The 60,948-nt window shown below is 38.0% G+C and overlaps 1 protein-coding gene and 1 long non-coding RNA gene across 3 annotated transcripts; one reads left to right on the top strand and one right to left on the bottom strand.

Moving 5' to 3' along the window:
* Positions 1 to 2,326: 2,326 nt before the first annotated feature.
* Positions 2,327 to 19,681, bottom strand: EDNRB (endothelin receptor type B; the record flags this gene model as incomplete). 2 transcript variants are annotated; one of them, XM_083855916.1, is made up of 8 exons in its annotated part: positions 2,327 to 4,037; positions 5,500 to 5,645; positions 7,141 to 7,249; positions 7,820 to 7,953; positions 8,865 to 9,014; positions 9,357 to 9,561; positions 9,729 to 9,841; positions 19,265 to 19,681. In XM_083855916.1, 7 exons carry the CDS (start codon positions 19,679 to 19,681, stop codon positions 5,514 to 5,516), a joined length of 1,260 nt encoding a protein of 419 aa, XP_083712042.1. In that variant the 3' UTR covers positions 2,327 to 4,037; positions 5,500 to 5,513. The 2 variants fall into 2 exon arrangements, with proteins under 2 accessions (XP_083712042.1, XP_083712041.1); XM_083855915.1 differs by having other exon boundaries at positions 2,327 to 5,645.
* A 14,210-nt stretch (positions 19,682 to 33,891) lies between these two features.
* Positions 33,892 to 36,892, top strand: LOC310906001. Its single transcript, XR_014589322.1, has 3 exons — positions 33,892 to 34,186; positions 34,683 to 34,912; positions 36,532 to 36,892. It is a non-coding gene; the product is annotated as an uncharacterized lncRNA (long non-coding RNA).
* The last annotated feature ends 24,056 nt before the right edge of the window (positions 36,893 to 60,948 follow it).

Genomic DNA, 60,948 nt, shown 5'->3' with positions numbered 1-60,948 from the left:
TATATGTACAGGTATAAATATATAAATACATATGTATTCTTATCCACATACTCATAGATACATATCAAAAGCATGTGCACCTGGTTACTGCATGTGTTGAGTATTTGACTACAGCAGATATGAACTTTTCATGTTGTATCTGTGCTAGTTCCTCAAGACCAGTGGGGCCAAATTTGTAGGATGTGCTACCTCCTATAGGTGCATTCCAGGAAAATGCTTCCTGTATCTTTGGCAAGATCCACTCTGGTCCTGTGAATACCTCTTAGCAATTATGATGATTGTTCCAGTTTTATTTTAAAAAAAAATCCAGTTTGCTTGAAATCTGCTATTTCACTTGCAGCTCCAACTAAAACTTAAATTCACCAGTTTTGGTTTTGTTAACTTGGCATGTTTCTCCTGCAAAGGCTGCACTTGTTGATCCCATTTATCTGGGGAAGATGTGAGCTTTCTGGGGATTTGTCATTATTCTTTCTCCTGATAGCTTCAGGTGAGAGCCATTGTCTGACTCCCTTGCTTTCACCACTGATCTGTTTCTTCAGGGTAATCCGGTGCATCAGTTACTCACACAAACTTTGGGAAATGAAGATCAAGATAAGGTAAAAGGGCAACAAATGCTTCCACTCATCCCACTCACCCAAGAGCACAAAGGTAGAAGCAACTTCTGGAGGATATGGTTTCTGAAGAAGGTGTGGTTACCCCAATTTCTTATCAGTGTGTCCTTTCAGGTTTTACTAGGTTTTGGGATTTGACTCCCACTTTTTTCCAAAGCTCTTTTCTAAGGTGGCTACAGAAGATGCAAAGTTTTATAGCAACACTGAAGTTAAAGATATCTACTGATGGGTATCATACAGATAGTGATGTGTCTGGCTACTCGCCACATTGTGCTTTAAAGTTCCTTCCAGATACTACCTCCCACAATCAGGACATCCTTGGATTGTCACAATAATTTCATGAAGGTTTAGGATATTGATTACTAAGGAAAAACAGTAATTTCTGAAGGTTTTACTTTTCATTACAGTAGATTTTTCTTATTGATAGTAAGAAAAGGGGAGGGAGACGCGTGGGGCCTTTTCACTGCCTGTACAGCCAAATGACATATGTAGGAAGACTGACAAGACCAAAGAGATGTTGTGGTTTTATTTAATGATGGCATTTTAAAGTCCTTTTGTCTGCCTTGGTCTTCTGAATTGTTCAGCAACTTGGCTTAGAAACTTGAACTCAAGAGCACAGCATGTACATGGAGAACTCCGTTGCCTTTTTGAGCAGAGTACAAGAACGTGGTGGTTAGAGCAGCAGGCTGCAGGACAGTGCAATAAAACGTGAACCACTCTGTGGACCAGAGCCAGCCACAGGTTACCATCCTGCTTCACCAACACCAGAGCAATCTGCCCTGCTCAAGAGTGGCCAGAGTAAGTCAGTGTTTGAAGAATGTAAGATACATGTGCATGGGCATGTTTAGAAAACTGACAACAAGCTGCAGTTATGGCCTACCTGTAGAAGGCTGTAGGACCTTAAAGAAAATGTGCAAAAAGTGCTGCTTCATAATGAGTAGTTGGTGAAGACCTTGGACCATAGCACAAGAGAAAGGAAGTGAAGAGGCCATGAGAGATACTAAGTAGAACATTTACTTACAAGGAATCTCATCTCCAGGGGTGCTTCTGTTCCAGGCACAGGAAACTTGAAACTATGTGTTAAAGGTCCTGGGACCATGAAAAAAGAGAAATCTATGTGGATGCAAGAGGCCAACAAGTAAACAGTAGGAAACTTAACTACTTGGCAGAAAACAGCAGTAGCATCAAACACAGTTTGGGACATACAGATACCACAAAAAAATAAAGTTATGTATTTGACCAGTTATAGCATATTCAGTCTGATACAATTTCCCACCGCTTCAAGAAAGGTAAATTAAAATATGTACAAAATTACATTGTCAGCATAGGAAGGAATGATGGTTTTCATGTGGTATATTCCAGCACTGAGTGCATAAGCTTCTAAATTAATGAACTAAAAGCTTCTTGCCTTTTATTTGTGATGTCTCAAACACAAGAGAATTTGTGACTATATAAGGGTGTGTAGAGAAGAGATTGTGACTGACATTCTGCACAAAAATAAGCAGAGCAAAGATAGGCATGATTGTTCCAATAAACATCAGACAATTTTGCAATGCATATGCAAGTCTGAACTCTCTCCAATTTTCAAACAGCTATATAAAACCATCCCACTCAAAAGCTTTGGTATTTAGATTAGGATTGCTTACTTCTTTTTACATCATTGTCACTGTTTAACAACTAAATGGGACCCCCTAGGATAAAAAAGGTCAGACATCTTTTTGTAATGAATCAAAATTAAAAATATTTTATTGGTAATTTAGAATGTTTATACTGCTTGTAAACACAGAAGTTGCTATTTTAAGTGATCACAGAAAATGAAATATAGAATTATTTTACACAACTATACAGAACAATTTTTAAAAATCCTTTAAACATTATTTCAGTACATACAACATTCTCTTGCTAAGCCAGCTGTGTCTTGATTAAGAGCTGTTTGGGACACTCACAGCAGATGCTCCACAAGCATCAACTTTTGCATTTGATTCTCTGAGGCGTGGTACCAGTGTTTCAGTTCAGTTTAGGCAGAATTCAGAGCAGCTGGGGAGCTTAACTACTATCTGAAGGCCAAAGCACAGAGTTGTGGTGTAGTTTCTTACAAGTTGGGGTTTTTTTACCTTGAACCATTCTGTGTGAACTCTTCAGACCACTGGGACAGATGACTCCTAATTCTGTCCCACCACTCTGGGCAAGCACATTGAACTCCTATAAAGACGTCTGTGTCTCTGCAACTGTTCTGCTACCTGTGAGCCTATTTCAGGATTAGAGAGCATTGGACTGGATCTCTTGCCCCACAAGCTGATTTTACCCTCTTTTCCTATGTTTTCTAATCAACTACTTAAAAAAATGTATTTGGCTTTTTCTCTTTTTTTTTTCAAAGTAGCAAATGTCAGGTTTTTTAAAGAGCTTTGTTGGGCCACAATTCTGCTTGAACTGAATTGAATGGTTAAGTGTTTACTAACGTCAGTGAATGGAGGAACAAACGTACAGATGATTTCAGAAAACACCTGTGTGGAGCATTAAGAGGTTTAATCTTAGAACTGTGTAAGAACAGAGTTTTGAAATGTTTTATTACAAGAAATAAAAGCTTCAATAAAAATACTGCTTTGAATAATACTGAAAAAATGACAAAGAGTGTATTAATATTTATATATGAACCCAAAAAGGGGGCAGTATATATGGTCGTTATTTGAAAAACCTAAATATCTGACTTAGCAGGACTTAACAAAGAATTAGTCCAGGAAAAAATGAAACTATGTTACACGGTTGCCAATACAACAGCTATATTTTAAATAAAAATAACAGTAATATACATGTACAATATTGTAATGATATAACTTGATGAAAATAACACTGATCAGTATCAAATCTAGGATTTCACTTACTATCCATCCTTAACAGATGAAACGCATTTCACAGAAATAGATGCAGGTAGGGTGACATGAAGTGATATTCATGGCTTACTGTGAGAAAGTTACCATGAAAATTAAGGCAAAAATCTAAAGAAGGAAACCTAAAATAGATTTATATTTATAAAAGTTCAGCATTATAGCAGCTGAGTGGATGTGCTGCAGCAAGATGGCAACAGCAACCTTATGGTACATACCACACACACTTGCACACACTCTCACACACAAACACACTCGTGCCCATGCTCAAATGCATGTGCAGGGGTCCTCCTCAGCTTGATTATACAAGCATTCACTTACCAGCTTTTGATGGGGGCAACACCAGGAATGGGGCTCACCATCCTGTTTTTACAGCTGTCTGCAAGGTAGCTGTAGCTACCTAAAGTCAGAAACCCATCTAACATCAGCTGGACATTTTAATGGAAGCTGTTTTCATCCTGAGCACAGTTAAGGCACTTTAGTAAAAAATCTGAAGTTTATCAAGACTGGAAAAAAGGGTAAAAATCCTTACATGTGAGATCTGGAAATTTAAAATAAAAAAATTCCTGAGTTTTGATAAATAATTTTATTATAATAAAATACCAAGCCTATTGAAAACATGTCTTTTATAAAAGCATGTTATATGACAATTTTTCTTGAAAAACTCATGCCTTAGTGCATGAAATATGTTAATAAGTCTTTGGGGACATCTGTAACAAATTAATAGGAAATGAAAAGTCAAAGAATGACCTGTCATGTATATACAAAACATGCATTGCTCCCGGCAACACACATCGTGTTTACTACAGGCATCTTTATCTTCTTCTGTTCTTGCAGGGTCCTGCCCATATCTTAATACTTTACAATTAATTACATTTCACTAAACTATTTACAGAAGCAGAAACTAATCACACATCTTCTTACGCCCGTAAATATAGAACTACAGAAGTAGAATATATTTTAAAACAGTATGAAGATGGGTATGCTACATAGTACTGTTCTCTATAAGTACAGTTCATGAATTATTTTCTTTATGAAGATTTAAATCTAAATGAAGATATAAGTTCGAATTCTCTCTTTTTACCTTGGTTACATTTTTTTCCACCCACTACATCTAAAAAGTGTTGCCCCAAGACAGTATTTGGATTGCAAAAACAGTTGTAAATTGACACAAAAATATCTCCAGTAAAGAATGGCTCTGGAATGCCCACTTTTTACACAGGATACAATTAATAAAAATAGCCGAAATAATAGCTGTTGTCTGTATGTTTCTTCTAGTATAAATTTTTTGCTTTTGGTGTGTTTTTCTCTCCTTTGCTATCAGTAAACACAAATACTCATACCCAAAGTGCTGCCAAATGCACTGAAGACACACAGTAGCTAAAGAAAGGAATTTATAGAGGCCTCGGGAGGTTCCTTCTGACAGTAATAGGTAAAAACAATCATCAAAGTAAAATGCACATTTGGCTTTACTGCATCCTTTAATATTTTCAGTAGCTACCTCTATAATACACCTGATAAAAATTCTACTTTTTAACATTTAGACTTCTATTACAAGTATTTCATGTTTTATTTTAAAAAACTCACAATAGTGATGGTGATTAATTTGCTTTATAAAAGATAATACATTGAGTTATATATAATAATGGCTTTGATCCAATTAACTTGATATTATGCAGCTTAATAATTACTGTGACTTCAGTTCCTACAACTGTTACAGAGAATACAAATGATTGCTTAATGTACAGGAAGTGGGGATCATTTGGAAGTGCTGATTCAGAAGTATTCAAGTGCTAACAATGACTTGTTCTTTCTATGCTTTTCTTCATGTTCTATAAATGATGATTTCATAAATGTCCGTGATTTTCAATGTGACACAGTTTTAGGGCAATTTTTTTTTAATGTGCAAATACAAAACTAGATTTTCTGGATGTTACCATCTTGTTAAAAGTAATTGCCACTTCTACTTAAAAAGGCACCAGCATTAATGTACGAGAATATACCTTTTATGCTTGTTTTACGAAGAGCTGTACTTGTTACTGGAGCGGAAATTATCATATCCGTGATCATTAGCTTTGAACTTTAAACAGGACTGCCTTTCCTCCAGGGACAACAGATCTTTGGATTGGCACCAGCAACACAAGCATGACTGTTAAAATAAAAGAAATAAACATTTTTCATCACTCTGTTTTTGCACACGTGGCAAAATGCACTGAAAAGCTGCCCTTTCTCAGGGGTAGTGTAGGAAATGGCAAATGTGCAAGCTGCTGTACTGGGATTAGAACATGAAGCACAGAAATGGGGTTCAACTCTGAGCTGCTCAAATGGCCCCATTAGCAACCTTACTGCTGGAGTAAAGGAAGAGTTATACTGAGTAGTTATATAGAGTAACAGCCACAAACATACCCCTTCAAATATGGTCTGCAATTCTAAAAGCATCTGAAAATAAAATTAAGATTCCTTGTCGTCCTTTCTCTGATAATCATTCTTGGGAAAAAAAAAATTATCTATGCTTTCTAAGCAAGATGCTGCTATTTAGTTCATTGCTCTGAAGTGCAAAAAAGAAGTTAGAAGAAGGGTGAAAACCTACCTACAATTTATACATTTACTAGATGTACTGCAGACCTTTTTCTCATGTCTGGCCTTTGGGTGCTGGAAGTGCCTTCCTCACACCCACTTACTTCCATGCTCAGGATGCTGGAGAACTCTTATGTGCTCTCAGCTCCAGTGACTCTTTCAGAGAGCCAGCAGCATAGACAGGGAAGACAAGACCAACACTAAAACCTCTGCAACCTGTGCTGGCACAATTATGTGGGAAATACATTAACACTACTAGATGTAGAGCTGACTGGCTTCTGACAGAAAGATTTTTTTCATCTTGCTAGTAAAGAATTTAAACAGCCAGGCAATAACCCTAGCTGTGGGCAGTGGTTAAATGCTTGGCAAGAAAAAAAAAAATCTAACAATTTGCCATAGGCAATGTAAGGACTCCGATACAGTGTCTGAAGATAGTAAGGGTTCACAAAAGAAGCCCAAATCTTCATATTTTCCAAGCAGACATGAAGGCTGAAGGACTGATGGGTTGCAAACCATACACGATCCAGAGCCTGAAATCCTGTGTGGAGAATTAGTGCCCTGCTCTATTCACTCAGATCAAGCCAGAACCACAAACAGGTCTGTCTCATCAAATGGAAAGGGACAAGTACAGATTTGCACCCTCTGCCTTTCATGGCTGATTGAAGTACTCAGCCAGGATGAGGGAGCCCAGGGTCAGCACCCTCCCTGTCAGGATGCAGAGGATATGGCTACGTGAATCTCTGCAGCACAGTCCGAGTCTGCTTTGTCAGTGCTCTGGAAGTAGCTGGGTGCCAGCTTCAGTCAGGAAGTGATGTAGCACTGATTAGCATGGTCCCCAGAGGGTTTATTGTACACTCTGCTCTTTTGCTTTCTCTTTTTATTCCCATCAAACCTTAGTTCCTTCCTACGGAACTTCAGCAGGAGAGGGAGAGAACTTTTACCATAACCCAATTAAAACTTAAAGTAAAATTTAATGATTGTTTAAAACACTTTGTGCATGTTAAGGAAAGAATTTTACTACTGACATCATCTTTTAACCAGAGGAGCAACTCCCAGCAGCTACTTACCTTAAAGCAGTTCTGGAATCTTTTGCTCACCAAATACAGAGCTATTGGATTGATGCAGGAGTTCAGTGAAGCCATGTTAATACCGATGTAGTCCATCACGAGAAAAAAGCTGTGTGGAAATCAGTGAGACATTTCTCATTCGCTTTGAAAAGGTTTAGTAAAGGTTTACAACTACAGAAATTGAACTTGGTTTCACTTAATCAAATCTAGCTATCAAATGTGATAGTAATTTGGCTTAAACTTTTTAATGAGGATTAACTCATGCAGGTAACAGTCACACTCAACAAAAAAGTCTGAATTAGAAGACCTTTCTCGTGAAAGTAATTTCAGGAGATCCAACAATCTTAACTTTTGGAAGAAGATGTTCACAAGGTCTTTTTGCACAAATTGAATCCTAGATGCTCTGTTGAAAGGGAAAATAGGGACAGAAGTCCCCTTTCTATTTTCATAGCACCACATGGCAGAAGAATAGGCCCAAAAAGGATCACAAGGAAGATGGGGAAAAGAAAGGGAATTCCTCACAATTTTCTTTCTTTGCCATTGGAGTAAAACCAGAGGGTCCCAGAGAAACAAGCAGGGACAACTCAAGACATACATATTAAGCTAGTTCAACTGGAAATCCAAATATGCTTATGGAGAATGCCCACAATATACAGACAGTTTATTTTTGCATCCTCACCTTAAAAGTTCACATCTGTTGGGGTCCTTCTGATCATAAATAGTGAGTTTCAAGATTCTGCTTAAGTGAAGCGGGAGCCAACACAAGGCAAAAACAAGTACCAGACAGAACACAGTTTTGGCCACCTCACGTCTCTGAGAAAGAAAATTGGACAAAAGATGTTACAGTTTCCCTCTCTCTCTGGATTGTTGTTGTCTTCTAATGTTTAATAAACAAGATAAAAAAAGCTTATCAGAATAGGAGTTAGGAAAACATCAAATAGCTTATATTCTTCGAATATGTGCTTGATATTTTCAATTGTTTTAGATGTCTCTCACTGATTCGATGTCTCTTATTTCAAGAAGTATGAGTAATAATAATATGAAAAAACAAGGTCATGAAAACATTAATTTAAACAATAATTTAAATTAAAATTAAGAACATATTTGTCTCCCCGATCACTTTCAAATACCAGCTTGTTTTCAATTGCATTTCCTTGTGCTTTGATCTTATTTTAAATGCCTGAAGAGATTCCAATTACAGCTCTAACCAGGTAAGAGGAAAGGAGCACAAATATACATTATAGGACAAACACAGTTTAATTCTAATGACGTCTGATGTTTGTGTCTGGGGCACTAGCACCTAGGAATGTATGCTGGAATATATTTTGTTCTGCTAACATACACTGCTAACCTCACTAGGGTTCAGCAAGAACTTGCTTCAAAATAATTAACAGTTTTATAGCACCACCTTCTAGACTAGAGCAAGACTTCAGTTTACATTATAAAATAGCCAACTCTCATTATAGCAGAGAAGAAATGATACCTATAAAACCTGAAACATTAAAACCAAACAAAAAAGAAACAATTTTGTGATTTTCAGTTAAAATCTTAGGTTCCTTGGGGCTCTAATATACATATGTATGAGTTCAGCAGCACCACTGCTAGGAAAGTTCTCTTTGCTTAATCCTGAACTCACACAAGGAGAGAACAAGATGGCAGGAAAATCAATAAAGTTATTAGTTAGCCTATCTATAGTTAGAGAGTGGACAGGGATAAATTTTTACCTGTTTTAAGTGATCATTTAAAGCAATCTGCATCCCACTTTTCTTTCGTAACATCTCACAAGTCATGAGAGTATAGAAAAATGCTGTGATAGCCAGTGGCAAACAGAAGTAAAAGCTGAACAGCCACCAGTCTTTAGCTTGCTTGTAAAACTGTAAAGAAAAAAGCAAAGCAAAAAATATGGTTAGGAATTAAATGCTGAGCATTTTGCTAAGTGTGCTGTAACTAATTGGTCAGTCTGTTCTGGAAAGCATTTTTGTAAGGTGTACATTACAGGTGAGAAAACAGCACAAGACAGCAGTACATTCAAAGCCCACAAAAAGTCAGACTTCTGAATGCTTTTCCTTCAACCAGTATGCTTCAGAAATATCAGTATTTCATTTGAACATTATATTCACCTACATGTCACATACACCTGTGCACATTACAATCCACACAACACTGCAAAGATCCGAGGAACTCTTCCAGAGATTTTATAAATGTTAGTGACTTACCATCATAAAGGGTGTTTTCTGTGTGGGGTGGAGCAAGCAGATTCTAAGATACCTTCCTCTGTACTCCATCGTAATCATGTCAAATGCAATAGCTTCTGGAACAGCCAGGATCACTGATATGACCCAGATCAGGACAATTTCCACAGCAGTCCACTTTGGCACTCCAATTCCTTTAATGCGACTCCAAGAAGCAACTGCTCGGTACCTGAAACAACAGCACACATTTACAAATTCAAAATACGAGAAAACTCACCCAGTCTAACTGGCTTAAATTCATCTTATTTGCATTGTATCAGCTGAGTGGAAAGGTGAATTTGAGCCAAGGCTGGTACAAAAAACAAATCAGAGGCTTAAATGAAAAATCAGTCTCACCTGTCTATACTGAGGGCACACAAGCTCAGCACTGTGATGCCCACCGATGCCTTTTGAATGAAGGGCACTAATTTGCACATTTCAACACCAAAGGGCCAGTCCTCTGCAAGTAGCTGTGAAAAGAAAAAAAAAAATCATTCCCAGTCCTGAAACATGGAGTTCTGTCTTGACTGTTTTCCTTTTCCACCAGGTTTTGCCCTATAAAGACAGGCTGAATGGGGTTTCTCAGACTGGAGAAGGCACTGGAGAGACCCTGTAGCAACTTTTCAGTACCTAAAGGGGGCCTGAAAGAAGGCTGAAGTGGGACTTTTTACAGGGGCATTTAGTCATAGAACAAAGGGGGAATGGCTTTAAACTGAGAAATTGTGAATTCCCCACCTCTGGAAGTGTTCCAGGCCAGGTTGGACAGGGCACTGAGCAACCTGGTCCACTGAAAGATGTCCCTGCCCATGCCATGCCATGGAGGTTGGAACCAGACAACCTCTAAAATTCAAGTCAAACCATTGTATGATTCTATGCAAAACTTAGTCAAGATGAACCTTTTCACAAGGTTTCACACCCTGAGGTGTGGGTCCTAAAAACTAGAGAGTAGCAGAGGCACTCCCTGGTGGGTCAAGGGTATCACTTAAGTCTTAGTCTTGCCTCCTTAAGCTCTGCAAACTCCAGTCCTTTTACTTTTAACTTCATCACCCCAGTGTTTATGGGAAAAAATGACAGAGCAGGCGAGAATCTTCCTCATCTTTGAATTGTCTTTATTTGCCTTGAGTGTTCATTGCTTTTCTTACATGTTTCAAATAGCACCCTTTATGAGAAGTACAGAAAATTACTTGAGGAGGCTGATCAGAACAGGGACAAAGCCAGTAGGTGCATATCTGGCATGTGGTTTATTTGTAGCTTAGTGTCTAGGCTCCAACAGCTGAGAAGTCAGGCAACACTGGAGAGAAATGTATCCCCCAGTTTTTAGCTGACCATCTGATAACAAATTAAAGGACCTGCTGGACGCTCAAGGAGCATAGGCAGATAGTTTGATCTAAATGTTTTGCAGCAGGTAAAAACATCAGATGAATCCCTCACTAATGGTCTTTATTGATCAGTTTACCAACCTTCTGTAGTACCAAAAGGACTATCTACACCTTCAGCACACCTCTAAGAACTAAGAAACAGAGAAAACAGCACTATTCATTTCAGGTTGGCTCACTTACACTTTGCATCATACACTTTAATGGAAATTTGGTTACATCCCCAGTTGCACATTTTATCTGATTTAGGGGAAAAGATTAACTAGACACAAAAAGCACCTTCCTCACAGCTGATTCTGTGAACTGACAAACGTCTGTATCCTCAGTTTAGCAACATTTAGCCTTTGAACTCTGCTGTGAGCTTCTTTGATGGTCAAATATACCAGAGCAGCAGTCAAATCTTCCAGTTTTCATTAAAACAACATTCTCCACAACAAGGATTGTGCCAAGAAATAGACGCAATTGTTATATAGAAGAGTAAACTTTTGAAGTTTCTGCAATTAGTTAGATTATCTAAGCCCATCTCTGTTTTTCATAACTTTCTTCAAATTAGGTCTTTGCAATCTAATGCAGATACAGGGCTACAAAATGGAAAAGGAGAAGGAAGAATGAGAACTACCCAAAAGAGACTGGAAAATCTCCCTTGGCTTGGGTCTCTTCAAACAATTAATTTAAGAGGGTTGTAAAAATGGAAGAATAGCTCATCGTACTGCGTGGATGTTTCTTGGAACCTGAAAGGCTATGAAATCTCTAAGGAGGGTTCTGGACGGGCTGGATTGATAGGCCAAGGCCAAGGGTATGAGGTTCAGCAAGACTTGGGACACAATGGCCCCATGCAGTGCTACAGGCAGGAAGAGTGGTGGGGAAGTGGCTGGAAAGATCCTTCAGAAAAGAACCAGGGAGTGTTAGTGACACCTGGCTGAACACGAGCCATCAGTGTGCCCAGGTGGCCAAGAAGGCTAGTGGCATCCTGGCCTGGATCAGAAGGACCAGGGCAGTGATTGTCCCTGTATTTGGCACTGGTGACGCCACATCTCAAGTGCTGTGTCCAGTTCTGGGCCCCTCACTACAAGAAACACATTGAGGCTGAGGTGCTGGAGTCTGTCCAGAGAAGGGCAACAAAGCTGATGAAAGGTCTGGAGATTAAGTTGCATGAGGAGCAGCTGAGGGAGCTGGGATTGTTTAGTCTGGAGAAGAAGAGACCTTGTTCTCTACAACTGCCTGAAAGAAGGCTGTAATAAAGTGGGGGTTGGCTTATTCTCCAAGTAAGAAACAACAAGACAAGAGGAAATGGCCAAGTTGCACCAGAGAAGGTTTAGATTGGGTATTAGGAAAAATTTCCCTGAAAGGGCTGCCTGTCAGGCATTGGAACAGGCTGCTCAGGGAAGGGTTCAAAAGAAGATGTACATGTGGCTCTTGGGGACATGGTTTAGGGATGAACACAATAGTAGCAAGGTTGACAGTTGGACTTCATAATCTTAGATCTTTGCCAACCTTAACTATTCCATGATTCTATAACTGAAGGTAGGCACAGAGTTGCCTGCTCACATTGGTTTGGTTCAGCAAAGTCCTTCCGCAAACATACATGTCCATCTAAGGGTAACACACGGCTCATGAGAGTTTTTTGAAGAATCCTGATGTAATTTAAACATAATTTTATTTGCACACACAGGAAATTAAGAATACTTCGTGACCATGGGCTTCTGGGAATCTCTGTGAAATGTCTACCAGTATTTTCAGATACAAGGATACCTCCAAATATCTGCTTTAGTCCTGTGCTGTAATGGAATCTTTAAAAGAACAGCAGTACACAAACTGCAACATGGCCCAGCTATTTTTTCTATGACCTACTTAAGAGGACAATAAATATAATGACTCCGCAGAAATGAAGCAGAGGAATAAATTCTAAGGATTTATGTTTCTTGAGAATTTCATGGAAAGTAATAAAGCACAGGAAGTAGGGATGAGGCTGTAATAACCATACAGTATCTTTTGCTTATGTGATGTGGGAAAGTAACACAGTGGGTGAGTAAAGTATTTTCAGTAAAGCCTCTCCCTGAGACGACTTCTGAATTTCTGTAAGGGGATGACAGCAACAATCTACTATTAAAACTGTAATGTGAATAATTACATGTAGTCTAAATTTACACCCTACAGAATTGAATGACACCTGGAATAATTTATATCAATCAGGCAGTGAACATCCAGCCTTTCACATCTATTTGCCACAGGAATCAAGGACTGGGTAGCAAGTATATTGTATACTTATTTATGGTACCTGCTGTATATTGTACATGAGTGTATATTAGACTGGAGAGAACTCATTAAAAAAGCACTTTGAAGTAAAATATTCTTTTCTTTGTAACTGAAATGCAGAACTTTGGTCAAATCTGTATTGGCAGGATCTGTTGAAAGCTTTTATTTACATCTAGCTGGTGTGTAGACACTGTCTCTCTTCCCTAAAATCACAACAGTTCAGCCACATGTCATAGATTTCACTGAACTAATACTTATCCCTCAGGTGCAGACAGTCACACCTGTGCTCCAAACTGACTGGATTTGAGCCAGCTCCAGTTTGGGATTATAGAGGTGTGGCACACGACTGAATGCAGTCTACTGAGAGACAGGGTGCATTAGCTTTGGCTTATCATAACATAAAAACATTACTTTCATTCAGCCAGCTTATATCAGGGCAGAATGGACATGCAGCTGTCTGCACTGGATTGCAAAAACATGTGCTTTATGTCTTGCAGCTGATGTATTGTGAAATTTGAGTATTTTAATTCATGAGTCACAAGTTTCTCTATCACGGTATTGCAAATGGTTAATGATATGCTTTACACCAAAAGCTGAAAACATTAAGAAAGTAAAAGGAAGGAAAAAAAAGAATGTTTTGATTACTGAACTATGTTTCCTTGATGTTTTTGTTTGTTCTCTGTACTGCTATCCCCTTCAAATACAGCCCTGATGTACAGTGAAGATCCAACTTAAAGTATTTGAGAGCATCACCTTTGTGGACAATGGTCATGCTTGGTGAAATACAGATGTAGTCTATTGCAATTTGTATGAGTAAAATTATTCTCTTGTGAGTCACAATAGGGTAGCTGTAAGAAGATTGTCATTTTACAAATGACAAATGACTTGGAGCCATGAGAGGAGATACTGCCAAGTGGCAGCAAAGAGAAAAATAATGTTGTGTTTTCATAAGTAAGATGCCAAGAGTAGTCTACCACTGGCTGTATTCCGAGTGATCTTTCCAATGTTTTATAATCGCTTATTTTACACAGGCAAAGTTTTAATTGCTGAGCAGCAGAGATGTGTTTAAGATGAAATTGATCAAAAGGAAAGGGAAAACATTTCAGAATGAAGTGAAATCGTACTTGAAAGAACCAATACATCTGATGCATGCCTGAGCCAACACTTTCTCAGACCAGAAGATCTGAGCCTAAACTGAAGTGCAAGCTGCAGAGCTATGAAAGAAGCCTCAAGAGATGCTGTGACTCACAGACACACCTGTGAATCACAATTCCCACTCTGCTTCCTCTTAGTTGTGCAAGAACTGAAAGATGTTCTCAATCTGCTGCTGGACTGAGCCAGGCTGCGAGCACAGTGTGCTGCTCTAGGGTGCAGCTGCTGTGGTCCCCAGCCAGAAGGCTGATACCTGGCTCCAACCCACTGCTGCTCAGGGGCTGCAGTTGGGCAGGAAGAAGCAGCAAATTGTGCAAATATTCCCATCAGTGCTCAGTCCTGAGCAGTGAATCCATATGGGAAACACAGAGCAGGAATTCGTGCTTCTGCCAAGGCATGTGTTCACAGCAAGTCTCGTTCACAGGACATTGGACTTGATTTTCATCATTATAAACAGCAGGTACAACAGAAACCAGACATGCAGCTCTACACCTAATTAACACGCAACAGCTTTTCAATATATCACTGAAATCACTAGTCAATTTTCACCTGATTTTTTTTTTTTTTTTTAACAAAGGGAGGTCATGCAGATATTTTACAGGAGCAAGCATTTTTCAAAACAGAAAATTTGCCCAGGAAGTTAAGTTTATAAGTCAGACAACATTACCAACTTATTACTACTTAGCGATAATTATGTCAGGGTGAGGATCTCCCCTCTAGACATGAAAAGCTACCTGCTTTCAAGTGTAGCTAGGAATGCTTTCTTATCTATCAATGATATTTATGATCTATCCAATAAACAGTGTAAAATCTTAATATGAGCCATGCAATTACTTTCTTTTCTTGTGTCTTTATTATAACTTCTGCTAGAAACTTCATTTAAAAAAATTAAGATAAAGTAATTTTATACAGTCACCCTGAAAATGACAGAATGTGCTGTTGAAGTAAAAAAAAATTCTGCAAAAAATTCTTCCACAACTCCAGTGGATGCATAAACACAGGATAGACGAAAAAGCCAAAACAGGTCAAAACTTGCTTTGAAATTTGCCACGTCCATCTTTTATACATGTGAACATATACAAAACAAATGTAAGCATAATGAAAAAAACTACTTTCAATTTACAAATCTATGCTAGCATCATCACAACTTCATTTGGAGATTCACCATGAAAATTATGTATGTGTACTTTTAACAGCATTCAGACATTTCCACTACTCCATATACTTGACTTGAGAATGGACTGTTCCCATCTAAAGTTACCCCTCCCCATCACTGCCTGCAGAGTCCAGACAGATTCCTCCACGGGACAATTCAGATCTTTCTTAAGTGCCTATAACCTGTACTTGTTCACCATAAAGGTTCTTAAGTAAAACAGACTTCTAACTTAATATGGTCAGAAACTGATAAATTTCGTATAAGAAACTCTGAGATGAAGGTTGCAATACCTGAAGTAAGTGGTTCAGATCTTGAAAGAAAGGAAATAATGCATTTCTTCCAATGAAACAGCTACTACCTTTAACATCAGAAGAACCAGGCACCAAGAGTTCTAATAAAAATATTAGGATATAGTTCGAATAAAAATATTTTCTTTTTAAAGAGAAGCACCGCGATTAGAAAGTTATAAAAAGGTTGGCTTTATCATAATGCATGGCCTACGTGTACTTGCATTACTAGAGTCAGTAAGTTAATCAAAAATAAATTTCCATGAAAATCTTTTTCAGAGCCTATTTCAGAGAATAGCTGGATTAAAAAATGGGCCAATTTGTGTCTGCATGGTATACAGAATCCCTAATCTGGCCTTTCTTGCATTTCCAGTGCTTGATAACACTGTATTATGTTAACCATAATTTTAATATAATCCCTAAATTAAGTTAATGAAAATAAATTAGTGCCTACAAAGCTAGCCCTTGATTACTGACTTGGATAAAGACCAGATTTTTTTTCCTTCCCTTGAAATTTCTTCACTCTTCCATTGCGCTCTGAGAAAAAGAAACCTATGACAGTATTGCCAGGTAGATATCCTTCCTCAGACATTTGTTGGTAGTCAGACTTCAAAATGCCCCACAATAACGTGCAGAGCCTAGACTGCTCCTCTTGTTAAAAGTCCACTGGGCTATGACAATAAATTGAATTTAATATACAGGAATAAATATCACAAAATAAGAAAGAGGGATGTTGTTTGAGAGTATCAGAAGTGAAAGCACATTAGTATGTGATTTGATTATGGTTTTTTAAGCCTGTAAGAGGCAAAACTAGTGTAAGTTTGGAATTTCCAGTCCTGATGTTTTGGTGTCTTAGACATGGGTCTTAACAAGTCTATTTACTTGGGAAGGTCAGCACAAACTGTCCAGAACTGCAGACCTGTATTGTTAGGTGCACAAGCTGCCATTATCTTGTCTTCCAAAGTTTAAGTGCAGAGAAGGACATAAAAAGCTCACTAACCACCTACTCTATCCTTCTGCTTCTTAATTGCTGTTTGCGGCCTCAAATTAACAAGGATGTGCTTACTTAATCTGTTTAGTGGAGCAGCACAGGATCACCTGCACATCCAATTAGTAACAATTTTGCAAAGTATCTACAGTGCCAAACCATTACATACTGCAGAATGACTGTTTCAGACTCCTCTGCTTCCCATTCTGCAGCTCGGAGATCCAGGCAAAGGCAGAGCATTTACCAGGAGCCAGAATGCCAACAAGGTCTGCCAGGTTGTACATGCTGGTACTGAAAGCCCTTCAAGCCCTTATTTCCTAGCCAGTTTCCCGACTGTGTGACAGAGTCTGATATTTTCTATTGAACATATTGAATGATATTCAAATTTAGCAAGTGCAATGGACTAATTAGCTAGTATCTTATGCATTGGACTGCATTTGCCTCCCTATCCAGGTAACACCTGTTTTTCTTCAGATACCCTTGACTTAGGAGATGTCAATTTTCATTTGTGCACTTTTTCAGCTACTTATGTATTCACTTAAATAGCCACAGGGCACACCTTTTGCAGTTATTCCTTTCAATACCTAATAAAAAGCTTCTTCTAGTGCAGCTTTTGAATTGTTTTCTACGGGTCTGTCTGGAAAGCATTCACAGACACTTTCACACTTTCTAGGGCAAGTGTTGTGGAAAGAACTGCTGGCATTTTTATAAACATGAGAAATTCTCTCACACTGTTTCATGCAGCTGCCTTACTTGACAATGTAGTAGCAAATTCTGAATCTGGATCTGTTTCATGCAGTCTTAAATTGTTTCAAACTGCAAGTTACAATTGCTAAGTATATTTGATTTATTGAGGGAGCCTTTGCTTCTGGTATTGCTGAGTGATCAAAGCCAGGTTTTTATTGCATTACTATATGTATTCTCCCTGTTGCTCTGGAATGAAATGGGGTGCAGAGTTGATAAAAAGTTATCAACTCAAACTGCCCTCAAAATTTTGATTAAACAAACACAGTATCTAATAGTTGCATTTTCTTTTTTTTTAACTTGCATTTATTAAAAAATTCTGTCTTAAAATAGTAAATATTTCACTCATTATAAGGAATATTATAAAGTGATTATGGGCTCTTCAGTAAGATGAGTAGCAGTGAGGGAGACAGCACCTGAGAGGTATTGCACAGCTCCTAGCATTATCAATAGCACAATAAAAATCCCAGACTTGCAGCTGGTGTAATATTTATTGGTCAGCAGTCTGACCCTTTATTCCTCCTTCTCCAATCTACTCACAATGACACACTTGGTAGCATTCAATCAAGGTTAAGAACTGAGGTATATTACTGCATATTAACATTAATTTTGAAATGATCACTGACATTGCAGTCTTATATTCAGCAGCTGTTATTGATTTTATCTTTTTGATTTTTATGAGAACAGACGAAAAGAATTTTTTGTTCGATATATTTTTTTACAAAAAATATACAACTGCTTTTTAAAGCAGTTGTTTTGTTTTCTAAATTTCACCTTCATTTAAAAGAGCACACTTCTCTCACAAGAATTAAGAAAGTGTACAGTATAAAAACCACTGAAACTTCAATCTGAGAACTATCAGTAATCTAAATTAACTGGATCATGAATTTAACACAATGATGACATCCCTTGCTTCGTAATACTTGAATATTTTATAAAGACAAAAGGAGGAGATTATCTCATCTCAGCAGCTTCTGGGATAATTATTATGGATTCAAAGTCTTTCCCTTCAACGTGACTTTCTAAAAGCACAAGTGACAACCCCTAGTTGACAATCATGCATACAAAGTGAAGAGAAGGTGATAGATGAAGACCCTTCTGTTCACTTTATGAAGTCCCTGATGGGCGCTCAGGGATCCAGACTGTAAACTTTCAAAGCAGAAGAAACTCTATCAATTCCATTTCACCTTCAAAGAGTGCAAGATTACAACTAGAAGCTGGATTCAACTGCCCAACAAATTCCTCAGGACAAATGGATTGCACAAGCCGGGCAGAGAAGGCAGAGCAAGTCGCTCCATGGCAAGTCTTATCAAGTCAAAGCACTGACTACAGAAGGTGTAAGAGGAGCAGGTGTGGCTCGTTCCCTGTCGGCTGCCCGTGCTGCAACACCAGAGGGTGAGAGGGTTCACGTCTCAGGCAAGCAAGTGCCTCCCAGCCAAGAGATGTACAGAACCGCTCAGCTGGGCGATCTTGGTTCCTCCTAGAAAAGCGCCCGTGCCAAAGGGACTGTACAGACCCGTGTAGAGTATCCCGACTAAGCTTTCCACAGCTGAGCACACGGGACCAAGTGGTACCCACAGGAGAAGCTCTTCTGTGCATCCCCTCCATTCCTCGACCAGCCCACTGAACATTAATCTGTTGCATTTACTCCCTTTACCCCCTGACAGCACCTGCTTCCAGGTGATTTTCAGAGCTTGGCCACCCCCGGTCTGCCCCATTCCAGCCTGCAAGGCTGAGACGGACGGGACTGGGGCACACAGAGGGTGCTATCCGGACCACATCTGACAGGAATACCACCCTCGGGAGGGTTCTGTCGTGGGGTGAAGCCCACGGGTGTGTCCCAGCCGGGAGGGGACGGGCATCGGGGCCCGGCAAGGAGCACCGAGGGGTGACCGTCCCACCGCCGCTCCCCAATCCACCCCCGGCCCCCTCACCTTGTACACGTTAATGGGGATGTCGATGATGATGTGGAGCAGGTCGCCCAAGGCCAGGCTGGCGATGAGAATGTTGGGGCCGTTCCTCATGCACTTGTTCTTGTAGATGATCCGCAGCAGCGTGGAGTTGCCGATGATGCCCAGGACGAAGACCAGGCAGGACACCACCGTGTTGATGTACTTGAAAGTCTCCTTGATCTCGGTCTGCCCGGTGCACATGGGGGGCGATGCGGGGCGCGGCCGTCCCCCCGCAGCCCCCGCGGTCCCCGGGCCCCTGGGCGGCGCGGCCGGGCGGCTCTCGTTCTGCTCGGGGCCGCGCAGCGCGGGGGTCGGGCCCGCCCGGAGCGGGGACCCGCCGTCCTCGGCAGCGGCGCGGCAGCTGAGGAGCAGCAGCAGGAGGAGGAGGAGGGCGGGCATGGCTGTGCGGCACGGCACGGCACGGCACGGCAGAGTGCCCCGGTAGCGCCGACCTGCGCGGAGAGAGGGACAGGGCGTCAGCGCTGCGGGGACACCGCGCCCGCCACCCGCTGCCCCGGGGCGCCGCCTGTCCCGGGCGCTCAGCCGGCAGAGCAGCGCCGGGCGAGAACCTGCGGCCGCCTGCCCCCTCCGGCCGAACCCGCTCCTCTCCCCTCACCGAGCCGAGCGGAGCCGAGCCGATCCCCCCGCTGGCTGCGGCTCCGCTGCTGTGGCTCCGCTGCTGTGGCTCCGCTGCTGTGGCTCCGCTGCTGTGGCTCCGCTGGCTGTGGCTCCCGCCCCGGTGTGTCCCGCCCGGGCCGGCCGGCGATGGGCGCTCCGCTCGGGAGGGAAGGCGGCAGGACGGACGGGCGCTTGCGGCACAGCCCCGTGGCCAAAGTCGCGCCGGCGGCGCAGGGCCCCCCCCTTTTCTAAAACATTGGAGCGCATCTGGCCCATCAGTCACAGGCAGACCCCACCCGCGTCCCCCGCCCCCAGCGCAGCCCGGGCCGGCCCCCGGAGCCTCCCGCCCATCCCCGCTGGCAGCGGCTCCCCCGGCCCCGGAGCCTCCCGCCCGTCCCCGCTGGCAGCGGCTCCCCCGGCCCCAGCGCTCCCCACCTCGGTACCCGCCGGGCCCAGTGCCCTGCCACCTCCCCTGCTCTTGTACCGGGCTGACTCGGCAGCCTCAAGAAGCAGACTCTGGGGGCTTTGAATCAATTTTCCAGGGGGGTTGTTACAAGAGGGATGAGCTTTGCTGGAAGACAGTTGGGAAGCGGAGGGCACCTCCCCGCTGTCCTGCCCGGGGCTCGCTCCCAGTGGCCGGGATTCTCCCGCTGCAGGAACTCGGGTGCACAGCCCAAGGGGCGCACCCGCTGCAGGAGCTGCCTGGACAACGAGTCTGGTGACACGCTTTAAAGCGCTTCAAAAACCTTTCTCACATCAGAGCCAGTGTTTTGACTGCTCTGAAGTCGCAGTTGGTTATCCGGGTGGTGGCCGCTTTGGGCAGACTAAGCAGGGCGTCTGATCTCAGTGAACTCGTTCACCCTTCAGTGGAGCGTGAGGAAAGGAGAAAAGAGATTTGTACTGGATTTTCTGGAGACTAAGAACAGCCTCCGAAGGTTGGAGACAATTGCACGTCTAAATAAAGAGAGTTGAATTTAAAGGTGTCTTTCAGCATCTCTGTGTACGTCTCCCTGATGTTCTTTTTTCTTAAATCATTCTGGACACTAAATCTTGAATATACACATGCTTTGTTACAGAAGCAACCTGCTCACCTACATTATTGACATACCCGTATGGGAAAACACTGAAAAGCACACGCTTTTTATTCAAAAATTGGCCATCTGATTTATCTAATCTTTCCAGTATCTCCTGCTAACATCCCCTTGTGCTACTGGAGCAGGCAGCCTTTTCTTGTCCTCGTTTAACTTCCTTTTCACGTCCCCATCTTTGGTTAAAAGACTTCTCTATTTAACACCTTTCTCATTCAATCATTCTTGATCAATTTCCTCATTTACGTCACAGTGATTCCCCCCCCCCCCCCCCCCCCATTTTAAATTACAGTATTTGTGGAATGAAGCCATTAAAGTCACTTCTCAACTGTACAAGGGTACCTGGAGGCTGATTGTGCTCCAGCTGGAAGACTGATCTTTCCGAGTTCAGGCTTTTCAAGACTGTGTTGTGCAACGTGATTCATTTTTAAACACCATGGCTGATTCTTCTCCCAAAGATGAAAGTATGAACATTGAATTCTATATAATATTCTGAGCCCTGGGGATTTAAACAGCCTTTTCAGTTTTCAGGTTTGCATTTTCTCAATTTCCAATTCAGCAGTCGAAGTGAACAATGTTTTGCTAAATGCAATATTGATTTAGAAATTCTTGCCCATTAACACAGCATTAACTTTAATCTCAAAATGCTTTTTTGCTTGCAAGGTTCCAGCTCAAAGGCTTTTATGCTGATCCAGACAATCAAGAAATATATCATGACAAACATATCAGTGAGATATATTTGGTAGCATTTTTTTAATCACAACCCCATAAGATGTTTGCTACTAGTGGCATCTCCATTGCTGCCACTTACTTCAGCTCCAGAAGTTTTAGTAACAGCAATTTAATTTTTTGAAATGTTTAATGTTAGTATATATAAACTTAGTATATACAGAACTTTGGGCAGATGCTGGTACCCAAAGCACATTGCTCTTTAATATTGCACAAAATGAGTCTATGTGACAAAGCATCTAAGCTCCTTCTAGCTTCAACTAGCTGAATTTATCACCCTTTTTAGCTTTTTAGTTTCTAGTATTTTTTCAGATATTTGAGGAATTAAACCCAGCATATACTGTGGAATAAGTCTGCTTTAATTAATGAAAATTAAAGGAAAACAGTTTCACATAAATTTATGTGAAGATTAAGATAATACTGTATTAAGTACCAAGACCATATCAGATATCCTGGCAAATTAACTGTAATTTGAATGAAGATCAACTAGCAAGGCTAATTTAGACTGCGACAAGAGAAAAACATCTGTAAATATAATAAACTTGTGCCCTTTAAATGGCCTCTGCTAATTAAGCTATGAAAGAAATTCCTTACTGAACTGTATAGAATACATTACATACATTACATAAGATTATGTAAGCTGCTGCTAATGTGTCTGGCTTTTTTTTTTTTTTTTTTTTTTTTTTTTTTTTTTTTTTTTTTTTTTTTCCCCTTGGAAAGCAGAAATACTCCTTGTTCTATGGAAAGTTCACTTTTGTACAAAACAGGGAAAGCTGGACCCTCCAGACTGCCTGTTACTCATTTTATTGTATTCTGCACTTCCACTGCATTTCATCCCATCAGATATTAACAATTATATGAATTAGCCAGTCACTGTTTTAATTATAAGTCAGATACAACATTTCTATCAACGACTGATAATGTTCGGACTTTTTTTTTTTCCTTCTAATTTGGAATACCATTTACAAAGTAAAAAGACTGGATAACTTGTAATCATCACCAGGATGATTTTTAACAAAAGAAAGACTTTAAGTCTATTATGTTACATGTAATATAAATCATGAGAAGTGGTCACAATTATGGCATCAAAAAGTCCTTTAATTAACAAGCTTATGAGACACACTGTGGGATTGTATATTTTAATTCATATAATACTTTATTGAATCAATGACAATTTTGTTATGAGTTTGCAGGTACTTTTGCAAATGCCATTAACTTTCTGCTTATGTTGTTCAGCAGCTAAAGCAGCCTCAGAAGTCTGCCCCATCAGGCCTGCTTTTCTTTTTATTGAGTCTGGTGGAAATTTGCCCACTAACTGGGGCAAGTCTGGGATGAATAGAAAGAATAGCTGTCTCAGTGTGAGCCACTCATTAGATGCATGAGTTGAATTAAAGTCAGAAAATAGTCCTCTGTGTTACAGAAGTTACTATAGAAACATTACCAATGGCAATTTTGAAAGAATAAAAGTACTTTGAGAAATTGAGATATTAGGATATTGCAGTTTTGTAATTGCATATGTTCATGTACTGGGCAGATGGTAAAGAAGAATTATCTGTCTCTTTTTTTTTTTTCTTCGTCTAAACTTATGCAAAAATATGGAATTCTTTTTAGTATGATGTATAGCTACATTTTGTCTTTTTCTACAAAGCAGCAACTTCCATAAATAATAGTGTTGTCTGCCAATTGCAGTGTATTGACATTATACCTAATGTATTTTATCATAAAAAGTTGCAGTAAAACCCAACCAGTAGATAGCACCAGTGAAATATGAAGTTTGGATGCAGATACCTGTTTTAATGTAGATTACATTGTATATGATTGCAAGATCAAAACAATGAAAGACAATCAAATTTCTACTAAGAAGAAAACATTTGTCTGTCTTTTATAGTCTCTTTATTTGGAGCTTGAGGATTTCTTTAAATGGAATTAAGTTCAAGCATTTGAGTCAGGCTGGAAACTGAAATTGATAACTGAAATATTTCTTCCCATCTAACTCTAAAATTATATACCACTTAGTATAATTTATTCCCCTCATCCTTCCTATTCAGCAGCAGCAAAGGAAATTACAAGGTAAATTACAGTTCTGAAACTGATATAGCAGCATGTAATGATATTGAGGTTTAAAACACACTGAATCATTGTCTATTCAGGGAGAAGGTACTGAAATGAGTTTGGGGAAGTAGATGCAGGTTTGAAAGAACAGCATTTCTGAATTTTATGGAAATGATTAAAACTTTTGTTTTGTTTTGTTTATTTCCCATGATACTTCAATAGAATAGAGATGAACAAGCTTACTTCTAAATTCCAGCTGTAATAGAAGTTTGGATCAGAATCACCCAGGAAGCCTAGATAAGATTTGTGGTTAAAAAAAGAAAAAAGCATGTTTCAGTTGCTGTGTAATATATGCATTTATACAAGGGAGGTGATGACTGACCATACGTTGTTTATGTTGTTGCATGGAGATTACTCCAGGCAAGCTTTTCAAGTCTGGAATAAATTCATTTCCAGACAAAATGCCTGACCTCCACAACAGGTGCAGATTCACTCATCCATGCTTTTCTGCAAGTGTGGCCATGTAACACACACTGTGTTCATCTGGAAACAGCAAAATGCCACCACATTATGGCTTTAATATGTACTGATAAGCTGCACACCAATAAAATTATTCAGTTGAGAATCCTCAGAATAAGGAAAATAAGTACAAAAGAGATTTCATGTGCCAGAGAGCTGGCTGTCCATAGGCTTCTTGTTTCCTTCATGCTCTGCTCTGCACAGAATGGTTCCACCTAGCTACAAAACCAAATCTATTACTGTGGGGCCGGGCCTACGTGGTACTGAAAGCTGCTTCTTGCTACAAGGTATTGTGGTTCCTTCCAGGCTGCACTTCCTAACAACTAAAATAGTCCCTGGGGTCTTCTGCTCCTGCTGGAGAGGAAGACATTTCCATTTCTAAGGTGAGAGTTGTTCCCTTAAGGGGACCTATTGATCCTAAGGGTCTTTTCCAACCTTAGTGATTCCATGATTCTGCGACTTTCACCGAACTGCACTAACAGACTGAGTGAAATAAGCAAGAAATAATGTTTAGGTGCCATATATACCTATGAGAGGTAAAAGTACTGTTCATGTGGTTGACTGGAAGCTACTCAAACACTCAGAAATCTTGAAAAGTCTTTTTAAAATTTATGTCATGACCTTGGGCTCTAAGATTTTCTTGTATAAGACATAAAAATATCTCACATGTGTCCTTACTGTGTCTCACATAGGTCCTTACTGATCAGACCTTTGAAGAAGCTCTTCACTTTTATGTCAAACAAATGTTGGGTTGAGAATGAAAATAGTGCTTGGACATTTTCTCAGTTTTGGGTGTTGGCCAAAGAATATCTTTGTAGCTCATCAGCTCTCAATTCAGAGAACATCAGAGCACTGTTTTCTGCAGGTCAGCAAAGACTGATGCTGGCTATTGTCTCTTGGAAGTTCCTAACACTGCTGGTTCTACTGGAAACCACATTTTTTGGTAGGAGGTGTTTGAGAGGCCCAGATCTAATGAATTAAAACCACACTCTTTTAAATCAGTGCATCTGATGATGCACTGATGATATGGCTACACTTTTCAAAGTGTTGCTGAAGGATTTGTATTCTATGTAGACATTCTGTGGTTTCTACAGATGCATGTCTTCTCAGGACATCAACAAACAGAGCCCTTAATATATTGAAAACAGGCATGTATTATTGTTACCTTGTGCATTTTGAAACAAAATCTACCTTCTAGCATTTAAAAATGGTGTAATGGAGTAATGTCTTCCCCTTTTATATGGTAAAGGCTCAAACTGTTAATATCCACTATTACCTAGATCTACATATGGTGCTAGAAGATTGTATGCTGTCAGCCAAGGCAATACAGGAATTCTGTCTCCAGATGCAGAATTATTTGCAGAAGGTGGCCTCTGGAAGAAGCCTCAACATCTGACTTTTTATTGATGGTATTTTCTGGGTTCAAAAACTTTCCTTCCCTTACAAAAGTGTGCCACATTATTTTAACAAATTGAGGAATCCAGGCTTGAAGACCTTAGAGGTTCTTTTGTTCAGGTGTATGATCACTATTAAAATAATAGTGACCTTTAACATAACTAACCCCTACAGGTATTGACTTGCAACCTCAAAGTCCCCTGTAAAAGACAAACTACTCTGTTGCTACATGATGGGCTCTTCTCTTAGTTTGCTGTCCTTTTTTCTCTCAGGTACATTGGATTTGTTTTGCTTAGTTTTTTTTCTGGAATCTATTTTGATTTCTAAATTACTGTGGCTTTGTGTGATATTTTATCCCACTGTCTTTGGTCCTTCAGTTGAATAGGTTTGGTAGCCACAGATACTATCATCAGAATCACATAGGGGTTGAGGGTGAAAAGGACTTGAGATCATCATCTTTGTGTCTCTTTACTGCTGTCTCTCCAGCCACTCTGTATCTCTTTTGGACTGAGGGGCCCAGAACTCTGGTACCCAGCTGGCACAAATGTGAATTTGGTACAGCCAATCCACTTGCAGCCCTTAACAGTGCATTACCTTGCTTGTTTCTGAGGTCACAGATCCACAATAGCATTTTGTAAATGAAGCCCGGTCTTATATTTTCTCTCAGATCAAGCCACCATTCCCTGAAGTGGACTTCTTTGCTCCTAACAGCAATCTATTTTTTATCTCCAGGAAATGGAGTATTCTTGTTTCAAGAGGAACTCTCCAAAGCTACTTCCTGCTCAAAAATACATTTTGATTTCTCCAGGGAAAAGTTCTCCCTAACCTGTTTTTAGCTCTCTCCCATCCTTGACCTTTAGGTACCATTTTGTTGTGATCTTCCTTTCATGACCCTTCTTTCTCTGTTTTGCTAATGTACCTGTATCTCTTTCTTTTGAGCTTCCAGGCCAGTGAAATAATTTTCCCCTCAATGTCAGTCAGAAATAAACTCTTCAAACTCCTCTCATCACTTTTTTAAGCTGGACACCTTCTGCTACTGCCATTCATTTTTTTTTCAAGTAAATACCCTATTACGGCTCAGCATCAGTGCACACTTCATTTTCCCCTAGATCTCATGGGGTACAAATGTAGTCTTCAAGGTCCAGCCCTATATCTGTTCCATTGTTTACTCTTCTCCACAGCTACTTTCTTCAGTTTTCCCTGATCTTTTTGTTATTGTTTTTTGGTACTTGTTTTTTTCAAGTTATTATTTTATTTTTATAACTCTGTCATTGAAATCCCACAGCTGGCATATCTCTTCCTGTTATACCTGATATACTTTCTTAAGCCTTGACCACATCTATTGAAATCTTCCCATAGAAGAACTCCAATTTTGCTAGAGGACACTGCCACAGAATATTATTTCTTCTCAAGGCAATCCTCTGGTTTCTTCTCCAACTCTCCTGCTTCAAAACTTCTGAATATGACCTGAATGTATTACCCTGAGAGACATTCATATTACAGATTCTCAGCCAAACAGCATGACAAAGATATCTATTCTGATAAAACTGATATTCAAATATTGCTCCTATTGTCTCACCTTCCTTCATAGGTGAAATTTACTGACTTTTTTTTTCACTGTTTCATTTTTTACCTCTGGAAACTTGATCTTGCTCACTTACTGTTTGCAGATGCTGATACCTCCTTTCCTTCATAATGCCAGTATGTTCCTACAGATGTATTTATACTCTTTTTAATGTAACTGAATAAGGTTGTGATTCTGTCGTAGGTGAGCAGAATAAAGTGCTGAAATTTCAAATTCAGGTTTCAGAAAGATGATTCAACCAGGTGAGGAGATCTTAGAAAGTCTATTCCAAACTTAGTTGTGGTCCACAGGAATTTATCTTGCTAAGGGCTCTTTGTAAACTGGGAATAAATTCTCCAGGGTTTTTTTACCTGCAGATAATGATAATGTCCTTAAAATAAATAAATATTCAACTTTTTGAAAATGACAAGTAGATGTGTTTTCCAAGATTCTTCTGCATCATTCTCACCATTTCAGGTCTATGATGTTCATTTCTCATTCTCCACCATGCCAGTCTCCTGGTGACTCAGAAATTCTACTATAGCACATCTTTGTCTTCCTGTGCTTGCTAATCTGCATAACAGATAAAATGATTTGGGGATTTACTCCTTGTGCCTTGTGTTCCTTTTTTCTGGTGTGGCTGACATTTGTATACAATTGTGTTTTAGAATGAGACTGTGTAAAATGTGTGAAATGACTGAACAGCAATTCACAGTACTATATTATCTCATGTTAATACAGCTGCGTGTATTCTGTTTGGGTTAGCACATGCAGCTCTGGGCACTTTTTGGTAACAACTTTAACCCTCTAGAACTCAGTCCATGTCCATGTCTCTTTTTTTTTGCTTGTTTGTTTCTAGTCAGGAATGAAATTGTGCAATAACTATCTTGCACTTGGTTCTTTGTCATTTCTTTTTCCAGCCAACAGTTGAGAAGGAAAATTAAATGACAATGAAGAAAAGCAAGTGCGAATATTGCATCTTCCAAAAGGGTCATTCTAATTTGGGTGAAATGTCAGAGAGGATTTCAATATATCTTAGCCATTTCCCCTATTTCTGTTCATAGTCAGCAGAATGAGCTAGCTTCTATTATGTTAAAAATAAAGTACTAAAGTTGTATTTTTAGGTTAAATATAAAAGAATGATAACCCATTAGCCCATGTTCTCATACTGATTCCTTGCCCACCTACTCTAATGACGTGAATGAGCATCATTCCTTTGTCTATTTTTAAACACAGAATGCTCTTGCAAACAAGACACTTTATTTTAGTGTGAATTTCCTGGTTAAATACAAGTTACATCCCTCAGATATGATTCCTGTGCATTTAGATTGATGCAAACCTTCCTTTGGATTGCTTGACTGAAAGCATTTCTTTCATAGCTGTGTTATGCCAGAAGTCCAGATGCAAAGAGCAAAAAGCCATGAGAATTAGGGCAAAGATAAGATACCATAACATTTAAGAATGCAACTGTAATTTTCTCTGCTTTTGATAACTTTTGTAGTAACATCTACTTTGCCAAAAGTATCTTATTGGTGCAAATGTAAAAATGTTAGAATTAATTCCTACTAAATTTGAATCCTTTTTATGGGCTGATAATACAGATAGGCACATTTACTGCTGCTTATTGATGGCATAAGGCAGTTGGAGTTGGTTAACACTGTTATGCTTCAGACCAACAATGAGCCTGCCAGTGTATCTCTGTGCTTGTCCTCACTATTAATAAAAGATATGCTCTACTCCCTTTCTCACCATTCCTTTTTCATCTGCTATTTTAAGTGAATCTTTTGCCCCTTTTAATATTGTAAACCTCAGCAGGATCAATAGGTGATAGATTAAACTGGTGTATATATTTCTTGCATCCGGAATAAAAGGGAAGGGAACAGCTAAAGAATCGGATTCCTTCCCTAATTTTTCATGTTAGTTGTAAATGTGCAAACAGTGGTTACTACCACATATCAGCAGCTGAGTAATCAGAGGAATCACAGAGTTAGAGAATATTCTGAGCTGGAAGGGACCCAGAAGGATCATTGAGCCCAACTTCTGGTCCTGCACAGGACCAATTCCAAGAGTCACACCATGTGCCCAAGAGCATTGTCCAGATGCTTCTTGAACTCAGACAGGTTTGGTGTTGTCACCATTTCCCTGGGAAGCCTGTTCCAATGCCTAGACACTCTCTGGGTGAAGAAGCTTTTTCTAATATCCGACCTAAACTTCTTTTGACACAACTTCAAGCCGTTCCCTTGGAGCTTGATGAGTATGTTCCTAAGAATGTACATCAGTCATCATTTCTGAGGGCTTCATGTCCCATTTATTATCACCCCCTTGGCAGGTGACTTGCTTTGTGAGCATGCCAGCCCATTGAACACCATGAATAGTTATGGACCTAAACATTACTGTTCAAGAGCAAGTTTTGGGAAACAGGAAAGTGTAATTCCACATATTTCTGGGTAGGTGGGTGAGATAAATTTACCACTCTTGAGAGAACCCCCACACAGCCCTGTGGTTATGACTGCTCCAGCTAGACCTGGCCTAGATAATGCCTGGGTGTGTTATAGATGGGATGATGCATGATTCAGACTGTTCCAGTAAAGAATCTGGACACAGCCATGGTTTTTTTTGGTATATATGAGATGGGATGCATTGTGGAGAAGAGGGTTTAGATGTACAAGTAAGTTGCAGCATGCCTGGGTTCCTGGCTAATCCTCTTTACTGATACAGACATGTCCTGCGAGTTCCAGGGAAGCCTTGAGGACAAAGTTACAGTGGACCTTGGAGCTGCCTTCTGCCAGCAAGGAATAACATGCATTTTGTGAGTCACTGCCCCAATGTAAGCAGACAAAGCTCTCACAGAGTCAGAGCAGGATCCGCTTGTACTGCAGATAGCACAGAATATGAGCAGCTGATGGAAAAGGTTCATCTGGCAAAACAATGGAGCACTGCAGTCTGAACTGTGAGGGATTTGCAGCTGTGGAACAGGGAGAAAAAAATAACCCTTCCCTTTCTAAAGCTAGGTGGAGACCCAAGTAGCTTACGTCTCAACAGCACTGTGTTAATACTCCAAGAGTAGGAGGAAAATAAAACTTTAATCAATGACTAGACAATGGCAGATGTTTTCTGGATAAATGGAGCTCTGTTTTTCCTGATCTCCTTGTTTACCCACAAAGAATGTGCTGGAGGCTGTACTCTGCATTGAAGTAATTTCCAAGCTAGGCATCTGAATGATAGATGCTAAACCTGAAGCAGCTTTTATAAGATTTCTTTGCATGAATAAAATCAGTTGTCTCTGAAAGTGATTAATTGCATCTGGACTTTAGGGTATAAGATTGCTCAGAGGATTTGTCTTCTGGGTAATCTATTATTCTCTCTCCTTTGAGTCTGGTGAGAGTATAGTGACTATTTCAGATTTAATTTTCAACCTTTAAGCAGATTAAAACTAGATGAGGTGAAGCTTAGTGTCTGAGTTTTAGCTCAAAGAAGGTTTAGGATAGGATAAATAAGTTAAAAATGTAAGGTGTTTCCTACATCTGTTTATTGAGTTTATTGGGATTCCTTAAATTTGTCTGTGTCTTGTCACATAAATTTTAGATACACTCAAGGACAAATGATGCCGTATTGTCTCTTTTATCATTCATCCCTCATCTTAACATCTGTTTCCTAACCAATTATTTCTCCACTTGTGACATTAATCACCACTTAAGCCACCAGTAAATTAGGGTCATCTTTTCTAGACAATGGCTGGGTGCATATTCCATACAGTTTCTATTTCTAAAATCAGAGTTAGAGTAACATATACTTTGATTCAAATGGGTTAATATTAATGACCAAGATGAAACATTTCCTTTATCTCTATTTTTGGCTTAAGGAATTAGCCATAAACTCAGACCAAAACAAACTTTTCCTTGGCATTGATTCAGATGTTTTTAACCTAATCCTCCTCTTTGGGAAATCAATAATAGCACTCACACTGGTTTTCTGGAGGGACAGACACGGCTATTCATAATAAATATATTTTGTGAATTCAATTATCTTAAAAACAGTGATACCAAAATAAATAAATTCACATCAGTAATTTATTTTTCTGGACAAAATCCAGGTGAAATAAATATGTAATGAGCAAAGGACATAGGGTACTCTACATTCCTGAAGAGACTTTGACATTCTAACTTTTTTGTATTTAAAAGTGAAAATCAGTGTTTTCTGATAAATGGGATTTTTTAATACGAATCATCAAGATGATTAAATTTATTGACACTATCTAGAAATCTAAAAACAATTTCTATGAAAAAAAAAAAAAAGTTGACTGAATTTGATGGCCTAGGCCTTGTTGACTATGCACAAATAGCAATCAAATACAGGTTTTGACCTGAGAAGTTCACATTCTCATACAAGTTATCAAGTAAGTGTGAGTGTCAAAATTTGAACTGGTTTAGTTTCAACTAGTGTATGAACTTAACTGAGTCATTTTTGTTTGGAGCTTATTTTTCCCTGAACCTAAATATTCGCTGGGAAAAGATTGACATATGCAGACTGCAATCTGGATCTATTGGTAAGAAAGGAAACTCAGAGCAATAATGCATTTGGTTTAGATGCCTCTTCCACCATATGTTACAAGAAAACTAAGCAGTATGAAAATGTGAGCCCATGCATTGTTCTGCCTCTGCCAATCTTTTTGTTAGAATGGTCCCTGAACTAGAAATAGTTACCTACGTAGGTCATCACACCAGTGTAGTTCAATGCGTAGAATTTGTCTGAGACAAATAATTTTCCCTTCCCCTTCCCCTTCCCCTTCCCCTTCCCCTTCCCCTTCCCCTTCCCCTTCCCCTTCCCTTCCCCTTCCCCTTCCCCTTCCCTTCCCCTTCCCCTTCCCCTTCCCCTTCCCCTTCCCCTTCCTTCCCCATAAATGCTGAGAGAGAATTACCCACTGGCATTTGCTAGAGTAGGAAAGAAGCATTTTGCTAAAGGTTTTACTGTGATTAGTTCACTTTAACAGACTAGTGGCAGAAAGGAGGGAAAGATATCAGGAAGGAAATGATGAATAGATGTTTTTGCAAAGCTTGACACATCACCACTTCAGATGGGCTGAAAACTTAAAAAAGAAAGGTTATGATTATAACAGTACATTATGGTTATTTTTTAATTTAAAAAAAGAGTGTGACGTTTCAGTTTGCCACTGCAATTTCTGCCATCACATAGTTTGTTGTTTATCTTGATTATTACAAGTCTCTCTAACTCTGCTTTTCTTAAAAAAAATAAATTAAAAAAAAAACCCTTTTCATCAGTGCTTGTGAATGTCCCCAGATATGATAACCTTAGGCATATGTTGTAGGTTTTCATTTCAAGCAACTGATTCCCAAAGTACAATGACAGGAATTCAAGTTAGTAAGTAACAGGGCCTTTATTTCCCCAGAGATACAAGTGTGGAAGTCAAGGAAAATACAATGACGTTGTTAATGTTTTATTTATAACCGTTGGTAGTCCCACCCTTGGCTACATTGTCTGAGCTCCTCTGTTATTTTCATAAAAAGCACAACAGGCAATTTATATTTTATACAGATGATTTATTTCTAAATGTGTGAGGAGGAAAAACTCATTTTTAATGGATGTTTGTGATCTATTAAAAGACTCTTATCATAATAATTTATGCCTTAAAACACCGATTAGGTGAACTAGATTATTTGGATAAACTTGGAAGGTGTAAGATTCTGGGCATTCCTTTTCATCTCACAAAAGATAATCTGACTTTACCACTACTTCTGTGCTGATAAATAAAGTTGCAATGATGCTAGGGTCTTCAAGAAGCCACCACAGGATTTTGCTTGCTTTAGCATAACTGATTGCCAGTTGTTCAGTACAATTCCTGGTATTTTATAAAGTAACTTCTTTTGTATAAAAGAAGTAAGACCATAGGAAGCACAGTTAGACTCACAATTCCTAATGCCTTTTCCAAAATCAAACCAATTAAATCTGTTTAACATTGTTTTTAAATGGTTACAGGGCATAATTTGCTGACGAATTAGATATGCATCTGTCAGTATATTTTAAGAAATTCCAATTACATTCATGTATTTTTGGCACCATCACAGTTAGGAAGTATTTGAGAGAAACTCATGCCAGGTTGTCACAAAACACAACCAATTAAGTTCAAACAACATTTAAATATTTGGAGATCTGTTGGTTTATCCAAGTTTTCCAAAATTTACCCTTGATTTTCTGTATAAAAACACTTCATTAAGTACTTAGCCAGTTACCAAGTCTGAAGTGAATGTGACCTGACAGAAACACCACAAATCTTTGTAATGTGGTTTTAAATGTCCAATTAAAGTAATCTGAAGTCAACTAATTGCAAATTGTGTGAATCAGCTGCTAATCAAGTAAACTGTTATTTAGAAAAGTAACAGAATAGGATTTTGTTTTTAAGGTGTTTTGCAGATGAAGAAAGATATTTAACGTACAAGACTGCTTAAAATAAAGGAAGTCTTCAGGTTCCATCTCAAAGCACTCCTGTGAACTCTGGTGAGATGAACTCATGCCAATATTATGAAATATGGCTGTCTCCTGAACTGATATATGAATGAAGGCCTGGAAGGCTTCTTTGAATGGTATCAGAGGATGAGTACTTAAAAAGTAACTAGGAAGTGGAAAGAAGTGTCTAAGTTACTTTAGATCATGCAGACAGAGACTTCAGACATCCCTACAGATATCCAGGACTGAATACATGAAGATCCTGTCTGAAAAGCAGTTGAAGAACAACCTTAATTAAGGAGCTTCTTGGGAGCTGTGGAGCAAAAAGGAAGACTATATGCTATAGAGTGAAGAACTATTTGCACTTTTCTTTTCCTCACAAGACAATAAAGGACCCTGAAGGAAATAGAATTTACCAGAGAATGAAGTTATTAAGGAGAAAAGGGATTCTGAAAGAACTGCTGCATCTGACAGTAGGTAAATCTCAATGCTATGGAGACCTGATGTGGCATTATTTCAGATATATTTGTGGGGATCTGCTCTTAATGACTTTGATAAGGTTTCCAGGCTGTTTAATAGGGATCAAATAATAAAAACAGAAGTATAATATAAATGTGGCAGATATTTCATTTGATATGAGTTTTGTTCTGCATTATCATGCAGAAGTCCAAGCAGTGCATTCTGACGTGTCTTCATGCACTCTCAGCTATCAGAAAAAGCAAATGTACAACTAAATTTTAGCAGGCACATGTAGCAAAATGTATGGTAAAGAGGATAAGCTGAAGAACTATGATAATATGTAGTCTTAAGTATATTTTCTTACTAAATATTTGAATTTAGGTGCATTTCCTGTTGTGTCCCAGCATTTTTTTTCCATCCTTACCAGTTTCATATCATCCTTCTTTTGAAAGTCTTACTTTCTTTCCTTTGAAAGATTTTTTTTTTTTTTTTTTTTTTTTTTTTTTCATTGAAGATTACACTGCCACAGAATGACAGAAAAGCTGATGTTTGGAAGGGACCTCTGGAGATCATCTGGTCTACTCCCTTGCTAAACAGGACAACATTAAGCTGGATACCCAGGACCATGTCCAGGCAACTTAATTATCTCCAGGTTTAGAGATTCCACAATCTCCCTGAGCAACCTGAGCCAGGGCTCAGTCACCCTCACCTAAAAAGTTGTGTCCTGATACGCAGATGGAATAGGTAAAGATGCAGGGAATGATCTGGATTGCAAGCTTGCAATGTTTATGGGTAGGTAATGAGAAGCCTCAGTGACATGATGCAATCTCATTATGTGTGTTGTGCAGTTTTCCTGTGTGCTGAAGATAAGGCTGAGAATAAGATTTCTACCCTTTATAGAAAGTAGAAAATGAAAGGCTTTTTAGGCAGTTAAGCAATAGGAAATTACTGTCTGAACTAGAATCAAATTTAGTCTCAATTTATGCAGATGTGTCGACAGAATGGAATAGATGGGAATTATACTGATCCTAGTAAAAAACATTATGTTGTTATTGCAGAGACAAGACCTTAGTAGGTACCTTTTGCCACATGTTGCTGGGCCTGTGCAGTAATAATCAATTTGCTGTCAGAGGAAAAGTCATACAATGACAAGTGGTAAGTTTGGAAGACTTTGGAAGATCTTTTTTAATCCTGTGAGATCACACTACTTTTTACCTAATACATTAATGGAAACCTTTTCTTCCACTACCAAGAGTACCAGTGTTCCCTTACCTTTTTACTGTTAAAATCATGCTAAAATTGAATAATAGCTGTTATGGGGACTTGATTGTTCATCACATTACTGATGGTCTTCTAAGTCTAATATTTGATTAGTTTGTTATGAATACACTGTGTGTCAGTAGTTTCTTTCTGTTTCCACTTCTGAATTTCTAAATATTCTGGATTCAGTTGTGCTTTCTTTTCATACTAAGCTTTTTTTCCCCCTTGTCTGTGACTGAAATGCAGAAAATAACATAAGAATTATGAGCCCAAAATAAAGAGATATGGATGATTTCTGAAACAAGAAGGGCATGTTAGGATGTGTCCTATGTAAAATGCTGGTGATGCCCTGTGCTCCTTCAAAAGTGATTTGGGTTCTTTGTGAGACACTCAGGGTCATTAGACAATTTATCTTTATCCAGGTGTAACTTTGAGAATATTTTTACATCTCTCCAATAACAGTGGAGAGAAAGTATTTCCATTATCTTCCATAACAAATCCTGAATATTTGCTTGTTCCAGAAGTGCAGTGTACATTAACTTTAGAGGTTCTGTGTAAGTTTTTTTTTTCCTATCAAAGTATCATACAGGCAGACTTGATCTGCCAATATACAAGTGCTGATTACTTTTCCTGACCCAGTAGGGTGGGTAAACAAATATTCCAGTGGATTCTGGTCTGAATTTCCCTTGGCTAAGGACAGTCCTAAAGCAGGGCTAGGTCCTGATGTTACCGATGAGCCCATATCAAGGCATATAAACAAGTGGTGCTGTCTTAGCCAAAGAACAATGAGACAAGCAAAAGAACAAATGAGCAGCCAGTAATCTGATCCAAAATGTCCCTCCTCAGTGTCAAATACTGAGTACCCTAGTGTTTTTAATTATATATCACTTACTGTTTTGAATAAACAAGCCCCAAAAGATAGTGATAATCCAAAACCAGACCACACGAGTGTTTGGAACAATTTTTGTGACAAGCTGTAATTTGTTCCAGGAGAGATAAAATAATAAATCATTCTTAATTTGTGTTGTTTTGATTTGTTCCTCTTGACATCATTCCTTTTAAGATGCCTAAGTATAATCCTTCCTTGTTTTTTCTGCCCATAGTAGTCTCACTTTCAAGGGACCACTAAGAGAAGATGAAGCTTCTGTAAGGGACTGATTGTCGGGTGAGAGTCAAGACCATGGTATGGCTGGAGAGCAAAACAATGATGTTTTTATCCAACTTTCCGTCAAGACTTTAAAGAAGAGTTGATAAGAACTTGCCAGGACAATCCTGAGGCAAACTGCATGAGGTTTTTGTGCTTTAGGCTGTCATGCACATTGCTTTTGTTATTGCACTGAAGGAGTTTACTGGCTACTGACTGCTCACAAACCAGTGCAAAACAGAGATAAATCTGGGACTTGCTGAAACTGTCTGCTGTGTTTCTCAAAAAGGTATAGCCAACTCGTATGTCATAACTTAACCTAAAAACCATCACGTCTTGCTAGTGAGTAAAAGTAGTTAGGCATTTCTCAAGAAAGTGATTTTTATTAGGAAACTGCAGTTGAAATCAAAAATCTTTTGAGAAATGTGCCGCATTAGATAAAGATTTCCAAAGGAACCATTTCTCAAAGCAAGACAACCATTTTTGGCTTGGGTTTTAGCATGCAGCACGAGCAATTTTGTTTTGTCCAAGATATTTAAACAAGGTCAATTCATCAGCATTTATCTTGCTCCTTTGAAAGAACTCCTAACTTTGTGAGGCCGGGTCAGATAGGAGCTGTTTTCTTAGGGCTGTGTGACCAGTTCTATCCTTATTTTGTTGGTATCTGCCATAAAGAGAAATGAAAGAAGGAAAAAGAGGACAAGAACTGGTGTACGTATATTGAGAACTAGATCAGAACTCAGGAATTATGTAGGTGATGATGAGTTTAAGCTGAAATGAAATGCATACAAATAAAACTACACTCAGGTACCACACAACTTGAAACACTCAAATGCCGTTTAAAATTCCCTCTGTGACTTTCATGTTTCCAGCTACACCCAAGTTTGCTCTGTTTTGAGCAGAGCTGAGTGTCTGAGCCTGAGCTGCAATCTGGATAGTGAATATTCCTTTGCCTGTGTTCCCTGATACGCCCAATACATCTAATGTATTCTGGGCATGTGTAACATACTGACAGGTTTGCCTGACACTTTTTTTTTAAAATGACAGTCCAGGGCTTTATAATTATGCTTTTTACACAACAGCTCGATGGGCTTTGGCATCATCTTCCAGGACTTTTGCTGTGTTTAATTTCATGCAGTCACTGAGTAAACTGGAAACAGGGATGGGAAATTTTACCTCCTCTTCTCACTTTTCTGACCATTTAACTAGATCATAATGCTCCTCAGCATCTTTTTCCTTTCTGGCCTGAATATTTATTGGCACAGAGTAAAAGCATTATTTTAATAGATCACTGAGTTTTTTTGTAGGAGTCCAAGTAGCAGAAAGAAAAATTTAATCTTAGAAGAGCAGCATTCTGAATGCACACAGGCACAATGACACAGCAGGTACCTTGATTCATTCTCTTCTTTGTTGCTTAGCTTAGACCCTATTTTAATAATGATCAAAATACAAAACTGGCATGCCAGATCCAAAATGTATTTTCCCTGCCCAAAGCTGGGAAATTTTTGTAAGGAAAGTAACTCTGCGTCCAGAGCAGAGGGCAACAAGTTGCCAAATACTGAACTCTTTTAACCATTGCTTTTCAAAAGCATTGTCATATTTCTGGTTAAAATAGGTCTTCTAAGTTTATTATTATAGTTCAGAAGATTTTAGATATATTAGAAATTGTTTTAGCCTGTCAGCTTAAGGTAATTATTCTTTTTAAATGCTAACTGCTCGGATAGCAATTTGAAAACAGTCATGGAAAAGAAATGTTTTATACCTGACTGTGATTGTTTTGTTTTGAGATTTTTTCTGTTTAGTTTTGTATTCCTCATTTCAAATTGTCGCACAGTTTGCCAAGTCTTGCTTTAAGATGCACTACACTATTGTTATTACTATTATTACTATTATACACTACTATTACTATTATTAATATTATTATTCCAAACAAGCCTAGACCCATCAGAGAAAACAAAGCTGGTCCAAAGTGGTTTTTTCTTTTGTGTGTTTTGTAACTTTACAGCCTTGTGAGTTTAAAAGCACTCTCAACAAAAGTATTAAAAAAAAGTTGTTGCAATGGTTTTTTTTCCATATTAAGGACAATGTGATGTGCAGAACAGGAAGGAATGAGAAGGAGAAAAAAGGGAGAGGCAAAGAAGGGTGAAAGCCCCAAGGGAGTGAAGGAACATATTATGGAGTATTGTTTTACATATGATTATAATAGAGACATTCATTTGTGATGTGCAAGTCTAAAGAGGAACATCTGAAAGCTCTGCAGTGTTTGTGATGCTAGGTTTGAGTGAGAACTCTTGTGTATTACAAATGCATACTGAATTAAATGACTTTTAAAAGCAATGTTCTTACCCAAATTCTGTTCTCAGCCACATATGCAAAAGATGTGATCGTTCAGAACTAAGGAATCATCAAGTGGAAGGCCACCAGAATCACATTTGCACTTTGAGAAAAGCCCGAGGGATGTGGTCTTGTTCAGCCTGGATAGGGGATAGTTTTGGGGCATCTAACATCAGTGCTGGTGCATGGGGCGCTCATCAGGAGACAGAGACAGGCTCTTAAGGAGATGCATGGCAGGTGAACAAGAAACTACGGTGACACATTGGAACAGAAGAGCTACAAAGCAAAAAGAAACCAACACCCGGATGATTGAGGACTATCAAGCAGTGTAGCAGGTTGCATAGAGGGGCTGTGCTATCTCTATCAGGTTTCCAAACCCCACAGTACCCAGCCCTGAGTAACTGATCTGACCTCAGGGCTACCCCTGCACGGAGCAGCAGCTTGGACTAGAGATCTGCCAAGGTCCCTTTCCACTCGAATAATGCTGTGATCATGTTACACTATGGCTGCTTCCCAAATGCCAATGCCACCCTTACAGGTGAAATATGGTTTTGTGCATTTAATCAGAAAGTTGTCTGAGATTGTTAAACTATTAAACTAAATAGAAACTGAGATACTGTGTCATGTATGATTTCCAGGACTTCCTTTCTCCTTTTCTCAGTTGGTGTTTTATTTTCTAACTTGCAAGCAAACACATCCAGTGGCTGGATTCTACACATCACAGATTATTCTCCTACAATAAACCCTCAGAAGAGCTTCACAGACAAAGGGAATTATGCCACTTGACCTGAGCACCAGTCCCAGCTGTTTTATGATCTATTATAGATTTAGCCTTTGGACATCATCATTCACAGCATGGCAACTCAGGGCAAGGGTATGCATAGGTGGGCTCTTCACACACATGGCAGGGATATGAACATGAGATATTCTGGAAGTGAAGTGTGTTCTTATGCTGCTTTTAAGTTGTTTATATTAAAGACAGCTATTGCAACAAGGGCTAAAATCCTTGACAGCACATTATTAGCTTTGTAAAAATCAGGAAAAAGTACAGGCTTACAGGGAAAAAGATGACGATATGACCTTTGTGAAATCAAACCATTGCAATTTACCAGTCTCTAGTTAGTTCTCTCTCTTTCAGACTGCTCTGAGAAAGCATATGCTGCTGTGAAATATCTATGCAATACATTTTCTGTGGAAGAACAGAATATGCACAAAAGAAATCTGTAATTCTCAACATTTTTTATGAGCAGGGCCCCTTTATGGCCTCATTTGTCTCTATGTAACCTTTGATTGCCTAACTAGCTTTAATTGCTGGCTCTATTTGAAGTCCGGCTGGGCTGGAGAGTTAAGAAACAAATGTAGTAGCTCTTTCCCAGTAAATAAATAGTCTCTCTCATGCTCTGGGTTACTTGAGTTACTGCTGACTATATGTTGGCATATTTTATTCGATTTCTTGAGAATTTTTTAAATCTACATAGGAAATTTGATCCACTTATTTATTTAAAACAACTAAAGCTGTTATGCATGATTTCAGAAAACCAGAATTAGGTTCTTGCTCTTTTCCGTCATGTTAAACAGAACAATGTAAGTGCCATAATTTTAAGAGTCATATGTTTGTAAGTCATTCCCTGGTAACAGAAGTGCTCATATCGTCATAATACCTCATGAATCATTTGTGTACTCTCAAGATTTTCTTTGGAATAGAATTGCAAACAAAATAAGCTCTTTTTTTTTTTTTTTTTGTTAATAATAGCAGCAGCATCCTTGTCAAATGTAATGGATGAGCAATTACCATTTCATTTCATCTGACTGTGGAACCAGACACAGTTAGTCAGGAATGCGAGGTTAAAGAGACTTTTATGTGTTTCCATGTCTTGCTAAAGAAAGAAAATCTCTCTACGTTCATCAGCTGCTGTCTTTATATCTTCTATGTGGATTTTTTGTATCCTGTAAACCTTGTTTGAGATCTGAAATTAACTTTGGGTTAATAATGCAACTATATCTTCCTGACTGTTGCTTATGTACTTCTGCTTTTCCTCTTACAAAAAAAAAAAAAAAAAAGAAAAAAAAAAGGCAGTAGCTATGGATGTAGAAAATTTTAGAAAATTCTCTTCCACTACAATTTCTAAATTCTCTGAAATATATTTATAAAACAACAACAACAACAAGAAATTGAATGATTGAATACTTGAGCAGTTTTTTCAGGAACATTATACTAGTACTACTAGTATATTTACTATGGCGTAAACTCCATTTAACTACTCAGCTGAGCTGGGTTTATATTTCTTTGCTCAAACTGTGCCAAGCAGCTCAGAGAACTCCACAGAGAATCAGTAGAATAATTTCAACTCCATGCTAGAAAGTCAGAGAATGTGCTGTAACTTTCTTCCCTGGATGTCTTGGAATGTTATTACTTGGCACAGCTTAAAAATACCACTCGAAAAAGAAAAAAAGAAGTGTGATTTAGGGCCAGATTCACTGACACATTCCAGTTGCTTTGTGCTTGTCTGGTGATAGAAAACAGCAGTAAACTAACAAGCTAAAGTGGATTTATGATTGCTTTGCATATCTGACATGGCATGGGGCTATTACAGCATACCAGAGGGAGTGCTCTCTTCCTTAGTGATGGGCTGGAGATAATGGGAAAGGGTGTTTGTCCTTGCTTATAGCAGAATTCCTGGTGATATGAAATAAAATTATAAATCCAGTCATATACTCATAGTATTTTAGTATTCATTAAATTGTCTTCACCTGCTAATTGTTGGCAGATATTAAGACAGCAGAAATGTCCCTTTAAGACTAAAATGGCAATGAACCCACTGATACAAGAAATATTTGTAAGCTTTTTTAAGTGAAGATTTTGCATGCATCACATTGTAGACTGCACGTGGTATGGGCTTCATATCCTTCCTGTTCACATAACTCGAACTGATCCAGCCAAAATGAGAAAGTCCATTGCTATCAAGAAGGAATGTCACCAATGTCATGCAGAGCAAATACATCTGGGTATGTCTGTCTGACATGTGACATAAAAGGTTTCACTGAGCCCCAGCAGTGTGAATTGCACAGTGGAGGGCCTTTGTCATCTCAGCTGAGGAATGCCTTAGACGTTCAATTGGCCTTGGCATCTCTGACACAGTGATAAGTGTGTGCAAATATTTCACCAGCACCAATTATTTAGAAGATGAAGTACTTGTAGGTTTTGGCAGAATTCCCTCTCAGAATTCCCTCATTAAGGTTTTTCTTCCCTGCATTTGGAGTGTTTTCCTTGAGACAGTGTCAGGACTTATTGAGAACCATAGATTTATATATTAATAATTTCATACTCTTTAATATGGCTTTTGTGTGATGCTTGCATAATCCCCTATGAAACAATCAAGTTGTAGAACTCTGTCAAGATATGGAGAGCTATTCTTCGGCAGCTGGATAGAATGAATCCTTCAGCTGTGAAGGAATTACATTAAAATATTTCTTCAAGTAGAGGGGTCTGTAAGGAAAGACTAAGACATTCTGTGAGGGGCCAAACTGACCTTGACATGTAAGGAACCATATGTATCCAGGAAAAGTGTGACCATGAATGATATCTGCCTGAGAATGATGCTGTGTAAGAGCTGCAATCAAAGCAAGAAGAAGAGGGTGTGATAGAGGCTCAGGTGTATTTGCTTGGGTCACTCAAATCCATCTGTGTCTATATACTGGCAGACACAAAGATATATTTCTGACATGGGTGCAAGCCACATAATTCCTGGCTCAATGGCATGCTCAGCTCTTCTCCCCTAACATGTTGTTCAAGCAAGGGCTATGCACATCAGCCACTATCTCCAGATGAAGTGCAGGAAAGTTGTATTTTTCTGATGCCTGTCTCCACTAGTAACTAAAATCAAATCAACTTTGAACCCTGAGACTCCATTTTGAGGTCAGCTATCCTTAGAAAGTACATCAATTGTCAGATTGTGGTTGTTTGTGGCATTTTATAAGAAAGTCAAATTCAACATTTAAAAGCCTGATTCTCAGATTATTCCTTGAAAACAGTACAAACTTAAAGTTTAGTTGATGAGTATTATTTAATCAGCAGTTCTTGGAGGAAAACATAAATACTTCTTATCTCTGAAGAAAATATAAATAGAAATATCTCAACATTGTGAAATAGCTGAATGGTATGATGTACATAAACATCCATGGCATTTTTGGCCTGTTTTTCAAGACCTCTTCTGTCTTGTCAGAATGCTCAGGGTGATATATCAGCAGTCTGAATGAGAATAGATTTCTGTTGCAGATCATAAAATTTCATTATGGTAGAACTTTTATCTGAGATAAACTTGAATGTCTCTGATGGGAAAAATTAGTGACCACCAAAGCAGCTTGGCCACCCAAGCCAGAGTTGTTGTGGTTACAGATACCTCGTTGAAAGTCAGATGTAATGAAACAAATTCTTAATTCTCCTTGTGTCAGATAAGCTTGTTGGGAAAAAGTATTTTCAGACTCAGATATTTAACAGATATTCTACACATTTTCTATATATGCTATCTATTTTGCTATCTCTTTCTTCATCCTCCTCCCTCTTTACTCTTGTAAAGTACTCACGTATCTTACTCTTACTCACGTATCTTTACACAGTTTCTATCATTTATGCATCAGTCTTACCTTTCTTGTTCACTGATTTGTCACCATATCAACTTTGTTGATGTGTCTATAATATCTAGTGGAAAACTGACTGCAAAGTAGCTACTGAAGATGATATTGGTGACCAATAGCATAATTCTGCCTGAAAGTGCAGCATGTGCTGGCTTTTATGAGAAATGTGTTCCAATGCTGCATATTAGCAAGGGTTGCAAATAAAGCAGGGTTGCAGTTCAAAGCTATGGCTATTTCAAATCTGGTCCTGAGTCTGGGAAATCATATGCTGCTTTGTTCCCATTAAACATATGATATTTTATTTGTAGTAGAAAAGCACAAGATAAATTGTGATCTGGATCCTTGGAAGAAGAAGGACTAAGTGGATCATGAAAGCAGCTAATCTCTGAATGTCAAAACCTGGCTGGAGTAGATTTCAGATGCAAAAAATAATGTGTGGTTCTGACCCAAATACCTGGAAGACCTATTGCTTTAAATGAAGAACGTCAATAGGGAATGTGGCCAATCCATGTATAAATGAGTTTTTCAGATGAGATTCAGAATGTCGAAAATGATGGGCTAGTCATACCTATCTCATCTGGAGTGGAAAATCATGACTGTTTAACTGGAACTGTTCATGCTGTTCGTGTGTGTGAGGATTCTGGAAAGAATAAAGGCTTCTAGGATCATGCTCAGCTCTGGTTTCAAGTCAGCAGAGATTTTGACCATGCTGTGTATTTTGATTGACAATCCAACCATCTTTTTGCTGGAAAAAAAAATTACTTTAACATGGTAAGTTGGGTATCGAACATTTGAAAATTGTAAATTAGGATCCATGAGCCTGACTAGAAATCAAAGACATAAAACCCCAAAATTTTCATTTTTAAAAGATTCTGGGTTTCATATGGGTGCTTTGTTTTGAATTTGGAATGTAACCAAAACACCACTGTTTTCTAAGCCTTCTTTTTCTAGAGAAGGGCTAAATATTTCCTTGAGAATACCACCACAATGCAACTAGCTCTTTATGAGCAAGGCCAGGTTCTGTAAATGCCGTCACTGAGAGATGGTGTTGCAAGTTATGGCCTGAGTAAAGTGTAGGGAGAAGGACAGGGGAGACACAAGTGGCTTGAAAAGGGAGAGGTATTCTGAGAGGACCAGGCTTCTCTCTTCCTTCTCAGTTTATGGCACAGGCTTGAGACTTGCTCAGCCCATATGTTCCAGGCCACAGAGATAAAGAAGTTTACCCAAGCCCTCATTGAGTAAACCACATCATTCTGGGAATATTTTTTGTTCCCCTGAACCTCCCAGTACTCAGCCTGGGGCAAATTAACTCACACCACGCACAGCGTAGTGCTGCGCTTAATCATGCAATTGAGACCATGGAGGAAGAGAATGCAGGAAACATTTATTTTTCCACAGAACTGATACAGTACAGACAGAGTCTGCACAATAATGCTTCATTTACTGCCTCTCTCTTGTTATTTACCTCTTGGTGACCTAGCAGAAGCAGAGGTCACTTAGCTGTATGATTGCTCTGAGTTCTGAAACAACTGTAGGAGACTGCCAGCTTTTCATTGTTTTCTCACAGTTTATCATGGCTCTGCAATATGAATCTCTGCAGTGTTCTGTGAGAGGCAGAGATTGTCTAGAGGAACTGCCTCTGCCCTCCCTCATTATCACACAGATTGGCTCTTTTCATGTCTGTAATTACATAAGAAAAGACAGAAATAATAAAAAATATCTTCCAGGGCAAATTGACACCATGCAAAATAGTTACAGTTTCTGCCAACTTCAGAATTACTTTAATGCTGAATCATTAATCCTGATTGGAGGATTCTCATGATACCTGTGAGACATACTGGTTCAGAACATTTTTATTTCATATTATCCTCTGAAAAGTGTACTTCAAGAGATTTTAAAAAGTTTTTTTTCTTCATAAAGGCTTCTATAGGAAATTACTATCTCTTGTAGGTTTTCTGAGGGCATGGATGATTAAGTCAGACTGACTAAGAAATCATATTCACGTTTCAGTTTTCTTCCTTTCCAGAGTGTGTTTAGGCTGAATGTTATCGGTGGATGACATTTACAGTACATTATCAGCCATCTCTATTTGCTCTGGCTGTTTCTCAAAAGGCACCTGATGAGTCAGACTGTTTTCTTCTAGTGGGCCCTTTATGTGCTAGAGACAAGAATCTTTAATCCAGGCAAAGAAAAATCTCTATGTTTTGGTTTTGGGCTTTTTTCCACACCATTTTGTTTTATTTTACATTTGTAACTTCTCCATTTGGATTTCTGTTTCAGAACACACTTTTGTCCTCTGCAGTCTCTCTTTCCATGAAATAGCTACGGCCGTCTTAAACATGACGCAAGTGAAGTTTACATTGCCAAGAACATAACTTCCCAAGAACTCCTGGATCTTGGCCACAAGGTTGAGTATGTGCTTCTGTTTAGTGTGAACTAAGCAAGCATCTCCATATAAGACCTAGATCTAGTTTAGGAGATATCTGTCTCCAGGTATTGTACCCTGTGTAGGGGTGCCATGCTTGTCTCCCCACATGTCACAGGTCTTCATATTATCCAGGAATTTCCCCAGCTCAGAGGTCCTTGACAGACACTTGTGCACTCCAGGACATGTAAAATGCACCCTTCAGTTCCTTGATACCTAATGGTCATTGTGGCAGGCTGAAATTCAGGAATTGCACTGGGAGGAAAGAATGGCAAAAGACAGCAATTCTCAGGATCTTCTGATGGTGAACTCAGTAAAATACAGTGAATTATTTTTATTTATTCTTTTACAATACCACTAATTTCACACTGATTGCTGCTGGATGTATATTCATGTCCTATGCCAGGAAAATTATTAGACACTGAGTAGCCTCATTCATCATGCTCTTATTAACCTAAGTTCTTTTCCAGGTTGACAGGAGAACATCTGGTTCTCTGCATGGCTGAGCACTGGATTTGGCTGGAGCCTTTAGCAGAGCTCCACTGATGTAAATGTACATAGGACTCAAAATCGCCTTGGAATAATTTTCATCATGATTCTTTCATTGAGACTCTCATATAAGCTCTTATTTAGTCCTGACAATCTCACTTGGAAGGTGATTCTTCTGGAAGTGTATGTTTCTTAGAACTGTGTCCTGCTTATATTAAATACATTGAACTTGATTCACTTCTCAGGTATATGAATATATCATTAATGTAAATGCATTCCCTTCCCTAGTCCTTTTTTGGAAGCATTCTGGGACAAGCGAGTGCAAAATCTGACCTGGTGATTGATTCTGTGGTATTCAACCTCAAGCTTTTAAAAATGAGAAAGAAAATAATAAAAAATATAATCAGTTACTATGCTAGATGTGTTCCAAGTGAAAAATTATTCCAAATTAAAATCATCTTGCTTAAAGGCCTAAATGTTAATTAAGCCATTTTTATTTGGCAGAAGGACAGAGGTAAGACAGCTCAGTCTTTCAAGGTTTTGGCTGTCTTACGTGAGCATACAACAGTATAAAACATTGTGTAAACTAGCTATTTGCAACAGACCAAATATTTATTTGTCTGTTATGTAAGCATTTGTCTGGTTTTCTGGGCACACTGGATAGAACAAGTGAGGAATAAAGCCTATTCATGATAGGCAAGAAATGCAAATAATTTTTATATTTGCATTTTTCAACTTACACTCAATGCAACAAGGGCGCAAGAGTGTTTCTGTGTCTTTTGCATGTCTTTTAAATCCATTTTTCTCAGTACTATTTTCCATAATTATAAAGCAGAGTGGGCTGACTCCCCTGATTTCCAACTTTCATAGCATTGCAGTGGTGATACTCCTGTCCAGCCATCTATCAACAATTCAGATGCACTGAAAACTCTGATATTAGTTAATGAATCAGTTTAATTTCAACTTCACTTTCAATTGCTCAAATATATGTGCCTACATTATAAAATCCACATGGAATCCGACCTCCCACTATAACCAGTGAAGTCCATAAAGGCAGTATTGAGGTTTTTAGCACATCAAATATAAGAGATGGTTTCCTGCTGATAGGTGATTAATATAATTTTAGACTCAGAGAGGTATAAAACTGCTGTCTCAGAGAAACATAAGTCTCTCAGATGTCCTCATATACCTTGCCTGACTTGTGAGAGTTTCTAGAATACCTGAAGAAGTCTCAAAGGTTGTACTTATATTGAGCCAAATGAATGTCCCTCTGGGCGCCTACTCTAAGATGAATCCAGCAGCTCTCCAGACCACATCTGACACAATGCAGTTGCTTAAATATCTGTATTTGGTTCCATTTCAGATTGCCTAGGGTCAGTCTCCCATGTGGTCTCCTGATGTTTTTGTGGAAAATCACAGATCTCCCATTGATGTTGAGCTACATCCATCAGATGTGTACAGATATTTTAGCATCCTTGGAACATTAAATGGGACTTGATGCTTCTGTTCATGAAAGCATATTATATCTGTGTATTGTCCAAGGCCTTGGCACAGTTGTCCAGAATGTTCTACCTGTCCTTTTCCTGGTACTTAGATGGTCTAGGTGCTGTGTAGGTCCTGTCTCATATCTCTCAGCCCTGCCATAGCTGGGATCTTAGCCACCCTTGCATGCTATAGAAGATACCACCCTTTTATGTTCAGGCAATTAAGTTGAACGCTGTGTCTATAATGTGAGATTAGATTCATAGTTCACAGCTGTTATGTGATATTCACCTTATTTTGCATTCTTAAACATACAACACAATCATACCCAAAGACATGTTCATATCAATTTTATGATTCTGAGGGCTGCACAAACAGTTGGAAATGTCCCAACATACAGCATTAATTATACCTCCTGTGTATATCTTTCCTGAGAGTTAGTCAAGGTGTTCTGGATAAAGAATACTTGATAATGTGTTGTATATCATGTTTGAACAGTATTGCTAAGCACTTAGTTTCTTTCTATTAGCTTGTGGAGCAGAACAGGAAATTAATTATTTGAATCCTTAGTGTCTTGTCACCCTGCTTTTCAGTTCGTCATCTCAGTACACATTATTTCCTGTGTTTTGCCACATGATTCTTCTGCTGTTCTGCTGTGTGTTCTGTTTTGACTTGGCAATTTGCAAGAAACACTGTCTCCAATAAAGCAAGTAGTGTAATAGGACTCACTGCTTACTCTGAAATGGTTTATAAAAAAAGTAATGAATCCAAATATTTACATAATGTGATTTGCATGGCTAACTTGTTGAACTTCTGGCTGCACCTGAAGAACAAGGGTTTTTTTAATATGGTATGATTACAAATTTTAAGCCAAACTATCTTCTCTGGTACATAAGAATAGGTCCTAATGAAACTTGCGGGAGTTATGTATCCATATCCACATGTATCCAAGTGTAAAATATGACTCCAGAATTTGGTAATTAGTTTCTCGTTTTAATTACATGTTTGGAAATTTGATTCCATCATGGCAGTGGCTCCTCATTTTACTTTTCTCTTGCATCCTCTTTATGGACTTTCTTCTATTTATATTGCTGTGGAAAAGATTATGAAAACTGGTCAGTGATTCCTAAGAAAACTGAGTCTATGGATTTGAGTTTAGCAAGAAGGGTTTGTAGCACACAGATTACATCATTTAGGAAGCATGTGTAGGCAAAGAGAAAGTTGTTCTATGAATATAGATGATTTCACTGGGCACTAGGCATAAATAAGACTTTATCTCATTGCTGCTGGGTTGAAATCTCACAGTTTTTCTTACTCTTGTGAGGTAGTATTTCTATTTCATGCTCTGACTGGTCTCAACATTAAGTGCCTGAGTTATTAAAAACTCCTGATGTGTAGCTATACAAGTGAGAGATCGGAAAGGAAATATTCTTTGTTACGCTGGCAAACTCTTGACTAAAACCTTTGGATTATTCCCTCTATAAGATGATTTAATTTGTTTTTTTAAAGAGCGTGCTTCTATTGAATCACTCAGGAATATATTTTTTGTATGTTCCAGTATGCCTCTATTAAATCTGTATAGTAGTTAGGATGCACATACTCTGTAATTTGAGTACATGTGTGTACACTCATCTGCCCATGTTCCCCCATGTGTTCACACATGGACATGTACAAAGACTAAATATACACATAAGTATATAGTACATGTATTATGTATGGTATTATAAGCATATTGTGTAGGTGGTTTGACCTATCTTGTCTTCTTCAGACTGCTCTGAAACTAAACATCTAATCTAAAGTGAGAATCTAGGATTCTTTATAGTCAGTGGAAAAATTATTTGCAGATTTTTCCAAGATTACTTGAAAAAAATGTCCTTTTGATATTTTTTTCTTAATGGCTGAAGAAAGCTATGCACCTAGATAGAATAAGCTGAGATGGATCCTATTCAAACATGCTAATAAAAAAAAAAGTGAGACCATTCTATCAGTGTAATTTAAAAAATGGTAAACATCCAACTTCTATGCAGTAATAGTTTTCTTTTCAAAGATCATTCTGGTCTTATACGGATTACTGCAGCTGTTTGGTGCTCAGTTTGACTGTGCTTCTTATTTCTTCATAAATGGAAGGATTAACGGATGTACTGGTGGGAACAATAGAAGCTGCCAGAATTTCTCTCCAATTGGAGTAGTTGAGTTAGTATTAGTTACAGTATAATTTTTTTTTTTAAATTCTCTAGTTCAGTCACAGACCAGATGTGGACCAGTTCTAGAGTTAAGAATAAGAATTACCTTCATTATATTCTGTGTTTTTTAAGAGATTGACACTGACATGGATAATTCCACCTTTTCATTATAAATGTCTCTTAGAAATCACAGTTGGCATAGGTATCTCTAGACTCTTCTATTCTTGTGGAATAATATAAGCAAATTATTGTAAAGGTGAAGCCAGGTAATTCCCTCACCTTCCCAGACTAAAAGGAGAGACAAAACAACCCCTCCTTTGTTCTGAAATCTCCTAGTTGAAGTGTATTAAAGAGTTCTATTAGCATTCAACACAGAGACTTCTGAAGGAGTAAACTATTAAAATAATGTTTTTACTTGACATCAAAAAATCATTCATTTAAGCACTGCAACATATTATTTTTCCATTCTTAGTCCCCAGCTTTCAGTGAACTGCAGGGAATTTATTCATCCCTGATTAGGAATTGTTTCATAGGAGGAATAGTATGTGTTGGGGATATACTATATTGAATATCTAGTGAGATCCTCACTCCTTTCCATTGTGGGTACTTAAAAACATATATCTGAACAGACTGACTGATTTATTACTCTTCATATAGTAGCAACAAAAAGAAATAAAAATAATCAGTTTTAGTGTGGTTTGATTTCATACTTGCATTAATAGAGCAAATCACAGTCCCTTTATTTGCTCCCATTTCTGCCAGAACTATTATTTTGTTGTTTTAAATGATCTGTATCCTAGTCCACACTTCAAAGTAGAAGAATAATTTATTATACTTTATGAATACATAAACTTAAAAGAGCTGCTAATTTCTTTTGATATTCTTATCTATCTTTACATTTCCCTTCATCAAATACAGCTTGAGCCCCCAAGTAATGGCTTAATTGTCTAAATTGTCTGTGAAAGGATAATCTTTCTGTTGCACATCATGCAAAGATGTGTAAAGTTTTTTGGCTTTCTTTTGGTCCTCACAAACATTTGAACTTGCAAAGAGTTTCTCATTTTGATTTGTGATGTGTCAGGTTCAGTTTAAAGTTTTTGCTAGCCAGTTATATTTTTTGGACTCCAAGAGGAACATAATAGACACATGACTTGTCAGAGCAGAGGTTGGAGATATCTTGGAATATTTCCAATATTCTTTGATTGGTTTCCAAATGTGAAAGAAAAAAAAAATCAGTATTTTAAGATTGTAAATAAAAAGAGAGAAAATAGATAATATTAGGAAGGTAATATAAAACACAGATGGTCAGCAGACCTTTTCCACCATCCTCTTATTTCATCATCTTGTTAGGCTCATTCTCAGGGAAACCCTTGATGGTTAACATGAAGGAAACAATCATTAGTGTTGCATACATGTTATTAATCTAAAACCACACATATAGTCTTCAAATAAATTTATTTGTATGTGATTGTATGTTTATATATTTGTATACATATTTGTAGTCATCTCACTGATGCAAACATGACTGAAGTTATTTAGGTTTTTTTAAGTTATTTAATGATTTAGTGCCTGTGCACACCAGGCATTGTCTTGAAGGAAGTTATCATGAAGCAGATGTTTCTCTGAGGTCTTTTAAGTGGGATGGATTCGCTTCTCAAAAAATCTCATCCCAGTCCTAGGGAGTGAAGGTGAACGAACTCCATGCACTCTTGTGCAAGGATGACTCTTGGTCACTGCCATTCAAAGGGCTACAACTGGAATAGGTAATGGGGGATATCTCCAGAGTCCCTTTCTAACCTCAACAATTCTCTGATTCTATGAAGTGATAGTTTACATTCTGCACTGAAAACTACCAGCTAGAATACTTTTTACCTAGAAAATAGAGGATATTGGTTATTACCTATAACCTGTTCATGTTCTGTTACAGGTATCTTCAGACCTATAACAGAATTTTCAAGCAAAAGCTATATTATGTTGCATGATTTAATTTAATTATATTACATTATATTACAAAGCTCTGCAATCAATATTATATGATAATGAAATGCTGAATTCTGTACTAAGTATTTCAGAGACTGATTTTAGCAAATCAAGTGAAAGAATCTAGATTTTATCTAGAATCAAGTAAAGGAGACTCCTGAAGGCTCCTAAGGAGAGCTAGGAGACTCTTGAGACTCTTTGAAACACTCATGAAGGGAAGAATAAACCTTCATCAAATGCTGGTTCTTTATTCGTCCTAGATATCTCTGTGTTCCTAAACTCAGTTTAAGATCTCAGTGTGAAAATTGCAATTGCCATAGTGCATTACTACTAATACCTGTAAACTTAGATGCCTCTGTTTGAAACTAGCCAGTATTTAGCTGCAGTTCAGCAGAAAAGTGATAGGGATATCACTGGAAAAATTATGAATCACTTAGTAGGAAAGGGAAGGAGGAAATATGAAATTTAAAACCAATAGATATCTTAGCAAAAGAGAAAAACACACTGGCGTAGGAATCTGAGTCTTTTAAAATATATGTGGGTGTTTTTATGTCAAGCTATGAAATATGTGTCTACTTTGAAATCATGTCCCGCACTGTTCAACCTTGACCTTGAGTGTTTCCAGGGATGGGGAATCTACCACCTCTCTGGGCAACCTATTCCAGTGTTTCACCACTCTGTTTTTAATTTTTTAAAAAATTTTAAAAATTCTTTCTTATATGTAATCTAAGCTGACCCTCCTTCAGAGCCCTGTTATGAAACATATGAAAAACTTAAAATGATACCTGCATGAAGCCCAAAAAAAGAAAAATTCTTAAGTTGAAACTTCAGTGCTGCTGACCATTTGGGGTATGTCTAGACCATGTAATGATCACACAGGGATTTCTGCTCTGGTTCTAAAAGTAGTTGGTAGTTCTCTCTGGCAGCCGAGTTCAAAAGAAAGCTGGTAGCTTAAGTCCTGGAAGCAGTTTGCATGACATTGTCCCCGGGCTAGCCAAAGCTGTGGACTCTGCAGTTAATTATCTCTGCAGATCATTTGGCTGGCATAGCCCACGATGTTTTCAGTCCTGACACTTGTTGGTTGGAGTTTGCACAATATAAAACTTTTCTTCAGGAATTTTTATTATCATTTCTATTCTTATTAGTAAGAGAATCTAGTGCTCTGAGAATTTTTTGCCAGATATTGTACAAAGTACAAAGCAATATAAAGGCCATAAAATAATGTATGTGAAATATTTAAAAAAACTTAAAAATACCTTTTCCTTTTTTTCTTTACTTTTAGATCTTTGTTTAGCATGACTGGAATGTTTTTCTTCACTAAAGATCTCATTCCCTCAGAATTGAGGAAACTGATGAAATGTGGTCCAGAAATATGATTGATTATATTTTTTGTTCTTCTAAGTGATGAATTAAACTTTTACAATCTTTTACTTTGTCTTTCATTCTTGAAGTATTTCAAGATAGTATTTTTGCCAATTTACCTGATAAGAACATAGATTATTTAGTGGCTGAAGGAATTGCTAAAAAAGTGAACTATAGATATATGTGCCTCAAACTCCTTGCAGCTACAAAGGCAACGATAATAAAAAAATCTGAATTGAAAAACTTTTTCTTGTTTGTCCTTGATTTGCCAGCACTTAAATGAAGGTGCAGTGGTAACGGGTACAAGTAAAGGCCATAGACTTTCTGAACACTCTGGCAAGAGACTATGGAAAAGGAAATGCCAAAATAACGTCAGCACAGAAAAAAAAGTGACAGGAGAATTGATATGTTTTCCTGAATTACTTGCAGGTTTAGTAGTGGGTTAGAAAATGTCAAAACACAGGAAGAAGAACCTGTATAAACAAGTGTGGAGTCAATTATCAAGACATGACAGAAGTCTGAGATGAAAGGACAAGTCCCAATGAGCCATGAACATTTAAATGTTTACATAAAATTTAAATCTTCAAGAAACTATTAAATTTAAATGTAGCAGACTTCTTCTCTGGTAGGTTCAGGAATCACAGAGGACACTTACATAACCAGATTTAGCTATCTAGAAGACAGTGTGGGACAGCAGCATACAGACTTGACAGGTGTGTACTGTTTGTTACTAGTTTGGATGTATTTTTCCTGCAGATAAATATATCTTACATTTTAATAGTTCGTTTCCTAACAGGAATAATAATATGTATTCAAAGGCCAGATGTCTCACAGGGAAAAAATCCCCAAAGCCCTCAAACCGTGAAAGCCACTGGAATGCAAAACAGCTGTAGATGGTATCTGCTTGGTTTAGGTAGACATGGAGTACACAGTCTCCTGATTTCCATTTCAGCTATAGTCAACAGTTTTTAAAGACTGTTTCATTCTTTATATGACAACTTCCATTAGGTGCCTCCCTACTAAGATGGAATATCTCTAGGATGCTTAAAGGAAGTCAGTGTTGACTGTTTAAAAGTTCTTGAGGGAAGCTCTTTAAACACTGCCAACATATGAATTGTGATCCAGGAATATGCAGGTAACTGAACTCTGAAAATGTTCTGAAATGCTAGTACTGTTTTATGGAAAGGGCGTGTAAAAATTAAGAAGTCTGAACAGTCATAAAGGAATCAGATAACCTTTGACTTGATTTAATCTGAGCAGGGTATTGAATCCTCATATCCAAAATGCTGGAGAGTGTCCTGATAACATGCCATAAGGTATAGCAGGTGATCTCTTCTTGAAGTAGGATTACGGTGGTTCAATAAATATACATTGTCCTCTGGTAGTCTAGTGCTAAGAGGAGAGAATGTCCTTATTGGTGTTTCTTTGTTCCTTGGTGTTTTGGGCACTGGTTTATAACATGGGGACTGTTTCTTTCTCTAGGTGGAGTTACAGACATATTCACCACACCAAAAAGAAATAGAAATTACTGTCCTCTGATGGGCTGCTGTTATGAGAATGAAGCACCTACATTGAATATTTCAGCTCTCTGACAGAAGCAGAGGCTTAATTGAAGTGGAGGCAATATCATCATCTGGAAGTGCCTGTGTTCAGGTGAAAGAAATGCCTCTATTGGGAAAACAGCTCTGCTTTATGCTGATCTTCATATGTACTTTAAAACCTCCAATAACTATTGTAGGAAATTTGGACAGGTGTGTTAGGTGAACTGGATCATTCTCTGAAGCTGTGGACCTGCAATTTCTGTTAATTTTATGAAACTGATTAGGATGGCTTCCACACGCAATTTAACCTGCAGCAGATTGAGGAGCAGGAAGATGTCTAAGACATTTAAAAGAATTGGTATGGACTGCAGCACAGTAATTCTGATACTCCTTATACTCACTCTGTTCATAATGTTTCATCAAAATCCTCTTAAGAACACCAATCCGAACATAGGTTTCTTTGCTTAGGTCTCAGTTCTGGATTTTCAGCCTTTGATTAGGGCTTCCAGAGAAGCTTCTATTATTTGTGTATCTTGATTTTGTTCTTAAGGCTCCCAGTCTTTTCATGGTTAGAATGCAAAAGTATATGATCCACTCATATGAACAAATCTGACCTTATTCCATGCTACCTAAATAGGCAGTGCAGGTGGGACAATGTGAGCTTTTATTATTGTTATCTCTTTTCAATTAAAGGGTTGCAGGAGTCTGAGCTTCTTCTAAAAATGGACTACTGTCAGAACTTTGCTGTCTTCTCAGACAAAGGCTTTGACAGGTTACACTATCAGCTTTTGACTTGGTTGTTTAACTAATTCATGAATTTTGATCTCTTTAAGGAATGCTAGAAAACCCTCCAAATCCACCTCGGTAGAATCCATTCCTGGAGGAGCAGTTACTAGATGGAAGACCAGCAAGTTTCTTTCCTTGCTAATATAGAATTTCTGTGCTACCTTAATAAAGGCACACCTCTCAGTCTTACTACTTTTATGTTTAGATTGAGTTTCATAACTAATTTATTTTTCAAAAATAGATTTCAGTGGGAAATATGTCTTGGATTGAATATAAAGCATGCTGCTATTAATGCTTTTAATTTTGTACATTTTTGCTGTGTTAAGCTATGTGTTTTCAGCAGCATTTCATAAAGCGATGCAGGATCTGTGAGTCTTCATGTATTAACACATTTGTAAGGCAAAAAGACAGTGCAATGACAAGGATCAACAAACTTGTCATCTATCAGAAAAGAAAACTTTTGGCAAATTTGTTTTCTCATTTCTGAATATAGCAAAATGAAACAAAACTTTTCAAATAGAAAATTGACAATTTCCAGGAAATATGCATCTGCTCTACTAAAAAAAAGTTGTTCTTTTGGGTGACAAAGAGATCCTAAACATTGTATCAAATTCAATATAAAATAAGAAAATTTAAACATCATGAAAAATTTGTGCCTATTTTAGAAATTATGTAAATGTATAAATTAGACATTCAGGGTTTTAAATCTGCTGAAATGAATAACAAATATCTTGGCTTGAGTATGAGACAGGACTAACCCACTTATAATCTGGTCAAAAAATAGATGCCTGTGATAAACTGCAAACAACCTTGGATTCATATTTCATTCAGCTGAGTGCAAAAACAACATGATTTGCAAGAAAAAGATAGGGGAAAAAAGTAGCAGTCAAGAGTGGAAGATGAAGAGACTTTTCATCTGTCCAGACTTTAATTTGCCATTTTTTCTCCTCCCTTTCTTTTTTTTCAAGTCTCTTAAATTATACTGAATTTTCCTGCCCACTGCTTGCCAGGTTCACCATGAATCCACTGATGAGTTTGTTCCTTAGCTGTACTACATGTGATTTACACAACTTATTGTATTTTTGCTGATAAGAAATGTTTTATGAAAGATATTGCATAACACATCATTAACCAGAAATTCATTGCTATAGAGAGATACCTAGACATATTTAATCATAAGTAGGAGCACCAGACTTTTATAAATAGTGCCATCTGAACTTTAACTTACTTGACCAACATCTGTGTAATAAAGGTCAGAATCAGGGCAGAAGCTACAATGTAGTTTTGCAAATGCTATTTATGAGGTTTCTGGCTCGGAGTTTTGTGCACTGCTGGAAGATTCCCTCTCAGTTCTTCTGTTTAAGGGATCTTCAGGTGTGTAATGGCAAATTCAGCTACTAAATATGAAGAGCATGCTACATTCCTGCTCAAGAGATTACATTCTCCCATTTTGCAGAAAATATCCAAAGCTAAGACAATGATTTAAAGGGCATACTTGGGAACTGGCAAGCAATGAATTAGCATTTAATTCTTTTTCCAGCCTGAAAATTTGCAGTTTTCAGTGTGCTAGAACAATACCAAGATACTGCATGGATGTTAAATTGGATTAAATGTATAATGATTTCATGGGGAGATAAAGCTGATTAATCCTTTCACTGAATCAGGGGGTTCAAATAGCTAACTCTATTCTTACAATGTTTGACATTATCCTGTCAGGCTGTTACAGCAAAAGTGCTTTTTAAAATATGAGTTAGGTTTGGATGAATATTTTGTAGCACAGCATGAATATTGTTTCTTTCCTGTGTGATATTTTGTGCCTCTGAACTTGTGCACTAAGAAAAACTTGTTCTCTTGTAGTAAGTCTGCCAACACTGAAACAATACAAAAAAGAATATGAAATGGAAGAGCTTAAACTGGGATCTTAATAATGCATGACTTTTATGTCACAGTCTTGAAATTTACACTATTTAGAGATTTTTTAATGCATTTATTTAAAGATTTATTTTTTATTAAAGGGTTGGTATAAAAAATCCTTAGGAAAACAATCTATTTCAGAGGTTCGTTATATATAAATTTCAATATATCGATTTTTATAACTTTGAATTTCAATGAATTGTATAATAATGGATTTTTTCCCCAAGTTAAAAAAGGGGCACGTTTTGATTATTGCTTCGTCTATTTGAAACATGTTGTTAAGTAAGTTTTCAACCAAAGTATATCTAAACAGAGATCATACTTTTGAAAAGTATGCTTCAGGCTCCTCTTTGCATCCAAACTACCAGCCTGGCATGTGATACTGGGGATTTGCTTGGTAAGTGTTTAACAATCATCAGCCATTATGTTTGCTTGGTGAACAGTGCATTTAGTCAAAACCCCCCACTGCTTAGTTTAACCCTTCTCTGGATCTTGGCTGGCCTGGGACCAAGTCTGCTGAAAAAGCCTGTTTTACAATTTAATTTGCAGATGCAATTTTTTTCACTCAGTTTTTAAAACTAAATTTATTTAGTTCATTACAGTAGATTAGAGCTTCTCAAAGGAGTTGCACTCATTTCTTTATTTACCATTTCTCCCTTCGATAGGGGATACTTTATTGAATAGAATGGTTATACTTTATCCAATGATGGTATCTCTCATTACTGTTGCACATTATTAACCTCAAAGCCTGAAGCAAAGTCAAGGAAATAAAATGCACTAGCACATTCATCATTTGGCATTAAAAACAGTGAGGAAACATTAAATTACCTGTTCTCAGTCACATGGTAGTCACAATCCTTAATTATGAAAAACCTTGACCAACTGATTTTAACAGGATACCTTCTCACCAAGTTCTAGTCATAACATGAAGATAACTTAAATATTTTTTATTTTTATTATTTTCCGCATAGTAGTTTTTATCTTGAAATCTGTTTAAGCACAGAATTACATTTAAGAGACAATTAATAAATGTTCTCCATTTTCTTTATAATATCAAAAGAGAACAAATATTTTGTGGGGCTACTACAAAGCACAAATGTAGATCTTCCTAGAATTAGTTTCACATTATCAGCATTTTTTTCAGACCTTTTTTATCCAATTTGAAAAGATTTTAATTCACACTCCCAATGTAGTTGTAGAGTCAACCAGCTGAAAGCCTTTATATGTTCTTCATACATCCTGTTTCCAGATCTTGTTTTTTAAATGTCATATTTTTGCAAGATGCTTAAGACTTTTGTCCATTGCCACATTGATGGGCCTTAAAATCAGTGCATTGTTATATTTCAAGGTAAAACTTGACATCACTGAAAGTCCCAGTGATCCCTATAAGAGCTTAGCACTGTATTTTATGAGGTACTAGACCAGATCTGCTCCACTAAAAAGTCATATGTCATACTGCAGACATAAATTCTCCTCTCCAGCTGTTGAAAGACTCAATCTAACCAAGACTTAAGGAAAAATTTCTTTGCTGAAAGAGTATTCAAGCTTTGGAAAAAGCTGCTTAGAGGAGCAGTGAAATAACTTTCCCTAGAAGGGTTAAAAAAGACAAGAACTGTAAATATTTCAAATAATTTTTTTTTAATAAATCCTTGACCTAAATGTAAATAAGTACTTTCATTCAGGCATTTTGAAATATGCATGTTCCTTTCTTTAGAAGGCTTCTGTATCATGGTATCCAGTGTTGTGCATTTAGTACCTTTGATTTATATTCAATTAAACGTGGCTTAAAAAAATAACTGTCATGAATGATCATAAACATGGCTTAATGAGAATAATATTTCCTTTAAAAGAAATCAATTCTGAAAATAAAAGAAAATTGGTTAACAGAATTAACTTCATGCACTTTATCATACATCTGAACATACAAACAAAGAAAATGTGATTCAAACAGCAAGAAGCAACAGAACTAGATGAGGAATCTTTTTGATTAAAAATGATAACCTCTCAAAACAAATAAAAAACCAGAAGCCTTATTTTTTATGAAACCGATGAAAATGTCTACTTATAGTGAAATTTTGGGGCTAAGCTACAGTAATCTTTCTTGGTGTTTATGATATTCTACTCATTGACTAGTATTTCATGCAAGATTTCCAACAGAAGTTTTCTAACCACAAAACTATAGATTCAGATTTTTGTGTTATGTGATACAAAAGGCTTTTTAAACTTGTGTAAGTAGGGGAAACAAAAACCAACAAAAGAATTTGAGTGTTTGCATCTTAAAGAATATATTTCAGAGGTAAAGTATCTAAACTGAAGCCACACTAAGTGAGTAAAAATAGAGCCTTATACCTACACTGGTGACATCCTAGTGTATGGTTTCTATTTGGATGGGTATATATTTTCTGCATCTTTCTTAGACTTAAAAATGCATTTTTCTAAAATGTATTTTAGAAATACCTCTCCACCACTGTGCAGGAAGGGAGAGCAAAAAGGTGTTCCAAGATTAAAGCTTTTTGAATGACAAAACCTTTTATGTTTCAAAGGAACATATAACATTGTACTAATATGAAATATAATTAAAGGTAATTAGATATTTTTAAATTATGTTATTATGTAAATAATAACATAATTTAAATTATGTTATTATGTAAAAACAGAATACAAAAACTTCCCCAAACCCAAATATGAACAACATGTTTGTTTCTTAGAATTTAAACAATTTGTCTGCAAATACCAGGTTTAAAACCTCAATATCTAGGTAGATCTTGGGCAGGGTTAAATATATCCCCTACTTTGGTTACAAGAAGAGCTATAGAATGTCACTGACAAGGCTCCACAGTTTCATGAAGCTGGCTGGAGGTGACTGGCTCTGTGCTCCTGCTTCTTTTGCTGTCGGTCTCAATCAAATTTTTAGCAGCTACAAAGGTGAACTTGGTGAACTTGCGCTCTCACACAAGGCTTTGCTTTTTCCTGGAAGAAAACCTCTTCTTTTACACTTAGAAAGAGTTATTATGGCAGAATGATTTGGTCTCTGCTCTTAAAATTAAATTCCATCTTCCCAGGCTTACATTGGCCTGTGTTGGCAATTGATGTGGTTTCTATGGTTTTGCAATTTTCTGGCCTTCATAGCTTGCCTTACAGAAGTTTAAGATACCAAATGTGCTTGGACTTGTCTCTGTTTTTCGAATAGGAAGATAACTTTTAGGTACCTGTGTCTACAATTTGTATTGGTCAAGTATTATTAG

The sequence above is a fragment of the Zosterops lateralis genome, assembly GCF_965231275.1.
Source record: "Zosterops lateralis genome assembly, chromosome: 2".
Taxonomy (NCBI): Eukaryota; Metazoa; Chordata; class Aves; order Passeriformes; family Zosteropidae; genus Zosterops; species Zosterops lateralis.
Note: the sequence above shows the minus strand (reverse complement) of the source record. Positions and strands in the feature narration are given on the sequence as shown.